The 62,156-nt window shown below is 51.5% G+C and overlaps 1 protein-coding gene across 2 annotated transcripts; it reads left to right on the top strand.

The window, feature by feature from the left end:
- The first annotated feature begins 30,032 nt into the window (after window positions 1–30,032).
- Window positions 30,033–55,899, top strand: PCDH1 (protocadherin 1). Of its 2 annotated transcripts, XM_077137264.1 has the most exons (6): window positions 30,033–30,092; window positions 38,482–39,344; window positions 42,296–44,491; window positions 49,727–49,946; window positions 50,871–50,909; window positions 52,010–52,121. In XM_077137264.1, the coding sequence occupies exons 1-5, from the start codon at window positions 30,053–30,055 to the stop codon at window positions 50,894–50,896; spliced, it is 3,345 nt and encodes a 1,114-aa protein (XP_076993379.1). In that variant the 5' UTR covers window positions 30,033–30,052; the 3' UTR covers window positions 50,897–50,909; window positions 52,010–52,121. The 2 variants fall into 2 exon arrangements, with proteins under 2 accessions (XP_076993379.1, XP_076993378.1); XM_077137263.1 differs by lacking the exon at window positions 50,871–50,909 and having other exon boundaries at window positions 52,010–55,899.
- The last annotated feature ends 6,257 nt before the right edge of the window (window positions 55,900–62,156 follow it).

Genomic DNA, 62,156 nt, shown 5'->3' with positions numbered 1-62,156 from the left:
ATATGTAATATTCCAGTAGAAGCATGAATGAAAGGTTGTGGGATACCATGTAAGGATTCACATAAGTGGTTGCATTTGAGCTAGGTCCTTAAATAGAAGTAAGAGTTTGCCAGATGGAAAATGGAAAAAGGCAATCCGAGCAGAGGAAACTGAATAAGTAAAGGTCCAGAAGTTTGAATAGGAAACTGTTCAGAAATATCCTTGCTTTGAGATTTGGGGCAACCACCTTTCACATCCCCTGTGTTACTGCCTCAAAATAAAATAACGAACAAGTATGAGGGTTTGACTCTTCTTCCTCCTGGAACTGCTGTACCCTTCTTTTCAGCCTGTCTGTCCTTTGTTGATTATCCCACCTCTTCAGTGAAGACTCCGGAACTGTTAGCCCTCACTGCTCTTGCGTTTCCCAATTCCTATAGCACTTAGTTTCTTACCACATAATTTAGCAGTAATTATATGTTGTCCTATTATTTAATTATCTCATTTGTGTAAGACTAATCTCTCTAGTTCTCTCCCTCAAGGCAGGGATGGCATTTTCTCATTGTGTGTTCCCCGTAGGACTTGACATAAACTGTCAGGTTAAAGAAGATGCTCAAATAATGCCTCTTGACTTGGCTGAACACCTGGTGCTGATGGTGATGACAGCCAGGAGTATCAGAACTCAATCATGGCACTTACTGATTTGGACGGAAATGACTTACTCTGTATCCAAATATTCTTTGCAAGCTCTGTGTGTTAGAAGCAAGTTGAAAAAAATTGAAGCAGAGGATAAGGTGTCTTTCCCCATGTATAAAGTGGCATTATGGTATCTCTTCTCCCAGAAGCCTGAGGCTGCCAGCAGAGCACTTGCCTGAGGGGTAGAAGGCCAGAGCCCTCCCCGGTATACCCATTCACCCCTTGTTTACTGCCCAGAAGAACACCATCAGGAGTGGCGCTCTTGTTCCTTTGACCTTTAACTTTGCCTGAACTTCCAGGCCTAAATCACTGGCCATTCTCTCTTTTATTTTTAACATGAGCAGGCACCAGGAATCCAACCCAGGTCTCCTACATGGCAGGCGAGAATTATGCCACTGAGTCACCATCGCACCGCCCACTGGCTGTTTTCTTTTACTCCCAAGACTGCCCTATGTTTCTGCGTTGTGGCCCAAAGTCAAGTTGACAATCCCTCTACAATGGTGAGATCTGTGTGGCTGTCGCCTGGCAGAGAGGAACCAGGGTGTAGCCACCAGACTACAGAGGTAAATGGAGCCAGATCATAAAGCGTTGTAGCTGCTTCCAAGGAAAGATTTTCAGCAGGGGAGTGACCAGACCAGAGCAAGCCTGGAAAGGTCATTCTTGGCTGCTGGATTGGAAGGTACCAAGCCCTCACTTCACCCCGCCCCTTCATTCTAGGTCAGTCGCCTTACCATGGTCACCTCTGCATTGATACTGTTTTTACTGTTTGTTAGTGAATTTATTTTTTATTACAACAGAATGCAAGCTCCTTTATCAATTTATTTTGAAAAGAACATATAGTAAGAAGCCTCCTACCTGTTAGAATCTGATCCAGTAGGAACTGATCCAGTCAGAACAGGTAGTTAAATTCAAGCTTAAGTATAAAGTGTATTACTGAGAAAGGGAGGATGCTAACTAGATTTTACTCCTCAGTTAGGTAGTAATTGATTAAAAGAAAATAGTACTAAAAGGTTGTACCAGTTTGAAGCTATTATGTACCCCATAAAAGCCATGCCCTTTAATCCTCATTCATTATTGCTGGGTTGTATCTTTTTTATTGTTTCCATGGAGACGAGACCCACTCAATTGTAGGTGGTAACTTTTGATTAGATGGTTTCCATGGAGATGAGTCTCCACCCATTCAAGGCGGGGTTGCTTAAGAGGGAACCATTTTGCAAAAAACTTTAGAGCCACCAGAACCAACAGAGCCAACAGAATAGACAGAGCCCCAGGGAAGCTGCTGAAGAAAAAGCTAGCAGATCTTGCCATGTGCCTTTCCAGCTAAGAGAGAAACCCTGAACAGCCTTCATGAACCAAGGTATATTACCCTGGATGCCTTAGATTGGACATTTTTATAGCTTTGCTTTAATTTGGACATTTTTCAGAGCCTTAGAACTATAAACTTGCAACTTAATAAATTCCCTTTTTAAAAGTCCGTCTGTTTCTGATGTATTGCATTCCTGCAGCTTGCAAACTAGAACAAAGGCCTATAACAAAAAACACTCTACCCTCTAGTCCTTCTCCCTATTTCCAACTCTGAAGTTTCAGGAAGCAGCACAGAAGAGAAATCCAATTCTGGAATTGGATTCTCTGGAATCCAGTCAGCTTTCCCCCTTACCATCTATTGAATTTGGTAAACTTAATTCTATATTATTTTGTACCTCAGTTTCTTCGTTTGTAAGATGGGAAAAATGAATTGTACCCTTCTCATGAGAGAACACAGAGAGATTGACTGGTACATGGTCATATGATAATAATGAAGAAGAATCTAATGTGAGAGTAGCTGAGAATACACTTGGAAGTTAGTTGTGCACTATACAAATAAACATAAGACATAGTTATGATTTAGAGGAAATGACAAAAACATAGACTCAATTGGAGAGACCTGTCTCTTTCCTTTGTTCTAAGGCCAAACTCTGTTTGCTCTCAGTCCCCTTCCTTTCCTGTTTCTTCTAGAACCTTGTCTCTATAATTACTCTGACCCTCATGCCAAGGCATTCATCCTCCTACTTGCTTTTTTCTTTCTGCTTGAAATATATACAGGCCTTTCCTACCTTGGAAGAAAAATCCTTTATTTGATCTTCCTGCCCTTTTCAGTAACCATTCTATTTCTCTCCCTGTACTGCCAGATTTTTTAATTAGCACACATGCTGTCTCCCATATCTTCATGAGTCCCTTGCTTTTCTGTTTTGTCTTCCAGCTTTCCTCTCTGTTCTTCTGACACAGCTGCCACTCAGGTCACCTCAGTAACCACCAATGGACCTTTGTTCAGTCTCCTTGACCCAGAGCACTTGATTCAGTTGACCATCTTCTCTTTGAGTCTTACTTCAAAATTGCCTCATCATCCTGCTTCCTTATTTTTGTCAGTTGTCTCCTTTCCCCAAGTCATCTAGGAAAAAAACTTGAGCTTGGGGTTGGCTTAATCCTCTTCTCTGCCTTCCCCCACATTAGTTCTGATTTATTAAAAATTCACTGAAGCTAGCTTTTTAAAAAAGTTTTATCAAGATGGGGATGGGGAGCATGACTTCCAGGGATGAGCCTGGACCTGGCATCATGGGATTGAGAAAGTCTTTTTGACCAAAAGGGGAAAGAGAAAAAAAAACAAAGTTTCAGTGGCTGAGAGGTTTCAAATAGTCAAGAGGCCATTCAGGAGGTTATTCTTATGCATTATATAAAATCCCTTTTTAGTTTTTAGTGTATTAGAATAGCTCCAAGGAAATACCTGAAACTGCTGAACTGTAATAGCAGCTTTGATTTTTGAAGATGAATGTATAACTATAGCTTTTTTGGTGTGACTGTGTTATTTTGAAAACCTTGTGACTGACTCTCCCTTTATCTAGTGTATGGGCAGATGAGTAAGAAAGTAAAGACAAAAAATAAATAATAGGTGGGGGATAAGAGGTATGGGATGTTCTGGGTATTCTTTTTTATTTTCATTTTTTTTTTTTTTAGTAACAAAATGTTCAAAAACTGTGGTGATGAATGTACAACTATGTGATGATACTGTGAACCACTGATTGTATACTTTAGATGATTATATGGTATTTATATATATCAATAAAATTGCATAAAATAAAAAATGGGGGGCATCTAACAGACCCCAAGGACAGGATACAGCTAGAATCTAGGGAAGACAAGAACAACAGACTCAGGAGCCAATGAAGGAAGTTCTCTTTTTAGCTGGATTTCGAGATTTCTCATGATCTATACAGACACCCCAAAGGTGTCAGACACTCCTATACCCAGCTTATCACCAGGTCCTGTTAAATCGTTATCTCTTGCGTCAGACCCATGAATCTGTCTCCTCTAGGGCTCTTCTAGTACTGCATCTCCCTTGTTTACCCCCTGATCATTCTGCTTCTGTCATGGCTTTTTCCTTCTCCTGGCCCCCTAGTACAAGCACTGCCCATGTTTCAGGTCTCTGCCCATTGCTCTCTGGAACGTCCTTAGTGTAGTTGACTTCCAAATTAGACTATTGTGATTAAGAGCTTAGGTTCTGGGGTTCTAATGACATGGGTTTGAATCCTCTACCAGTTTCTAGTAGTGTCAATTTGGCAAAGTTACTTAAATGTTTTGAGTATCAATTCCTTATCTGTGAAATAGGGATAATGTTAGTACCTACCTGACTCAGGTTGATGTGAGAATTCACTGAGCTAATTCATGTACCGTGCCTGACATACAGATAAGTACTCAATAGATGACAACAATTAGTAGCCTTACCCTTGTCCTCCTTCCCAAGGAAAAGCCCAGTATGGCCTGCTAGGCTTTTCTTTCAGTTGCTCTGCTATGATCTCAGACCCACACGTCAGAATTCTACAGATGCTGCTTTCTGAGAGCTACAGGGTGGGGGAACCTGAAAAAGAGGGGTGGTCCCATCAAATCCTCGAAGGAGCCCCCCACCTGACTCAGCTGGGCCTCAGTGGGGAAGAACGTGAGGAACAGAGCCCCCTGGAAGGTTCTAAACCCTGTGTTCCTGACTTGTTTGGGATCCAGGAGGGCAGGCAAGACTGCCATTAAGAGCAAATGGAGGATGTGACTCCAATCTTAAAAAAAAAAAGCCCCTGGGTGGGGGTGGTGAGAGAAAAGGTGGCAGGATCAGTGTTGCTACAAGGTGAGTGTGAAAGGTAAAGCAACACCCTCAGGCGTTTGCCTGGGCTTAGTCTGGGGCCCCCCCCCCCCCCCCCCCCCCCCCGCCAGCGCTGAGGATTTGGCAGCACAGAAGCCAGAGGCGCTCCCGTTTTTAGCTAAGCTGTTACAGGTCCCCTTTGCCGCCCTAGTGAACATTCCTCATTAAGCTAAGCAGAGTGTGCAGCCTTCACCTGCCCCTCAGCCCTGCTCACCCTACCCCTCTCTGCTCCTGGATGACAGTATTTCTACCAGCAAGAACTTGGGCCGGAGGCTGGGGCTGGCAGGGTGCAGTAGTGCCCCACTTTTGCCTGCTGCAGAACTAGAATCGTGGGTGGGAAGGGTAACCTCACAGCTGTCTGCTATGGGGCAGTGCAGCCAGGTGGTTAAGAGCTCTGGCTCTGAAGGGGAACTTGCCTCCGTTGGAATCCCACTTCGGCCATTACTATCTCTGTGCCCTGGGCAAGTTGTTTAACTCCTTATACCTCATCTGTACAAGAGTAGTGAGTTTTAATAAATTTTAATGCGATATTGCAGATAAAGCACTTAACATAATCTACTCACTCCACTTAGAACCAGGAGCACTGTTCTTACAGGAGTAGCCACCCACATGGCCCACAACACACCCTGACTTGTCACCACTCCATTTATGCTGTCATCACTTTACATGTTTATCTCTATCATTGGACTGAGCTCTGAGGTCACAAATGGAATTGTATGGGTTTTTGTCCTGTGTGTCCATATGAACGAAACAATAAAGACCTATTCCCTCTAGACCGAACCCCACATCTACTCTGGACCATTCTGCACTAAGTGTGGTGGCTGGGTATGCCACGGTGAATGCAGCATTCTGAGCCTCTGCCCTCTTGAAGTATGCTGCCCATTAAACATATAACAAAATTGATATGTTTCAACTGGAGTCATTGCTAGCATGAAGGCTAGGCTGCTATGAAAGCATACAGCAAGGGGACTGTATTTGGGAATGAGTATCAGGGACAGTTTCCCAGATAATGTGACAGATAAATAAACTGAGGCCCAAAGAAAGAAAGGTTGGGGTAGAAAGTGGAAAGGTCTCCAGACTGAGAGAATAGCACATGCAAAGGTCCTGAGGCAGAAGAGAACTAAGCTGTTGGCTGGAGCCATAGATGGAGGGGGTGAGGGCCTTTCCAAGATCACTGAACTGGGGGGGGCCGCGGTGGCTCAGCGGGCAAAGTGCTTGCCTGCTATGCCGGAGGACCTCGGTTCGATTCCCGGCCCCAGCCCATGTAACAAAATACGGAGAAACAGAATACAATAAAACAAGAAAATGTTTCCCTTTCTTCCTTCTATCCTTCCTTCCTTCTCTCTGTCTTTCCTTAAAAAAAAAAAAAAAAAAGATCACTGAACTGGGCACACAAGTTATGCAGAGCCTTACAGGCCATGATGAGAGTTTGAGCCTCTATCCTAATGATAATAGCTAACATTTATTCAATTATATATATACACACACATTATGCATTTGTATATGTATTTTCTCAATTACTTTTCACAACTTCCCCTTGAAGGTCGGTGATATTCCGATGTAGAGATGATGAAACCCTGGCCCAGGGAGGTTAACCTGCTCAAGGTCACACAGTTGTCCATGGCAAAGTCGGCATTTGAACCCAGACATCAGGATTCAACGCTTAGTCCCTGCGTGGCTCAGATAAAGAGCTAAGTGTGGACTCTGATCTGCACTGCACATTCATTCTGTAGGGCCTGGCTTCCTCTTGTCCCTCTCCCCCAAATCAGTAGAACCCACGCACAGGTTCCCCCTAGCCAGAGGAAGACCGCGGTCACACCAGCGCCCTGGCAGCAGACCTGACTGCCCGCGGTGGCTGCCATCAACTGCCCCCGGCCCTGCCCCCACCCTCCGACAGTCCCGGGGAAGTCGCCGATCACGGCCTCAGTGCAGGGGGCCCGGTTGTGTGCGCGCTTGTGCAGCGAGGCAGCTGTGAGATCTGGAGGGCTTGGACCCCCGCGAGCACGGAGGGCTGGGAGGGAGGGGCGCCCGGTTCACGTCCGGCAGGGGGCTCTCTCTCCCTGCGATCCCGGGGCCCCCGCCCCCCCGCCCCCCCCCCCCGCCTGGATCACGTTCCCTCCAGCCTTGAGGGGGAAAACAGCGTTCATTTCTGATTAAAAATGACTATTTTAAATGGGCTTCATTCTTTATTTCTTTCTGTCCTCTCCCAGGGCCAGAAAGAGGCGGAAAAGCGACACCGCGAATCCATTCCAAACAAGCAGCCAAGAGAGGACGCGGCAGCTCCCAGATGTTGATGTTTTGTTTTTTGACATAAATCTTTGCACTCATATGGGACTTTTCATTGATTCATGTTCCCATCTGCTGAATTTCCTTTTATTTATTTAATACCGCTTTTTGGGGAAATCTTGCTCTGAAGCTCCGAGGGAACATGAACTGTGGTGACCACTGCACCCCCTTCTCCCTCCCAGAGCTTGGAGGGGCTGCTGGCCTGGGTGGGGGGTGGATCCAGTGGCATCCTGCAGGGAAGGTGCAGCTCCATGTCCTCATCTTGGGCCTAGGCACCCTTGGCCTGTGTTAACCTGGCTGTGCCCCTACTTGGGGCGTCCTGGAGGCTGTAGGGACAGAGAGAGTGTGTAGTCCCATCAAGCCTGTTTCCTCCTCCTTTTTGCCCACTCAAAGCACCTTGTTCCCTTCATGCCAAAACTCACACTTTCTCTCCTTTCAATAATCTGAAAATCAGGATGTGTCCAACAGTTCATGTCCACCTTAAAGGTAGTAGAGCATCTCCTCCTCCCCCAATCATCCACCCCCCACCCCACCCCAATAGTAATTCTTAGTGATTAAGAGCTTCCACTTCAGAGTCAGACTGCCTGGGTTTGAATCCTGACTTTGCTACTTTCTATAGGGAATTCTTGAGCAAGTTAACCTCTCTGAACTTGGGATTCCTCAAGTAAAATGGGGATAATTGCCACTTTTTTTTTTCCTCAGGTATGGGTTCATTTTACAGATGAGGAAACTGGGGCTAAGAGCAGTTAAAAGATTTACCCAACTAGGGCAAAGCCTGGACACACCTCCTAAGTCTTTCTGATCCTCGTTCCATTCTACCTCCTAACCCCCACCCAACTGCTTCTCCAGGTTTCCCAGGATAGGCCATCTGCATGGCAGAAAGGGGGTGCCTTCTTTTCCACGAGGCAGAAGAAAAGACTTCTTCTAGTTCAGAATGCCTGACGCCTTAGAATAACATCCATTTAACCTTGTTACTTAGGCCCAGATTTGGAAGGCACCTAGAGGTCCTCCCATCTGGTCTCCAGCCTCACTGGCAGGCAGAGATAACTCACCCTCTTATGGGACAGTCCCTTCCATTCAGGGATGGCTCTAGGTATTAGGAGATCCATTGACTATTGAATGGGATCATTTGAATGTAAGAAACCATGGGTTCCACAGACCAAGCTTCTTTGACTTAGCATTGCTAAGGCCCAGAGCTGTATATCCAGTCCTGAATGCGATGGAATTTTCCAGGGGTCACTCAAAGTGTGAGTTTATTCCATAGCACCATCCTTGTATGGCACACATTGAATATACAGTCCTTCCCTGTGTATATGCCATCCATTCAAACCTCAGGGTGTGCTATGTGGGCCTCCCCTTGCAGGGCAGCATATGGCTGGATATCTGAGATATTGATTTGGTTCTAAACTTACCCCTCATCCATGCATGTTGTTTTCTGGAACTTATATGTGTGGAAAGCAGGTGTGATTTCTTTGTCTGTGATTAGCACCTTTTGGCAATAAGTTCTCGATATATGACTATTGAAAAGAATTAGTTGGCATAACGAGGGCGCCTCTGTTCACTTACCCAACCACCTAGAATGAAACCATCGTATTCTTCTTTTTTTAATTCAATTTTATTAAGATATATTTACATACCATATGTGCTGGTTTGGAAGGATGTATGTCCCCTAGAAAAGCCATGTTTTGATCTAAATCCCATTTCATAAAGGGAGAATAATCCCTATTCAATACTGTGTGTTTGAAACTGTAATCAGATCATCTCCCTGGAGATGTGATTTAATTAAGAGTGGTTGTTAAACTGGATTAGGTGACGACATGTCTCCACCTATTTGGGCAGATCTTGATAAGTTTCTGGAGTCCTATAAAAGAGGAAACATTTTGTGTTTATTTGTTACAAAATTTATATTTTGAGTAGTGCATTTCCTAATATAACTTATGTAGATAGTTTGATTGAACGCCATAAGTATTTGGAATCTCAGGTAGGACATGAGATCTTGTTGGTTTGTCCAGAGTGATGCCCTGATGAATCCCAGAGTGATTCAATCAGTGAGTGGAAAAGTATTTGCAAAGCCCCCTTTGGGGAATGGTGAGAACGGGGAGAAATTCAACTTCCCCAAGTTGAATTCTTGGTGTTCTCACAAGCAGTGTGGACAATCAAAGCTGTGGGCTGGGCCCCCAGTCTTGGGGTTTGTTCATATGAAACTTAACCCCACAAAGGATAGGTCAAGTCTACTTAAAATTTAGGCCTAAGAGTCACCTCCAAGAGAGCCTCTTTTGTTGCTCAGATGTGGCCTCTCTCTCCAGCCAACACGACGACGAGCAGTCTTGCCACCTTCCCCCTCTCTGCGTGGGACATGACTCCCAGGGGTGTGGACTTTCCTGGCAATGTGGGTCAGACATCCTGGAATGAGCTGAGACTCAGCATCAAGGGATTGAGAAAAACCCTAGAATGAGCTGAGAATTAACATCAAGGGATTGAGAGAACCTTCTCAACCAAAAGGGGGAAGAGTGAAATGAGACTAAGTGTCAATGGCTGAGAGATTCCAAACAGAGTCGAGAGGTTATCCTAGAGGTTATTCTTATGCATTAAGTAGATATCACCTTGTTGTTCAAGATGTAGTGGAGAGGCTGGAGGGAACTGCCTGAAAATGTAGAGCTGTGTTCCAGTAGCCATGTTTCTTGAGGATGATTGAATAATGATATAGCTTTCACAATGTGACTGTGTGATTGTGAAAACCTTGTGTCTGATGCTCCTTTTATCTACCATATCAACAGACAAGTAGAACATATGGAATAAAAATAAATAATAGGGGGAACAAATGTTAAAATAAATTCAGTTTGAAATGCTGGTGATAAATGAAAGCGAGGGGTAAGGGGTACGGGATGTATAATCTTTTATTTTCTGTTATCGTTTTATTTCTTTTTCTGTTGTCTTTTTATTTCTTTTTCTAAATCGATGCAAATGTACTAAGAAATGATGAATATGCAACTATGTGATGATATTAAGAATTACTGATTATATATGTAGAATGGAATGATATGTTAATGTTTTTGTTTGTTGTTAATTTTTTTAAATTAATAAATTTTTTAAGAAAAGAGGAAACATTTTGGAGAATGAAAGAGATTCGGAGAGAGCAGAGAATGCTGCAGTACCACAAAGCAGAGAGTCCACGAGCCAGTGACCTTTGGAGATGAAGAAGAAAAACGGTTCCCAGGGAGCTTCATGAAACTGGAAGTCAGGAGAGAAAGCTAGCAGATGATGCTGTGTTCACCTCATGACCTTCCAGTTGAGAGAGAAGCCCAGACTGTGTTCACCATGTGCCTTCTCACTTGAGAGAGAAACCCTGAACTTCATCAGCCTTCTTGAACCAAGGTATCTTTCCCTGGATGCCTTAGATTGGGCATTTCTATAGGCTTGTTTTAATTGGGACGATTTCTCGGCCTTAGAACTGTAAACTAGCAATTTATTAAATTCCCCTTTTAAAAGCCATTCCATTTCTGATATGTTGCATTCTGGCAGCTAGCAAACTAGAACACCATATAATCATCCAAGCTGTACAATAATGGTTCACAGGACTATCACATAGTTGTATATTCATCACTGCAATCAATCTTTGAACATTTTCATTACTCAAAATAAAAAATACATATAAGAATAAAAATAAAAATGAAAAGAACAACCAGAAAATATCATACCCCTTATCATTTATTTTTTGTCCTTATTTTTTACACATCTGTCCATACACTGGTTATAGGCAGTGTCAGCTGCAAGATTTTCACAATCACATGGTCACACCGTAAAAGCTGTATAGTTATACAATTGTCTTCAAGAATCAGGAACAAGACAAGGATGTCCATTATTACGACTGTTATTCAACATTGTGTTGGAAGTTCTAGCCAGAGCAATTAGACAAGACAAAGAAATACAAAGCATCAAAATTGGAAAGGAGGAAGTAAAACTCTCACTGTTTGCAGATGATATGATACTATATGTCAAAAACCCAAAAAAATCCACAAAAACTACTAGAGCTAATAAATGAGTACAGCAAAGTGGCAAGTTACAAGATCAACACTCAAAAATCTGTAGTGTTTCTATATACTGGTAATGAACAATCTGGGGGGGATAAAGAAAAAAATCTATTTAAATTGCAACCAAAAGAATAAAATATTTAGGAATAAATTTAACTAAAGAGATAAAGAAAACTACAATAAATTGTTAAAAAAAAATCACAGAAGAACTAAATGAATGGAAGGGCATACCGTGTTCATGGATTGGAAAACTAAATATAATTAAGATGTCAATTCTACCTAAATTGATTTACAGATTCAATGCAATAACAATTAAAATCCCCCAAACTTACTTTTCAGAAATAGAAAAAGGGCAGGGTGCCCCGAATAGCTAAAAATATCGTGAGAAAGAAAAATGAAGTCAGAGGTCTCATATTACCTTGACTTTAAGGCATATTACAAAGCTACAGTGGTCAAAACAACATGGTAGCTGGCATAAAGGTAGATATACTGACCAATGGAATCGAATAGAGTGTTCAGATATAGACCCTCTCATCTATGGACAATGATCTTTAATAAGGCAGTCAAGCCAACTCACCTGGTACAGAACAGCCTCTTCGATAAATGGTGCCTAAAGAACTGGATATCCACATACAAAAGAATGAAAGAGGATCCATATCTCACACTCTGTACAAAAATTAACTCAAAATGGATCAAAGATGTAAATATTAGCTCTAAGACCATAGAACTTTTAGAAGACAATGGAGGGAAATATTTTATAAATCTTATAATAGGAGATGGTTTCCTAGACCTTACACCCAAAGCACGAGCATTAAATAAATAAATAAATGGGAACTCCTCAAAATTAAACACTTTTGTGCACCAAAGAATTTCATCAAGAAAGTAAAAAGACAGCCTACACAATAGGAGACAATATTTGGAAACGATATATCAGATAAAGGTCTAGTATCCAAAATATATAAAGAGATTATTCAACTCAACAACAGAAAGACAGACAACCCAATTACAAAATGGGCAAAAGACTTGAGCAGACACTTCTCAGAAGAGGAAATACAAATGGCCAAAAGGCACATGAAAAGATGCTCAACTTCCCTGGCTTTTAGGGAAATGCAAACCAAAACCCCTAAAAATGACAAGCAAACTCACTGCCCTCCCCCTCTCCACTTGGGACATGACTCCCAGGGGTGTGGACCTTCCTGGCAATGTGGGACAGAAATCCTAGAATGAGCTGGGACTCAGCACCAAGGGATTGAGAAAACCTTCTCCACCAAAAGGGGAAAGAGTGAAATGAGACAAAATAAAGTGTCAATGGCTGAGAGATTCCAAACAGAGTCGAGAGGTTATCCTGGAGGTTATTCTTATGCATTAGATAGTTATCACCTTTTTAGTTAAGATGTAATGGAGAGGCAAACTGCCTGAAAATGTGGAGCTGTACTCCAGTGGCCATGTTTCTTGAAGATAATTATATGATGATATGGCTGTCGCAGTGTGACTGTGTGGATGTGAGAGCCTTGTGTCTGATGCTCCTTTTGTCTAATTTATGGACGGACAAGTAAAATACATGGATTAAAAATAAATAAATAATAGAGGAAACAAACGTTAAAATAAATTTAGTAAATTGAAATGCTAATGATCAATGAAAAGGAGGGTTAAGGGGTATGGTATGTATGACTTTTTTTCTGTTTTCTTTTTATTTCTCTTTCTGAATTGATGCAAATGTTCTAAGAAATGATCATGATAATGAATATACAACTATGTGATGATATTGTGAGTTACTGATTATATATCAAGAATAGAATGATCAAATGGTAAGAATGTTTGTGTTTGTATGTTATGTTTAATAAATAAATAAACAAATAAAAAGTAGATGGAGAACCTGAATTTTCTGTAGCACATAATCTAACTCAACCTGTCTGGGTCGATAATTTAAACAATCCAAACACAGGGAGCCCAGAATAAGAACGAGGGCCTTTAGTTCTGTATAGCTTAATATAACGCCTGGATACATCCAAGAGTATAATAAGCAGATAATCAAAAAGTATTGGAAAATTCTTTGAGGGATGGGAGAAAAAATATGGAACTACTAAACTTTACCACCGGGGAAAACCCTGATACTGTGTCAAACATTAGGAACACCCAAATCAATTGGCCAAGCCCTTGATCTTGAGGCTTGCTCTTGTGAACTTATGTTTGTAGTGGAGAAGCTTAGCCTGCCTATAAGTATGCCTAAGAGTCACATCTGGAGGACCTCTTTTGTTGCTCAGATATAGCCTCACTCTCTCTAAGCCCAACTCTGCAGGTGAAACCATTACCTTCCCTCCAATCAAGGACATGGCATCCAAGGGTGAAAGTCTCCCTGGCAGCATGGGAGATGACTCTCAGGGATGAGTCTGTCCCTGGCACCATGGGATCAACAATGCCATCCTGACCAAAAGGGGAAAAAGAAGTGTAACAAAGTATCAATGGCTAAGAGTTCAAATAGAATGGAGAGGCTACTCTGGAGGTCACTCTTATGCAAGCTTCAGTTAGACTTTGCTACCTATCATAACTTGATAAACCCCAACCAAAACCATTCCAGCCAATCTTAAGAACACCTAGGGCTTTATGTAAGAGTCTACAAAGGTTCCAAGCACTGGGGTAACTTTCCAGAAATGTACAACCTTCATATGGGTCCCTGGACCAGATAAGTCCTGAAATGCAGAGGGGCCAGCCTCTCCAGAACATCAACTAGTTTCATCCCCACCCCATTCAGCCCCTTCCGGCATGAAAAACTTAGAATGGGCATAGCCCAAATACCCCTAAAGAGTCGGAGAAAGATTAAAGGTGATGGTGGAGTTATACAGAAAAGGTAGGGTTTAACAAATGAGTATGACTGCTGAATTGTTGTATTGATGTTTCTTTTAGTCTCTAGTATCTTAGAGTAACTAGAAGTAAAAACCTAAAATGGTGGAATTGTAACCCATACCACACTCTGAAATCTGTTATACAATTAATTGTTGTGATGTACTTTGAAGTCTTTGCTTTTTTGCATGTATGTTATTTTTTTCATAAAAAAGAAAAAAAAAGAGGAGGAGGAGAATAGCAGAGAAGATAGGATTTAAGAAATGAGACTGCTGAGTCAATATATTGATATTTCTTTTGGTCTCCAGTGTCTTGGAGCAGCTAGAACAAAAAATGAAAAATCGTGGATCACTTCCATAAATGTAAGGTCCCTAAAACCTTACACATACATAAAATCTTCCACATGCTTTCACTTTCCCACCAGGGGAATTTAGTCATGACAGCAACCTTATCTCAACCATATACCCCATGACAAGATCTTAACACTAATTTCTTAATGTCCTTGTGGAACAATGCTACCTGCTGATCTGAAACACTTTCCTCAGATTATTATATGACAGAAAAAAAAGATTATTATATGACAGAAAAAAAATCCGTATTTTCTTAGCCATTGAGTTGTTACTGGCTCTGTAGCTATAGCAGCTGAGAATACCTTAATTGAAACAGAGGGCAGGTAGAGAGCTGGTTAAGAGCATGGGCTCTGAAGTCAAATTGACTTGGTATACAGCCTAGCTCCAACTCTTTGGAGCTGGTCACACCTGGCTACTGCTGAACATCCCTGAGCCTTAGTTTCTGCATCAGTAAAACGAGAGGGTTAAATACAGCATTTGCCACAGCCACTTTGGGAAACAATCTTTGGGCTTGCCCTTTAAAGCTGAAGACACTCATTGTCTTAGACCCAGAAATTCCACTACTAATTATGTACCCTAGATAATTTTTTTTTACCCTAGATAATTTTATGCCCCAATACACCAGAAGTCATGTACAAGAATGTCTGTAATGTCCAAAAAGGGGAAACAACCCACTACCCATCTGTTCTAGTTTACAAGCTGCTGGAATGTGATATATCAGAAATGGGACAGCTTTTAAACAGGGGAATTTATTAAGTTGCTAGTTTACAGTTCTAAGCCCACGAAGATGTCCAAATTAAAGCAAAGCTATACAAATGTCCAATCTAAGCCATCAGGGAAAGATACCTTGGTTCAAGAAGGCCAATGAAGTTCAGGGTTTCTCTCTCAACTGGAAAGGCATATGGCAAATATGGTGCCGTCTGCTAGCTTTCTCTCCTGGCTTCTTGTTTCACGAAGTGTGCCAGGGACGTTTTTCTTCTTCGTCTCCAAAGGTCTCTGACTGTGTGGCCTTTCGTGGTTCTGAAGCTTTATCCAAAATGTTTAGTTCTTTAAAGGATTCCCATAAAGTAATCAAAACCCACCTGAAATGGGTGTGGTCACATCTCCCTCTAACCTTTGGTTAGAGGGATACTCACAACTGGGAGTCACATCTATGTGGAGATAATCTAATCAAGTTTCCAACCTACAGTGCTGATAGGGATCGAAAGAGATGGCTGCCTCCACGAGATGGATCAGGATTAAAACACGTCTTTTCTACGGTACATAATCCTTTCAAACCAGTACACCATCTATAGTAAATACAAAGGTAAATTGAGATACTTCATACAGTGGAATGTACAGCAACAAAAATCAAGTTTAGATACATGAAACAACATGAATAAATTTACAAAGAAAAAAGTAAGCTACAAGAAAACTCAAGAGAAATACAGTTAAAAGTTCCATTCATATATAATTCAAAAATAGGCAAAACTAAACTGCATTGTTTAGTAATGCATACATGGTACTAAAACTACAGAGAAAAGCAAGGGAATGTTTATCACAGATATAATATATTATAAGGGATAATTATTTGTTAACCAGTTCATATGTATGTTTTAGACACGTTCTGTGTATATGCTTTTTTAAAATTTTTACTGTGGTAAAGTATATCTACAAAATAAAATTAGCTATTTTAACTATTTTCAAATATACAATTCAGTGACATTAATTAATTCAGTTTTGCTTCTATCACCACTATTCATTACCAAAACCCCAAAAAGAGAATGTGAACCCATTAAGTATGAACTCCCCTTTCACCTGTAATAACCTGCAATCTACTTTTGTCTCACTGAACTTGCATATTCTAGGTATTTCATATAAGTGGAATCATACAATATTTGTCCTTTTGTGTCTGGCTTATTTCACTCAGGAAGGTGTCTTCAAGGTTCATCCATGTTGTCCCATGTATCAGAACTGAAGTTCCTTTTTACAGCTGAATAATATTCCATTGTATGTATATACCACACTTTGTTTATTCATTCATCTGTCAATGGGCATTGGGTTGCTTCCACATTTTGGCTATTGTGAATAATGTTGCTATGAACATTGGTATACAAATATCTGTTCAAGTCTCTGCTTTCAATATATTTGGGCATATACCTAGAAGTGGGTTTGCTGGGTCATATGTTAATTCTATACTTATCTTTTTGAGGAACCACCAAACCATTTTCCACAGCAGCTACACCATTTTACATTCCCACCAACAATGTACAAGGGTCCTTTTCCCTGCGTCCTCATGAACACGAATTGCTTTCATGAACACTTATTATTTTCCTCTTCTTTTTTAAAAAACAGCCATTCTAGTGGATGCGAAGCGGCATTTTAGTGTAGCTTTGATTTGCATTTCCCTAATGGCTAATGACGTTGAGCAACTTTTCGTGTACTTATTGGCCACTTGTGTATCTTCTTTGGAGAAATGTCTATTCTAATCCTTTGTCCATTTTTTTAAAAATTGGATTGTTTGTCTTTTTGTTGTTCAGTTGCAGGAATTCTTTATCCATTTTGGGTATTAAGTCTTTAGTAGATAAAAAGTTTCCAAATATTTTCCCTCATTTTGTATGTAGGCTGTCTTTTCACTTTCCTGACAACATCCTTAGATTCACAAAAGTTTTTTTAATTTTGATGAAGTAAAAACTTATCTATTTTTTGTTTTGTTACTTGTGCTTTTAGTGTAAAGTCTAGGAATCTATTGCATAATACAAGGTCCTCAAGATATTCCCTCTGTTTTCTTCTAAGAGTTTTATAGTTCTAGTTCTTATATTTAGGTCATTGTTCCATTTTGAGTTAATTTTTGTATATGGTATGAGCATTTTTGCATGTGGATATCCTATTTTCCCAGCATCGTTTGTCATAGAGACTCTTCTTTCCCATTTGGTGGACTTGGCATACTGTTTGGATTACTGTAGCTTTTTATAATAAGTTTTTAATTTGCTGCAAATATTATATTTCACAATTAGGTTTTTAGACTGTCACTTACATTGTAGGTTGCATGAGAATAGAATGATGTAACACATGTGAAGCACTGAGTCCTAGTGCCTGGCACATAGTAAGCGCTCAACAGAAATAACTTTTTTTAACATTGGGGGAAAAAATTGGGGCCTTGAAGAAGGTCACTTAATTAGTCAATGATGAAATTAAGAAAAAGTCCCAGGATTTTCTTTTGAAGCACAATGACTTCCTATTTAGACCCATGCTGTGCAAGTGTTTACGCGGGTGGGGTGCAGGCAGGGGAATCAATTGATTGATTTAGGGTTAATTAACGGCCACAAACATAGTGCAGAGTTAGAAATTTCACTCTCCCCTCTGAGAGAAGACACGGAGGGAAGAAGGAGAAAAATTGACTCCAAAGGGCCTGGGTGAGAAGGGTTAGAGCAGCAAGGAGAAAATTACATATGTGCAGGTCCCATATGGCAGGTCCAGGCCTGCGGCTCCCGTCAGTCCCCTGGATGTCTTGCCTACACCCTCTTGGCTGCATGATGCTTCCTGCAGTGAGGATGAGGCCTTAGAAGTCAGCATAGGCAGCAGCAGGATGGCTCAGGCCCAGCTCAGTGACAATGAGGGACGTTGGGAACCATTCTGCTGACTGTGTGTCCTAAGGCTCTCTGGAAGCAGCCAACATTAAGAGTGGCCACTTAGCCAAAAGGCCCTGGGAGGCCAAGCTGGCCAGAGACATCTAGCCAACAGATACCAACAGATTCTGTGTACCTGTGGGTGCCACGCCTGAGGGTCTCTGAACCGAGACTACTGCCACTGAGACTTGGCCATGCTCCTTGAGTGTCCCCAAGAGGGGCCCAGATTTGGAGATCCAGGGCAGGTTTCCTTACCCAACCAGGGTGTGCTGATTGCCACACCCTCGTCTGATACAGTTCCTTGTGTTGTGGAGATCATGGAAAGAAGGTTGAAATATTTGATCTGCCAATTAGACTGTGGATTAGTGGGTCCGAGACTCCACAGGATTTTCTGTTTCTACTCTGGTTCCTTATAGTTAATCCACTTCAGTAATTCAATTTACCCTACATCTACTGAGCACTTATTCTTGGCACCCTCTTTCTGGTCTACTCTTCCCACTATCTTCCCCAGGCTACTTATTTCATGGTTCAGCAACAGTCAAAGCTGTTCCTTACTAGTTATTCTATCTCATAGAATTGATGGTGAATGAATGAATGAATGAACAAATGTATGAACAAATAGGTAGATACAGCAGTAGCAATAATTTGCAATTATATACTCATTGGTATGTTTATTTGAATGAATGAATGAACAAATAGATAAGTAGGTAGATATAGCAGAAGCAATAATTTGTAATTATATATTCATTTGTGTGTTTATTTGTTTAATGACCTGTCTATCCCACTATATTGTAAACCCTATGAAGGTAAAGATCAAGTCTGTTTGGTTCACTCTGTACCAGTAGGTGCTCACAAAGAATTTGTTGAATAAGTGAAGAATGGTAGAAATTCATTAAACAGTTTTTTAGATGTTTAATGAGTGATTTTTACTTTGGAGAGAGAAGAAAATCAAATGGGTTGTTGGATGTCATTTAAGACATCAACCATGGGTTCTCTCTCTCTCTCTCCCAAAAGCCTCAACCTCACTCTCCAACTGTCACAATGCACGGATGGTACCAGTGGTTTTGATTCCTTGGAGAGAGATAAAGAAGAGACCTCGGTGTGACTTCAGAAACATCTCTTTGGCCGCTGACAAGTTCAAATCAGAGATGGGAATGGGAAGCCTCTAATTAATAATATCATCAAAAGAAAATAGAAAACCACCTCAAGAACTTCAGGTGGACTACTGCCTGCTAGGAGGGAAGGGGGCAAGTGACCTCCCCAGCCTTTTCCCCTCTTTAGGAGTCTGTCTTCCAGTGCAGCACCAGAGAGCTAGCAGAGTGACCAGGCTGCAGGGGAAGGCATAATTGCTACTTCTCCTGACTCCCCCAGTGCTAAATAAGCTTTATGTCAATATCGCATCAGTGGCTGGGATGAATTATTGAAGCTCATTCACAGCAATGGGCCCAGGTTCCACTTGCTTTATGAAACAGAGGTGAATGTGAGCGTATTATTTCTGTTTGTCTTGATGCGGTCAGTACATTTTCAGTCAGTTGTTTATATGAAGGGACCCAGCCCTGACCGGCTCATGAGAGCACAGAGACAGGCATAGTGAGAGGGAACGAGCCCATGAACAAGTCTGTTGGCCTCAAATTCACCGGGACCCTCAGTTATGACAATTTATACTTCATATCGTAGTTTCCAAACACCTGTTCCTATGCTCATAGGCATGTACAGTCAACATTCACAAATAATGACACATACCATATATACACACACATACATTCTGTCCAGCGGTCCAGGAACAAAAATATGGAGGATGCCAACATTTGAAATAATGATTCTCTAAAAGACTGTGTGAATTATAAAGCCTCCTCCTCCTCCTCAGCTTTCAACACCAATGCTTCTCCAGCAGTGGTGGCAAGTCTGCCCCTGGCACTTGACAGAGATGGATAATCTGGGATGCCCAAGGTCAAGGGTAGGGAATTCAGCTGCTGGAGGCTCCTATGTGCCACATGGGTAAACAGTCTCCCTTCTTTGCTCTCTCCCCTTTCCCCATGAGCAGGCACATCCATGGATTTGAGGATATGTTTCTGCTATTTGGGCCAAAATTATTAGTTACAACTCTGCATTTATACATACACACCTGCACTGACATTCACAATAACAAACATGCATTTCACACTCCTGCACACACTCTTTACACACACACACACACACCTAGCCACGTGGTTTGACTTGAAGGCTGCTGCTAGGAAGGCCTCCTGACCCTATCAGCTGGTCACACACCTCTAAAAAATCCCACCATTAAACATTGATCCATTTGGGAGTCCCCATTTAAGAATCAAATACCTCTGGTCAAGGCAGCACACCATGAAGTTATCATCTAACATCGTGGCAGGAACTCACCTCTGCCCAGAGAACCTACCCCTTCTTGGCTGGCTGAATCCTACTCACTCTAAAGGTCTGATCTGACCTTCCCAGGTCTACTGCCCCAGACCAACGAAGGAGATTATGTTTCCACTCTCATTTTTCCCTGTACTTTTCATTTGTCGCATCTATTATAATGTCATGAAATGATTATTTGAGCGATTACATTTGTATACGTTGTGGCCCCCGTAGACTGGGAGCTTCAGTTGGTGAGGAACTGCCTTTTTCTCTATTCTTCTCATGACCCCACAGAGGCACAGTGTTTGACGCATAGTAGGTGCTCAACAAAACTTAACGTTGGAGAGGTTGGGGAAAGGAGAGCAGAGAAAGAGGGAAAGGGGCACAAAAACGTCAAAGCATATAATTCCAAAGCCCTTCTAATCACAGGACTCTGAACATCACTAGACCCTCCCTTCCTCACCTGCTAATGTGACACCATGTCCCCTCCCTGGGGCATGGTAAAATACCCAAGGGAACCATGCAGTTACAGCACTAGGATTCAGGGGGGCAGAGTCTCCTCAGGTAGAGGGAACAGGTGTGAGGGACATCCTGGCCTGGTCTGTCTCTCCACTTTTCCAGAATGTGCCCAAGAGCTCATAGTTCTGGAACAAACCTTTGGTGAGGAAGCCCCTCTTCCCAATGTTTCCTAGTAATTAAGATGGAAGATGCTTTGTGGCTGAGGATATGTGGTATCGATAATAACAAAAATACTATCCATACTGCTTATTGAAAGTTTGCTATATGCCAGGCACAGGGTTAAGCACTCTCTTTATATATAATAATCTCAAGTAATCCTCACTACCACATTGTGAGACAGGTACATTATCATTTGCACTTTACAGATGGGAAAACAAACTCAGAAAATTAAGTAACTGGCTCAAGGTCACACAGCTAGGAAAGAGCCAAGCCAGGACAGGATTCACGAGGCTAAGCGTTTAACTACCAGACTATACTACCTTCCATTTCAGCCTTTGAGGAGATGCCAGACCACCCCTTATCCCCGTCCTCTCACACTCCCTCAACAGATACAAACTGGTGCCATTGAACAGATGGAGGATTTACTTGGGACCTCAGGGGCTGCCACTATTCCCTTGTCCTAGAACAACCTGGCCCTGGCTCCTGGTTCCTGGAGTCAGAGATGAGGAAAGATGCCAGAATGTCTGGAATTGCAGAAAGGAACAGATACAGCAATTGGAAGGTGCCAGTTCCTCAAAATTCCCCAGCAAAATCCTCCTGGGGCCCAGGCCCTCCTGTTTGAGAGACAGACTCAGTTTGAGTCTTTTCCCTCAGGATTTCTCTCTTCCCTGTGGTGAGCCTGGGGGCCCATTTCAGGATGACAGTCTTAAGGCAGGTGACAGGTGAACCACACAGGGTCACATGAGCCAAATCAGCCACTGTGAGGGAGGGGGTGCCATTGTGGTAGACCCTATTTTCTTGGGGCAGCTTCAGGACCTTGTATTATTGGATATAGTCCTTGGTAGTTGAATTATGTACCCCAAAATGGATATGTTCTTCATCTTAAACACATTCCTGTAAATAAGACCTCTTGAAGATGTTATTTTTAGTTAAATGTGGCCGAACTGAATGAAGGTGGGTCTTAATTACTGGAGGCCTTATAAAGTGAAGAAAGTAGAAACCAGAATTTGGAGAAAGCCACGCAGAATAAGCTGAAATCAGGAGAAACTGAAAGAAGAGGACTTTGCCACATGATGGGAGGCAGAGATACAAGCCGAGGAATCCCAAGGATTGCCAGCAGCCAGCACCAGAACACATTCCCGATAACTTGATTATCTTCTACTCTCAAAGCTGTGAGCCAATAAATTTCCGTTGCTAAGCCAAAACCAGTTGGTGGTATTTGTGATAGCAGCTCTGACAAGGCAAAGCAAGACAAGCCCCTTCTGTGGAGTGAGAATATGTTTGATGTTGGGTCTCCTCTTTCCCCCTCTCTCCCCAGTGAAAAGATTTCAATCTTGTTCTTCTGATGATTAGGAAAGCTTGATCTCCAGAACTCGAGTTGAGGTTAGGAATCAATTTGAGACCATGGTCCAGACCTCATGCCTCTGGCACTGGGTCTATCACACACGCTTTCTGGCTCATTCGCCCTTCATTGGCCCGAGTGCTAACCTCTCTAGTCTGTGAACTCCTAGAGGGCAGAGTTCAAGTTAGTGTTGAAAACCATCAACTGACATGCATTCTCTCTACTCCCACTCTCTTCTAATGTATTACAGAGACTAGAAGACTAGAATACATTTCCCTTACAGCTAAGATGCTGATGGAAATAGCTTCTATTAATTAGGTGCACTTGTGTTAATGGAAGGGAAAATAGAGGAAGAGGCCATCTTTCTGCTATTTTGGACAGGTAAGAAGGATCCTGGAGACATAAGGCTCTTCTGTAACAGGAATTCCAGCTTCCTGGTCTCTGCTTCCTGATTCCTGGATGGAAAATCTCTGGAGACACATTCTTTAACTCAGTCTTTCCGGTGGTGGCATTTTGATGCCCCATTCTCCTGGTTAGAGCATAGATATTAGCTCTTCTAGTGCCACTTCACAAGTCCTTTCAACAATTTTTTTAATTATATTAAGCCCCCTATATTAAATGCCCTATGGTTTTAAATACCTGGGGTTTCTGTTTCCTGCACTGAACCAAGAATGATATAAGCCCTCAAAGAGTTGTGAAGTGATTCCTTGGAGAAACCGGAAAAAAAAAAAGTCAATATGGTAAAGAGTAGGAGGCCAATTGGGCAGAGACAAAAATACAAATCATAAATCAGCTGTTCTTACTGACAACCAGCAGGCTTTCCCATTCAGAGTGTTATAAAGAGAGAGGCAGAGCTAGCGCAGGTAGGTAGGAAGAGAAATAAATAAATAAACTTTATTTTTTCAAGGGTTGGATGGTTGATACATAGGGAAAGGCTGTGCAAAAAACATACAGTTCAAATGTAGGAGTCCAGAAATCTGCTCTAGGTGCGTTATTGAATGTGAATTAACACCAGCTCCCTCTGAGACACACAAACACACATACAAGGTGCGAGTCTAAATCGATGGCCCCAAGTGGGATGAAGAATGATGTAGGAGGTAAAGGATGCTTATTATTAAGAGGGAAAGAATCAAGGAGAAGTGATAAGACCTGCACTGAAAGAAGAAAAGAAGGAAGTGGGCTTAATGAAAGAAGGGCTGGAATAGGTGGGAGGGTATAATGGGTGTGAACTTGAGTTGGAAGGACCGAAGGAAGTGAATGAAGGGGTGTGGCAGAGACAGATGGGCAAGAGAACTGGCCTCCTCAGTCCTAGATAACTTAGTCTATTGCACAGTGCCTGGAACACAGTAGGGATAGGATAAACATTTATTGAACTGAAGAATGAAGTCTTTTGGGAGGATGGTGGGAGCCGGATCACACAGGGTGAGATAGATGTGCGGCAACGACCACTAATATCTACTCAGTTTAACCACGAGCCAGCCATTCTACTAATAGCTTCACACAGATGATCATTTTAAATCCTCACACGCACCCCATGAAATAATTATTAGGATACCCATTTAATAGATGAAGAAACTGAGGTCCAGGTAGCTTAAATAACTCATCCAAGGTCACGTGAGTAGTAAATGGCAGGATCAGGATCTGAATTCTGACTTGCCTGATATCAAAATCAATGTTTCTTGGTGCTACACTTTATGTATTCTCATTTGAATCAAGGGTAGGCCCATCTCCCCCCAGTGCACACAAGAGTTTAGAGGGACATGGTCCCAAACTTAGTCTATCAGAAAGGGGAGTGCTAGGACTGGAGAAGAGGGGTAGGCAGAAGGAGGCAGGGAGGGGGTGGCACAAACAGGCCCCCTGTCTGGGAGGGACCATATTAAAGCCTCATCTTCTACAACACAAAGAAAAACAATTTGAAACTTAATCATCTCCCAGAATTATGATCCCTCCCCGCAGCAGGGAGCACATTAGCAAAGCTGAGAAATGATAATTCAGCAGCCCCCAACCCAGCAGGGAGAGAAAAAGAGGAGGAGGGAGGAAAACAGAAACAGAGGTACAGAGAGAGATGGGGGATGGGGGTGGCAGAGTCTGACCTCTCTTGGTGTTTTCCCCTACTGGGGTCAGAGACAGAGTTCTGGGGGAATGGTATGGAAGCACTTAACCCTTCAATTCTACTCAGCTAAGGCTGGGGCAGGTTGCTCCTTGGGTCAGTTCTCAGCATTGATGGATCCCCACGTCCAGGCCTGCACCCAAGCCCACCCAGGTCAAGGGTGGTCTTAGCCTGTGTTGGGAGAGCTCCTCAACTCCTGGGGCTGGCCCTGAGCACTTCCTCATCCATGGTAGCTAGGCTAATCCATGGCCTGTCAGGACCAAGGTGCTGGACAGCTCCCAGCCCTAGAAATTGTTTGCCCCCAGCAGGAAGGGTGGGTGAGGCTTCCCCCGCGCTGCAGCAGCACCCTCCCTTTGCAAAAGAGCGAAGGCTGCTGGGAGCTGCTAGGGGACTGGCTCGAGGTCATGAGAGGGTCCCGCTGGGGATCTGGTGGGAGCCTAGAGACTGGCTCCCCGAGGGCAACTTTTCCAGACGCATTCCTTCCTTCTGAGTCTGTACCTCCACTCTCCACACCACTCCCTGTCGAGGACAATGGTGCCTTCAGCCCCCAGAAATGAATCGGGTCTTTGAGAGCCGCACGCCACGGGGTCAGCAGCGGCCACCGACTCCCTGGGGCTGCCCAGCCTCCCAAGCTGCTGGTCTGGGACTGGTGGGGAGCTCGTGGGGGAAGGGAGGGTAGCCACAGTCTCTCTCCTAGGGATTGTGGCTCCTGGGGAAGAGTCACCTCAGATCAGGCAATTTCTGGTAAAGAAGGACTTTAGGGCAGGGGGAGGCATGATTCCCCCCTCCCTGTTCCAAAGGAGGGGACAGTAATGTGCCCCCTTCTCAGGAGGCCTCAAAGAAAGCTGCATGGGAACAGAAAGTGCCAGCTTTTGGTAGTTCTTGTCTCCCAAATCCCACCCTCCATCTGCATGGAGCAGCTACCCCCTTCCGTCAGTGACCATGTCCCTTCCTCTGGGACTGTCCCAGAGGCTTGGGCTCTCCTCCCTGTTCCTGTTTCTTCTCCCCTTCCCGCACAGCACAGCCTACCCAGTTTCCATGGAAACGGGCCTGGGAAGGCTCTGCCAGGAGACTGAGGCCACTACTGCTCTTGGGGAGTGGGGAGTGGATTGGAATTGAAAGTGGGGAGCAGGAAGTGAGTTTTAGCCCTTCCCAGAGGTAAGGGAGGCATGAGACTTTCGCTGTTGGGTGCAGCAGTAAGAAGGGACAGAGCTGTATTTGAGTGACGTGACAGAGGCAGAGTTGGAGGTCTCCTCATTTTCCCAATTCCCAGTCTCCAGATACCTAGAAAAGCCCCCGAGAGGGGAAATTAGTGGGTGAAGAAGGAAGAGAGACAGGTAGTACCACAGAGCTTTGCCGTTCCTCCCTCACATTACGCTCTTTCCTTTCACCCTTCCTGGGGAACATGAGGTCCCCAGGGAACTAAACTGCGACCCAGGTTCTAGGAAATGGGAGAGAAAATCAGAGTGGGATGTGGGTGTTTAGGACTGTTCAGTAATCTCACTAAGCTGGTGGAGCCAGAGGTGGCCAGAGGTCCAGCAGTATCAGGAACTTTTGCGGGACTCCTTCCCCCAAAAACAGTCACTGAAGAGGGAGGGAGGGGGTGGGGCTGAGAGGCAGGGATCTCCTCTGTCCATCCCATCAGGATGTTGGGGTATGAAAATAGGAAAGTGGAGGTGGCCAGATGGGGTAAGAGTGGAAGCACAGAAGGGGGAAGAAGCCTAAGGCAGGAGGGGCCAGGGAAGGATTGGGTGGGTGGGTGCACGTGTGGGGTTGGGGCAGGCGGGAAGCTTCCTAAAAGTACTGTCAGCTCCTGGGAGGTGAGTCCCAGCCTTCACCTCTCACCCCTCCTCATCCCCTATTTTCCCATCACAGGCAAAGCTGCCTCTTGGGCAGGGAGCATTGAAAATCTTGGAGTCCTGGGAGAGAGTGTTGTCAGAGGTGGGGGGTTCCCTTGGGAAAGGACCTCCCAGGTTATCAGGAGGTTCAGCAAAGCCTCCCTGGGGCTGAGAGGGGAGATAAATGGTTCCCTGGGGAGCCTGGTGTTTCCTGGACTTGAGCCAATGGCTCTCCCTCTACCATAGCCCCCGGCATAGCCATCTTGGTGTTTTCTTATTTTGGTTATTTTTTGATCAGATATTTTGGCACTGTGCACACTGCCTCCTGTTGCCATGGCAGCCGTGACAGGGGCTGAGGCACCGTGAGAAAAATACCAAAATTAATGAGTGAGCGAAAGTGCAGCCGAGAGAAAAACAAGGTTAAAAAAAGAGTTAAAACAGTAATGAAAACAGGCTTCCTAGCTCCACAGCAGAGCAGCTGCCGAGGCCTTCCCAGAGCAGCAGCCCCTGCCCAGCCTCCGGCATCTCCCAGGCCTCCAGGCAGGACTCACTGGCCTTTCCCCACCCAGCCAGCCACAAACTCAACAATAGCCACTCAGTGACAGTCCCAAGCACAACAGTAAATCAGCTCCAACAGCAGATCAGCTCCCATCTCAGGTAGCATCCTGTTTCCCTGAACAGCATTCTAGGGGAACAGTTTCTCATCTCCTAGGCAACAGAGTCTCAGCTATAGCCCCCACACAACAGTGGTCCAGCCGTATCACCAGGAAATGGCCTCCCAGCTACATCTGCGCTTCAGAGCTATAGCCGCAGGCATAAACAGCATCCCAGCTAGAGTTGTGCACACAGAAACAGCCGAGCCACAATCCTGGGCAACAGCATCTTCGTTATAGCCAATCCCCAGTATGCTGTCATCATAGCTATAGCTTCAGAACCAATAGCATTCCAGCTACAGTCCTATACACAACAGTAGCTCTGGCATTATCCCAGGTAACAGCCTGCCTCCCAGGTACAGCCTTCTAGCAATAGCTTCTCATCTCCTAAGACCTAGGCAATGGATTCAGCCACAGGCCCTCCTACGACATATTAACAGGGAACAAGGTCTCAACTACAGCCGGTAGCAGGTGTGCCAGCCCCACTCCTATAGCTTCAGCACCAATAGCATCTCAGGTACTGCCTCCCAACACACACACACACACAGACGTGTGCACACATGTGGCTTGGCAATAGCCTCTCGGGTAATCTGAGCAGCCTGGCCACAGTTCAGGCATAATAGCATCACAGCATTACAACAGCATCCCAGCTACAATCAGAGGCAACAGCCTTTCTGTTATAGAACAATCTATCTGCTACAGTTCCAGGCACTTGCACATCCTAGTCCTTTTAGCTACAGCCATCCCAGGTATTTCATAGTCAGAGCCTTAGGTCCACAAGCATCCCAAATGCTCCCACACCTAGCACCGCCCAGGCACCCATCCCTCGCCACAGTCTCAGCAGAAATCTCAGGAACCATCAGTTTCAGGAGCCCTGTGCTCCACTTGCTAATCAAGCTCTCCTCCTAGTTTGGTAGAGAGCCAGGAGCCTGGCTTCTCTTTCCTCTTCGATGCCACCTCTTTTTGCATGCCAATCATCCTCCTCCCAGTCCTGGCTCTCTTGCCTGCCCTCCTCCCTGGGAAAGCCGGACCCAAATCCCCATACCTACATTACCCCAGCGCAGGTCCCTCATAGAGCCCAGCCTGACAGCTTGGGTAGGAGGGGATGGGGAGGACGGAGAAGGGTGAGCACACCCTGGTGTTGCCCTTGCCCAATTTTGCTCCTACCACTTGGTGCAGGATTTGGGTTTGATGGTGGTGAAGCAGCGAGGACAGAGGAGAACATCTGGGAGATTAGCATTTCCTGCCCAGCTCTGCGACTGCCTATCCCGCTCAGCACTGAGCAAGGGAGGAGAACAGAGGAGCCTTTGAATGGCTCCCAGCAAGCAGATCGGAGAGAGCTTGTGGCAGTGGGCAGCAGGCGCACGCTGGGGGCAGGGAGGCTGGGGCAGCTCCTCTGCAGAAGATTTCATCTCTCTGGGCCACTGACTCCCTTCCTCCCTGGAGCTGTGCTCAAGCGTGGAGAAAGCATAGGCTCCAGGAGGGTCAAAGAGAAGCCACTTGCAGGACAGATCCTCCCTTCACCAAGCTCACCCTCTCACCCATCCTGAATGGGAGTGGGGGTTAGAGCAGGGTCTGTGGGAGAGTCTTGGGCAGTCCTTGCTTACCCTCTTAGCTGTAGTGCTCCTACCCTTACCCTAAATAGTGTCTCACACAGATAGTCTAGGCAGGGACAGAGGAAGAAGCAGAGAAAAGAGATCAGGGAGAGAAGAGAGGTAGGCATGGGGAAATGGGGAAGGTCAGGGATGAGGGGTCAGAGGCCACGGCAGATGGAGGGCCAGTGACTCCTCATTTCATAATGAGGGCCTTTCCACACTCAGCACCAGGCCCTGCTCAGAACAGTCTCACTCATTCTTATGGCCCAGAATACCCAGCATGGACCCCAGAAGTGACAGAAGTCATGAGAACATATTGAATTGGGACATTTGGGAGCCTGGAGTTACCAAACCTTGAGCACAGGAAAGGGAGTTCCCAAACTGCTCATCACCTCTAGATGGCGCCAGAGAGCCAGAGCTGAGCAGGAGAGACTGAGTATTGGAGTGAGACACTGCGTGTGACACTGTGTGTGACTGAGTGTGAGTGTGACAGGGAGCTTGTGGCACTGCGAGGGCGTGTGGCACAAGCCGTGACACTGTGTGGCCTCACAGGGCAGGGACCCGTGTGACTGTGTGTTAATGTGTGTATGTCACCGGTAATGTGTGTGGCCACAGCTTGGAGCCGCCCTGGGGGCAGGTGATGGGGGGGGGGGGACTCGAATAGCCCGAACCCGGGCACGTCATCTTCCTCACACTTGTATACCTCCCCCATCCACCTTCTAGGGGAGCCCCCGGTTCCGTTACCCTCCCGCACGGTCCCCTCCATAGCCCCATTCCCACGGCTTGCTGAGGCCACCGAGACTGACCGTTCTGCGGTTTCGGCCAGAGGGGGAGGGGTGGACTTCCCCCTGCGCAATGGAAAGGGAGGGCCACCGGGGGTGATCGGGGTCTGGGCGGGAAGAGATGGATCTGGAGGAGCAGCTGCCCAGTGAAGAGGGCCCTGGGGGAGATCCTTCCCCTACCTCGACTTCCCAGGGAGCAGGGTGGGGGTGGGGACAGGTGTCTCAGTGGAGTAAGGCTGGGGGTTGGGGAGGGGTACAGATAGGGGCTCCGATGGGATAAGTGTAAGGTGAAGAGCCGGGGAGGGGAAGGGGGACAGCCCGCTTATCCGGGGCCCGGGGAAGTGGAGGGATGGCAAACCGGGAGAACCCGGCGTTGGGGAGCAGGGCTTGGGGTCCCCTCCCAGCGGGATAGAGCGGTCCCGGAGCTCCACCTCCCGGCCGGCGGGGGGGGGGGGCGGGGAGGCGGGCGGGAGGCGGGCAGGCGGGCCAGGAGGGAGGGGGAGGGAGGGGGCGGGCCGGGCTGTGCGCTCCGCTCGCTGCTGGCTCCGCTGCCGCCGTCGCCTCACACACTCGGGGAGCGGGAGCGCGGCGCGGACGCGAAGCCGCCGGGCTTGGTTCGCCCAGAGCCAGCCGGAGCCGGAGCCGGAGCCGGAGCCGGAGCCGGAGCCGGAGCCCCAGCCGCAGAGCGCCAGCCGGTGCCGAGCCGCAGCCCGGGCCGGGGCCGGCGGCGACTCATGGATAGCAGGGCCGGCGGCCGGCGCTGCCCCGAGGCGGGTAAGGATCCGGCGGTGTTGGAGGCAGCAGCGGCTCCGGGCCGGGAGCGGCCATGGCCGGCGGAACTGAGGGAGGGGCGCGCAGCGAAGCGGGGCCGCGGGGACTCAGCCCAGGCTCAGGGCGCGGGGGCTGAGGACAGCTGGGAGCACCGATTGGGGGTGGCCTCCACGGCCCGCGACCAGACGCCGAGCGAGGGGAGGAGGTGCTGAGCCGGACCCCTGGCCCCGCATCCAGTACCCGGGAGTGCTTGGAGCCGCGGGGATAAAAAGACTCCAGAAGCTAGCGGAATGGAGGATGAGCTGGGGGAAGCGCGCGGCCCCCAGTTGCTGGGGGGAGGGGGGACTCCCCTAGGACGAAGCAAGCAAGGACCCTCATGCACAACACACACTTGTTGGGCGACCAGCTTGGCTCACTCAGGCGCTTCCAGCTGTCCGCGGGCGCTGGGAGAGCGAGAACATGAACATACATATATATATATATTTACACACGCATACATACATCCGTTCATATGTGTACACAGATATACCTCCCGTACACCAGCGCCCACTGGGCTCCGTCACCAGCTCAGAATCTGCTTCAGAGTCTGCACGCTCAGCAGCACGGACACAACCCATGATCACACGGAACAGAACACCGGGTGTGACACTCAGTGGCCTGGACACACAAACACAATCCTGTGTCCTCACGTATGAACGTGAGAACCACAATTTGCCAGATGAACACTCAAAACAACCACGCACATACATATTCCTTTCAGGAACACACCCTAATAGAAATCATGTCACCCACTCCGTGCCCAGAACATAGGTACACAACATAGGTCTCTCGCCTCTCCACTGCACCCACACCAACACACAACCTACTGTCTCAGCACACGCCTTGATGCACACACCCTAACAGTAAGTAACACCTACAACAGCGCCTCACGATCAAAAACACAGAATCCACTGCTTCACACATCCTAACACTGGGTGCCACACACCTTACACCGACAGGGTCACATTACACTCTGCAGCGCATACACACAAACACACACTCTGTCCGTCTTGGAGACGAGATTCGGTCGGTGGAAGCCATCCCCGGGCAGCCGGGCCGATGGACGAGCTCCTAGCGCCCCTTCACCTGAATCTGGACATTTGTTACTGTAAATGTCTGCACAACCTGAGCCCCGCGGCCCCGGGGCCTGACCCGACCCGCTTCCCTGCCGGCGCCTCCCCCACCCCGAGGCGGCTACCGCGGGCGGGTATTCTGAGAGCCGACGGGACCTGGCAGGCCGCGCCAGCCGGCCTCCCCGGGATTCCCGGGCGGGAGGTCTCTCTACAGAGGGTGCAGGCCTGGGGCTGTGTTGGCGACCCCCTTCAGACCTTCGGCTGCGTTCTCCGAGCCACCTGCGTCCTGCGCACCTGGGTCCCTCCCACACCTGCGCGCCCCCTCGGCCGGGTCTCCGCTGTAGGCCACCATCCTGTGCGCGGATAAGGCCCGGGAGCCTGGACCGAGGCGCGACGCGCGCGGGGGCAGAATTGGACGGGGAAGCAGGCTCGCACTTCTTCCCCCCAGCTGCGCTCCATAGCTCAGGCTTCTGGCCTCAGTTTCCCCAGCATTGGTCGATGACCATGGGTCCTTCTGGCAGGAACTATTGGGGGCGGCCCTGAGGGCATCATTGGATGTGGGGCCGAGAACCCTTCCCCCCGCCGCGGGATGGGCCGTTTTAGGGAAACGTCCCCGCCCGGCCTGGTTGGCCGCTTGGTGATTCCGGCGCCGGCTCCCTCCCCGCCCCCTCCCGGCGCCCGCTGGGCGGTTCCGGCCCGAGCCAGCTTGCGGGGCACCCTAGGCCGAGGGCTGAGACGCCGTGAAGGAGGGATTCCCCGCGGCGGCCCCGGGGGCGGGGCGCAAGGGAGCCCGCAGGCCGGGGCGCGTTCTTACCCCGCAGCGTCCCCGCCTCGCCTGGGGCTCCCGAAGGCCGGGCGCCGCCGGGTTGGGGGTGGGGCCGCCCCTGCCGGAGAATGGTGGATCCGCCGCCGCCGTTCCCCAACCCCTTCGCCGTCCTCTGGGAGGAGACGCCCCGCGCGCTGGGTGTGTGCACGGAGCGCCCGCTGCCCACCGCGGTACTGACGGGTCTGCTCGGGCCGGCCGAGTCCAGGACTTGGTGCCCGGGGACGCAGAGAGGCTTCTAGCACCTGCTCTGGGCCAACTCTTAGTGACTGGCTGGAAAGACAGCGCCCAGAAGGTGTTTGTGACAACCCAGAGGTCTGGGCGTGTGTGAGGAGTGTTCCTGTCTTGACTTGGGGATCTGAGGGATAGGGGTGAATTGAAACCTGTAAGTATAACTAGATTAGGACCCTGGGCCTGGTGGAATTGAGGGGAGAGGGATGAGAAGGGGTCTCCAAAGATGGCAGAGGCAGCCTGGTAGGAGAGCAGGTGGATTCAGTTCTGGCGTGTTTGCTACTCCCCCACCCCCACCCCCACCCCCCCACCCCCGTTTCCTCACTCCACCCTCCAATTCCAGAAGAGACGATGGGCTTGGGTGTCTTGCTAGCTTGGGGTCCATTGGGCAGAGGGGCTTTTGCTGTGGCTACTTCTGCCTGGCAGGAGATAGTGAGCTAAATGCTGTTAAGAGGAGGGTGGAAGGGCCAGGAGGGGGGCCTGCAAGGTGAGGGAGGAGCTGAAGAAGGGGAGGCTAGAAATAGTTGGTAAAGAATCAAGGGGGTGGCCTGGACAGAAGCTCTTCTGATACGTGGTGAGGGATGCTGCTCCTATAAGCAACAATATTTGTGCAACAGAGAGATTCATTCAACAATATATCGAGCAGCTACTATCTGCCTTGTGGGTGGTGAGGATGCAGCGGTAAGACGCACCCCATCCTTGCCTTCAGAGGGCTTCCCAACTGGCAGGGGATTGGTTCACTTATTCATTGAGCCAATGAGCATCTGCTTGTGCCTGATGCTGGAAATAAAATTCAGTTGTTGGAAATTTTTTTTTTAGACCTGTCCTTTACAATATAACAGACCTTAGCTGTAGCAGAAATCATTTAATCCTTCCCAAATAACAGAAAAGAGGCAGGCTTTATTATTTCCATTTCACAGTGTGGAAACAGGCTCAGAAAGGTGTGTCCAAGGTCACACAGGCAGGAAGTGGTGAAGCAAGGGTCAAACCCTATCTGACCCAAGAATGCAGGTGCCCTGCAGAGGCTAATAAACGGTTGAGAAAGATGAGGGAGAGGAGTTGAGGGCTGCTCACTTGCTCACCCCACACAGCACCCCATCCCCCCAATGCTTACCCTCCACTCCCAGAAGGTCCCTTTATCTCTTGGTGTTTTGTGCCAGCAGTGGCTGTTATATAACAGGGCGTGGGAGGAGGTGGGGTCAGAGCCGCCTGGTCACACTGGGACAGTGATGGCTGCTTTTGTGTATTTTCTCTCTCTCTCTGGACACAGCATTTAGCAAGAAGTGGACGCTAGATCCCAAAGTGGGCCAAAGTAAAGGCTCCCAGTGAACCCTCACCTCTGTCCTCATTCCCCCCCCCCCCCCGAGAGGTTGACACAGACAGCAGTTCCCTCACCCTTCCCTGGACTCTGCCCCCTTGTACCCTACTCCCACGCCTTTCCTGGCTCTTCTACTCCAGGCCTGGGGGGATAGCCTGGCGACTCAGTCTCCTGGGTACCCATGTCACTGGGCGGGCGTGGGGGCACCCTTGCCAGGAAGGTAGCCAGGGACTAGGCAAGGGCAAATAAGGTGCTAACCATTTCAGAGGCTGCCTGCAAGGACAGATGAGTCCCACCCAATAACCAACTGCTGGGGACAAAGTCCAGGGCATGACAGGAGCGAGGGCTTGGCAGGGCCTGCCTCCTGGCTCCCGTGATACATCTAACTCTCCTTCCCTTCCTCCCCCCGCCCCATGCCTATGGGACTTCCGGTGAGCAGCAGCAGGCTGGGAGGCATGGGGTCCTTCAGTCCCTGCACCCTGGATCTTCTCCCCTCTCCCTCCTTGTCAAGCAGGGTTGGCTTCCTGGAGTTGGTGTCAGGGAGGGGAACACAGTAAACATCAGGTTCCAGCCTCTGATTTATGTTGATTTCATCTCCCCTCATCCAACCTTTTCCCTAACTCAGATGTAGAAGAGGCATTCTATTTCTCAAATCCTGGCTCTTTAGCTTACTACGTCTGTGACCCAAGTCAATTTATTCTTTCTGATCCTCTTTTTCAGTCATCTGTAATATGGGGAGGGGTGTAATAATAAATAGTACCTATTTCAAAGGGTTGGGGAGGATTAATTGAGTTAATGTCTGTAAAATTCTTGATGGTGCATTAAGGTATCAGCTGTGGTGATGATGATGGTGAAAGTGATGACAGTTGAGTTTGCAGGACCTTAGGCTTTTTCTTAGCTCCAGGAATCTAGTGTATCTCAGTTCCTTGATGGTCCTGGACCCCCCCCTCCCCGCCCCCCCACTATTGCCTGGAGGCATGCGGTAGGCCCCACCTCCTGAATCAAAATTCCTAAGGGTAGGGCCAAATCATCCTCATTTTAAAGGAACTCTCCAAGTCCTTCAAGGGCCCAAAGCCTCTTCAACTTTGTCCTTCCTCTAGGCAACCCCATCCCCTCCTCACTTTCCACGAACACCTCCTCCCTCTCAGTCACACACCCACACACATACCTTCCTTGCCTTGGATATTACCCAGTTTCTTCTCTTCCCATCTCAGAAGGTGGATACCATAATTCTTTCCTGATTTCTCTGGGGGTGAGGTGGGTGTGGGGGGCTGCATAGGGGGGAGACATGAGCCAGGCTGTGCTTGTGCCACCTGGGAAGTCTAAAGGGTGGGGGGCCTGAGATGGGGAGAGAAATCCCAACGTGGCGGCTTCATCTCTAGCTCTTTGAACTGTCACGAATTGAATCAAAGTCACCCTGACTGTGCCAACCATGGACCCTGAATTTACAGTCAACAATTTGTAGGCAGTCATTTTTCTTGGAAAATTCTGCACCATGGTTTCATAAAATTATTAAATTTTACGTGACTCAAGGAGGTTACGAATCCCTGATCTGGAGAAAGTAAATGGAGGCAAGCAGTCGGTTGCCCTCATATATTTTTTGTCAGGTTTCGGGCAACTCCCATCAGCTAACCCCCACCCTGGTAGGACTTAAGTACAGAATTGAGGAGCATAGTAATGATCTGATCCATAGTGTGTGTGTGTGTGTGTGTGTGTGTGTGTCTGTGTGTGTGTCTGTGTGTGTCTGTCTCTGTGTGTGTGTGTGTGTCTGTGTGTCTGTGTGTGTGTGTGTGTGTGTGTGTGTCTGTGTGTGTGTGTGTGTGTGTGTGTGTGTGTGGAGGGGTGGAAGCAGGATAAGGTGCCCAGAAGGGAATGAGGCTCTTTGGAGACAGTCTTCTGGGGATGTGTGTGAGTTGGGGTGTGATTTAAGATGAAACCCATATCTGGTCCACACGGCTAGAGGAGAGGAGAGGAGAGGTGGCTGGAGGGTGGATACAAAAGGAGTGTCAGATTAATTCCTCCTCCATTTAAAGAGATTATGATCTTAGCTGGGAACAAACATGCAAACTAATCTGATAACGGCCTCACACACATTTGAGCACTTAAGCACGTTAGTGCTGAGGAGTAACCAGGGAGGGGCCTGTGTCTGGGGCTTGGTGTGAGGACAGCCAACCGGAAGGGTACATGAGGGAGGTGAAGTATTGGTTGTGCATTGAATCTGCCCACTCAATGAGAATCCACTGAGTCTACTATGCAGGTGAAACGGAGAAGGTTTAAATTTTATCCCAGCAAACTCTTGGGGGAGTGTGGCAATAGGGCAAGTCAATCAGTAATGGCCACACTAAGTGCCAGGGTGGGCTAAGTCTGGGCACCAAAATAGTAAGTCATTCAGAAGCTATTTATTGAGTGCCTACTATGTGCCAGGCCCTGTGCTAGGCTCTGAGGATGTAGGAATAAACAAGCAGAAGCAATCCCTACTCTCCTGTTCACTGTCTGTAGCAAAGACAGACAATTAACAAATTATTTCCAAATAGTGACATAATTATGATGTGGTGAGACCATTTATTTGTGGGACCATTTATTAAGTACCCACTCTGTGCCAGGCATTTAGCCCAGTAAACTCCCTAGGAAGTAGGTAGTATTATCCGCGCGTTACAGATAAGGAAACTGAGGCTCCAGGTTGTGCAGCCAGGAAGGGGGCAGCTGGGACTAGCTCCGACTGTCTAAGAACGATACTGTGGCCCTCACTCTTCTCCACCGTGCTGCTCAGCCTTTCCTGTGCCAGGGGGCACACAGGCCACCCAGCAAAATTGATGAATAGTCATTGAATTGAACCTTTGTCAGCTCTGTGACAGCAGATGGGATCTGCCTTGTTTACTGCTTTGTCCCCTGTGCCTGGGACAGGGCCAGGTGTGTTGTAAGGGCCCAATAAACATTTGTTGAATGCATAAGTGAGCACCTACAAAGTGCCTAGCCCTGTGAAGGTGCATGGGTGTGAGGGCCGGGGGATGAGTGTCCAGAGCCTTGTCCCTTCCTTCAGGATGCTGGAGTCCACCAGACAGAGAACACAGGAAGAGGTGCATAATACTGAAGTTGGACAACATGGGCGGGCCATGTCCCAGGCACCCAGTGATTCATTGCTGTGGGATTGGGGCAGACAATAAGTGGCTGTGAGTTGGAGGAAGGAGAGGTCACTGCAGGCTGCAGAGGCCTGGGAAGGCTTCCTGGAGGACCAGAACCTGCCTTCCCTGGGTGGGTGTGGTTGGTGATAGGGCCTGGGCAGGCGCTCCAGATGTGGGGCAGGACTTCCAGGTGTAACTGGGCAGGTGGGAAAGAGAGATTGAGCCTGAGCCTTTTGATAAACACATTGGGTTAAAGACTTTGAGGTTAAATAGAGCAGTGGCCTGGCCAAGGGGGTCCAAGAATGGGACAGCAGGTGGCAGGTCTGGCGGGGTCTACAAATGCACTGCCTCAAAGCTGGGGAAGACACGTGGGAAGAACTGGCTATTGTGCAGGTGGGTGATGGGGGTGCAGCGTTCGTTTGGCCTGTGTCATGTCAGGCTCTAGCTGGAAGGATGGGCGGGGGGTGGGGGGTGGGGGTGGGTAACAGGGAGAGGCTGTCGTGGGATGGGATTGAGCCTGTTAGAGAGGAGAGGGAGGGGGCAGGTGTGAAATAGAGGTCAGCTGTATGTGGGGACAGGGGTCAAATAGGAGCCAGGTATTCATGGAGTGCCAACGAGGAGGTGAGGAGGAGGGGTCAGGGAAAGGCAGCTCTGTCCCAGTTAGACCTGCTGAGTTCCCAGTTGCTAAGGACAGGCTAGGACAGGTCCTAGTGCCAATTCCAGAGCCAGTCAGCCCTGACCACAGTCCTGACTCCTACCTTGACCTCTGCTCCCTTCTCCCATATACCTGCCTATGTCACCCCTCTCCATATTAGGAACAGGGGAGGAGGGGAAAGGAGTCCTGGGAGCTGTGTCTGGGTACACGTTACACGTTCGTGGGCATGTGTGTCTGCGGGGAGGTCAGAGAGGGGGCTAACACCTGTTCCTCAACCCACACCATTTGCACAAGCCTTGTTTGGTCCCCTATTCAAGCTGGCCCTTCGTGGAGGGAGGGTACTATGGGTGATTATTGTCACAAAGGGGGGATTTGAGAAATCTTAACCCTACCCCACTGCCTGCCTTACACTGATTTAGCATCTTGGAAGGACCCAGAAACTAGGCTGTCAAGAGAAAGAAATGAAACCTCTTCATCTCTACCCCCAGCTATGCTGGATGGGCCCCAGTGTGGGCAGTAATGATTGTGGAGTCTAGGGAGTGAAAGAGGGTACCAGGGTCTTTCCTTCCATGTGTGTGGATGGGGGGTGCTTCCTTGGGGGGGGAGGCGCTCCCTGGCCTCACTCTCCCGCTTGCTTGCTCTCCCCTATCTCAGTATCGGAGTAATTACCATGGGTGACTAAGGCGGGATGCTGGTGAGAAGGAGGTGTTGGGGAAAGCACAAAGCAGAGAGCAGAGCGGGAGGCAGGGCCAGGAGAAGCACAGAGAGAGAGAGAGAGAGAGAGAGAGAGAGAGAGAGAGAGAGAGCCCCAGCGAGCCAGCCAGCGTCAGGTCGGTGAGGGCGTTCCTTGGGCGGGAGCCGCTCGGGACCTGTTCTGGGGCCTCTTACCGGCTCCTCCAGCCGGGGCAGATGCAGCTGCTACACCTGGCTGTGGGTAAGACACAGTGCCCTGAGCTCTGGTTCGCAGTTCTGGGTCCCTCTTCCAAATTAGAGCAGAATGGGTTCAGGGCTCAGGGTTCCGTGCTGGGCCTGAGCCCTCCTTGTGGGGGTACACCGTAGGGGGTGAGGGAGGGTGAGGGGCCAGCTTCCCCCTCGCGGTGACGGCTTCTATTTTTCCTTCTCCCCTTGCAGCCTTCCTGACCCTGGAGCCTGCCAGGATGGGGCCCCTGAGGCCCAGCCCGGGCCCTGGGGAGCAGCGGCTGCTGCCGCCCCCCTTGCTGCTGGCACTGGTGCTCCTGCTGGCTCCATCCCCAGGTCACACCACTCAGGTAGTGTACAAGGTGCCGGAGGAACAGCCGCCCAACACCCTCATCGGGAGCCTGGCAGCCGACTACGGTTTCCCGGACGTGGGCCACCTGTACAAACTAGAGGTAGGCGCCCCGTACCTGCGGGTGGATGGCAAGACAGGTGACATCTTCACCACCGAGACCTCCATTGACCGGGAGGGGCTCCGTGAATGCCAGAACCAGCTTCCCGGTGAGCCCTGCATCCTGGAGTTTGAGGTCTCCATCACGGACCTCGTGCAAAATGGCAGCCCCCGGCTGCTCGAGGGCCAGATAGAAGTACAGGATATCAACGACAACACGCCCAACTTCGCCTCGCCTGTCATCACGCTGGCCATCCCCGAGAATACCAACATCGGCTCGCTGTTCCCCATCCCGCTGGCCTCGGACCGTGACGCTGGCCCCAACGGCGTGGCATCCTATGAGCTGCAGGCAGGGCCCGAGGCCCAGGAGCTGTTTGGGCTGCAGGTGGCAGAGGACCAAGAGGAGAAGCAGCCGCAGCTCATTGTGATGGGCAACCTGGACCGCGAGCGCTGGGATTCCTATGACCTCACCATCAAGGTGCAGGACGGTGGCAGCCCCCCACGCGCCAGCAGCGCCCTGCTGCGGGTCACCGTGCTCGACACCAATGACAACGCCCCCAAGTTCGAGCGGCCCTCCTATGAGGCCGAGCTGTCTGAGAATAGCCCCATAGGCCATTCGGTCATCCAGGTGAGAGGCCCCTCTGTCTACCTAGCTGTCAGGGCAACCCACCTTTAGAAAAGGGAGCCCACCCCAGCCGAGTGAGAGCTCCCTGCACTAAAGGGAAAAACTGCCAGAATATCGTGAGACCCCTTTCCCCCCAGCTCCAGCCAGGTGAGACCTTCCCACAACCTGCTCCTCCCATACCCCGGCCGGTGATATTATTTCCCTTTAACAAGCTATTTAGGTGACAGTGAGATGGCATATGAACAGTAATCTTCCCACCCCAAGGCAGATTCAAGTTGGGTAATCTCTGAGAATGAAATCCCCCTCCGAGTCGAACGCCATCCTCCCCCCACTCCAGCTGGGTGAATCCAGTTGGAACAAGGAAGTCACCTTTTATCCAAGTAGTATCTCTCCAGAGATGAGAAGATTTTCCCAAGCAGGGGAGCTTTCCCTTAGCCAGGTGAGATTTTCCTTAAGCTGGAGGACATGGCCTCACTTTGCCCCTCCTTGGCGAAGTCAAGTAAAAGCATATTAGCCAGTGAGCCCTTAGTTTTGGAAAAGTGTATTCAAATGCCTGGACTCCTGCCACCTTCTCCTCCAGGCCTGGGCCTAGGCACCCGTGGGTGTGGGGTTGGTGGCCACTCTGTTGAGGTTCTCCGCATCCCCTTCCATGGGAACTGCCCCAGGGGCTGGGCAGCTAGATGGGGCTGGGCCCAGGAGGGAGCAAAGAAAGCGTCCCTGAAGACAGGTGGGCGTATCTCCCGCTGTCATCTCGGCCCTGGCCTCCTGCCAGCCGCAGCTCCTTTCTCCTTCCCCATGGGCTGAAGCTGCCTTTGTCACTGATGCAAGGGAGCTAAGGAGGGCTCGGGGTGCCCTGGACACCGTTAGCCATCCTGGGAAACCCTGAGTCCTGGTGCTCAAGCTGAAGCAGAGAAATGGGTAGGGCTTTCAGCCTCCTTTTAAAGGCTGGGGGGCTGGAACCTGGAGAAGAGACATTGAAAAAGAAAAGGAAGACAGACAGTTGGGAAGGGTGAGTAATAGCCCAGGCGCCAAGCACTGTTTTAAACACATGTGTGTATTCTCTCATTTCAACCCCACAGTACAAGGTGAGCGTTATCTCCATTTCGCAGATGGAGAACTGAGCCCATAGAGACTAAGAAACTTGCCTGATAACATGTAGCTGATGGGTTCACATCCCACCTTTGCCACTTCCAGCATTCTGACTTCAAGCCTGGGTTTAGCAGCCATACAGCCTCCCAGTGAGTGGAAGCAGGAGGGCAGAGCAGAGGCAAGGCTGAGAGGCAGGAAAGGGCTGAAAAGAGAGGATGAGAAAGAGGCAGAAACAGAATGAGCAAGGATGGGAGGGAAACGGAGACAGAAACCAAGAGCCATAGACAAAGACAAAGGAAGGCAAGGTGGCAAGGGAGGCAGATAAGTTGGGTAACCAACCTAGAGGCAGGGTGGATCACAGTCATCAAGGTGGTGACTGAGGGTGGGGTAGGGTGCAGGGTGAGGGGCAGTGATGGGGGGGGGGGGAGGGAAATGGTTTGGGTTTAGTATTCACAGGTGTGAGCCGAGACCAGGGTGGCTGGGGAACCCTGCTCAAGGGTCTCCACTGTAGGAAACAAGCCTGGTGGGAGTTCCCCTTCCGAAGGGGAAGGAGAGAAAACTAGCAGTGGTTTGACTGCCTGCTGTGTACCCAGCACTCTAGTAGCACTGATTTCTAGAGAGACAGATGGATGGACAGAGAGAGGGATAAATGCTATTTAGAGAGCTCTTCCCAAGGGTCAGTCAGACACTGTTAGGCATTTTTGCATGTATTATCGGTTTAATCCTCACCACCCCCCTGCGAAATTTCTACTATATTACCCCATCGTTACACATTTGCAGACTGAGGATTGGCCTCAGGTCACATACTTAGTTGGAATGTGGTGGATCTGGGATTTGAACCCAGGATTCGTCTGCTTTGCTCCCCAGAAGACTTTGTCAAGGTCTGCCTATGTACCTCCATGTCCTGTCCGCACCCCTCCATCACATTCTGTCTGGCTGTGACCTAACTGCAGCTCTCACTCATGTGTCCACCTGACCGGTGCTACCTCCTGGCCATTCCCTCCTGGTTCCTGTTGCCCCATTACTACCCATGTTTGTATAGAGTTGAGCGGAGTGTGCTTCGGCGCTGGCATGGAGGGCGTGCCCACTGCAGAGGGACAGATAGTTCATTGTTTGACGTTGGGAGCCCAGCCTGCTGCCAGCCTGCTCTGTGGCCTGCACAAGCCCCTCCCTCCTGGCTGAGAGCTGGGCCGAATTCCTCGCGCTGGTGCGGCATCAGCCACCAGCGCCAGCCAGGAGAGGAGGGAGGAGCTACTAAAACAGGTTTCCCCGGTTTGACAGAGCAGTGGCAGGGGCCCCGGCCTGGAAGGCTCCCTCTGACCCACATCCCTGCCTGGGTATTTACAAAAGAAATCCACTCACCTGTGGTTCTCCACTTATGTGTGTAAATATACATATGCACAAATACATACCCCGTCTCACACAATCACATAATACCCGTGTAATGCACATACGTGCATGCATGTACACCACACCTTTCCATCTCTTTAGAAGAGCTGAAGGTCAGTTTAATTGGATATAAAGGCTTCCCTAGTTGCTTGCTGGATCCTCACCCCCATATTTGGGGGAACTGATGCAGGAATGGCAAGTGGATATTAATTCTGTCTTGTCACATCTCCCGTAGTTGCCTGTAGCATGGTCGAGAATTCTCAAACTGCATCTGGGCTTCTCAGGAAAATAGATGGGTGATGTCTGCCAGAATGTCGGGACACAGGGAAGGCAGACCCGTGCTGCTTTTGGAAAGGGGGCCACGTTCCATTATTCTTGTCTGCCATGCTCATTGGGAGTGCATGCACCACTTAATTTGCTCTTCCTGGACTAACCCATCCCTGTTTTCCTGGTCTTCCTCTCCTGCTGCGCTGTAGGTAAAGGCCAATGACTCGGACCAAGGCGCCAATGCCGAGATCGACTACACGTTCCACCAGGCGCCCGAAGTGGTGAGGCGTCTCCTGAGACTGGACCGGAACACTGGACTTATCACTGTGCAAGGCCCCGTGGACCGAGAGGACCTCAGCACCCTGCGCTTCTCAGTGCTCGCCAAGGACCGGGGCGCCAACCCCAAGAGTGCCCGGGCCCAGGTGGTGGTGACTGTGAAGGACATGAACGACAATGCTCCCACCATTGAGATCCGGGGCATAGGGCTGGTGACCCATCAAGATGGGATGGCTAACATCTCCGAGGATGTGGCGGAGGAGACAGCTGTGGCCCTGGTGCAGGTGTCTGATCGCGATGAGGGAGAGAATGCAGCTGTCACCTGTGTGGTGGCAGGTGATGTCCCCTTCCAGCTGCGTCAGGCGAGTGAGTCGGGCAGTGACAGCAAGAAGAAGTACTTCCTGCAGACGACCACCCCGCTCGACTACGAGAAGGTCAAAGACTACACCATCGAGATTGTGGCTGTGGACGCCGGCAACCCCCCACTCTCCAGCACCAACTCCCTGAAGGTGCAGGTGGTGGACGTCAATGACAATGCTCCCGTCTTCACTCAGAGCGTCACTGAGGTCGCCTTCCCAGAAAACAACAAGCCTGGGGAGGTGGTGGCTGAGGTCACTGCCAGTGACGCTGACTCTGGTTCCAACGCTGAGTTGGTCTACTCTCTGGAGCCTGAGCCAGCTGCCAAGGGCCTCTTCACCATCTCCCCTGAGACTGGAGAGATCCGGGTGAAGACCTCCCTTGATCGGGAACAGCGGGACAGCTATGAGTTGAAGGTGGTGGCAGCCGACCGGGGCAACCCCAGTCTCCAGGGCACCGCCACCGTCCTGGTCAACGTGCTGGACTGCAATGACAATGATCCCAAGTTTATGCTGAGTGGCTACAACTTCTCAGTGATGGAGAACATGCCAGCGCTGAGTCCGGTGGGCATGGTGACCGTCATCGATGGGGACAAGGGGGAGAACGCCCGGGTGCAGCTCTCGGTGGAGCAGGACAATGGCGACTTTGTCATCCAGAATGGTACAGGCACCATCCTCTCCAGCCTGAGCTTCGATCGGGAGCAGCAGAGCACCTACACCTTCCAGTTGAAGGCAGTGGATGGTGGTGTCCCACCTCGCTCGGCATACGTTGGTGTCACCATCAACGTGCTGGACGAGAACGACAATGCACCGTTCATCACCGCCCCCTCCAACACTTCTCACCGGCTGCTGACCCCTCAGACCCGTCTTGGTGAGACCGTCAGCCAGGTGACAGCCGAGGATATTGACTCTGGTGTCAATGCCGAGCTCACCTACAGCATCACTGGTGGCAACCCTTACGGACTCTTCCAGATTGGGTCGCATTCGGGTGCCATCACCCTGGAGAAGGAGATTGAGCGGCGCCACCACGGGCTGCACCGACTGGTGGTGAAGGTCAGTGACCGTGGCAAGCCCCCGCGCTACGGCACAGCCCTGGTCCACCTTTACGTCAACGAGACTCTGGCCAACCGCACCTTGCTGGAGACTCTGCTGGGCCACAGCCTGGACACCCCGCTGGACATCGACATTGCCGGGGACCCAGAGTACGAGCGCTCCAAGCAGCGTGGCAACATCCTCTTCGGCGTGGTGGCGGGCGTGGTGGCCGTGGCCTTGCTCATCGCCCTGGCTGTGCTCGTGCGCTACTGCCGCCAGCGGGAGGCCAAGAGCGGCTACCAGGCTGGGAAGAAGGAGACCAAGGACCTGTACGCCCCCAAGCCCAGCGGCAAAGCCTCCAAGGGAAACAAAAGCAAGGGCAAGAAGAGCAAGTCCCCGAAGCCCGTGAAGCCCGTGGAGGACGAGGACGAGGCCGGGCTGCAGAAGTCCCTCAAGTTCAACCTGATGAGCGACGCCCCAGGGGACAGCCCCCGCATCCACCTGCCCCTCAACTACCCACCAGGCAGCCCCGACCTGGGCCGCCACTACCGCTCTAACTCCCCACTGCCTTCCATCCAGCTGCAGCCCCAGTCACCCTCGGCCTCCAAGAAGCACCAGGTGGTGCAGGACCTGCCACCTGCCAACACATTTGTGGGCACCGGGGACACCACGTCCACGGGCTCCGAGCAGTACTCCGACTACAGCTACCGCACCAACCCCCCCAAATACCCCAGCAAGCAGGTAGGCCAGCCCTTGCGGCTCAGCACACCCCGGCCCCCACCCCACCCCTACCACGGGGCCATCTGGACCGAGGTGTGGGAGTGAGGAACCCGGGTGTATTGTGCCTGCCGCTCGCACCAGCCTGTTTGGGGAGCCAGCCTGAGCCAGGGGCGGGGGGCGGGACCACAGATCTGGGGTCCCCCTGGTCTTGGGAGTGACCCTGCCGCCCCGCCGGGGCATGGAGGGTTCGGCGGAATGAAAATGGAGGGAGGGTATGCACTGCGGTCCCTTCCTGGCACCCTCATGCTGGGGAGAGGCCTTCGACTTATCAAACCCCATGACGATGACCAAGCTGCTGACCAAGCTGCTGCGTCCTGTGGGTCGGGGTTAGGGAGCAGAAGGGTCTGCGGGGGAGGGCGTGGGGAGGGGTTTACTCCAAACCTAAGTCTCTATCCAAGGCTGACCACAGGTGCTTTTCAAGATGGGAAACAGGGAGAGGCCTGGGTTCCTGATGGGAAACAGGGTGGGAAGTCTCTCAGGGAGGGGTCTCCCCATTCGTGCCTTCTCTGTGTATTCTGTGTTAACCTCTTCTCCACCCCCAGGCTCCTGGGGGTGGGCCCCAGTTTCCCTTCCTGAGCCCCACAACTTGTCCCTGACAATAAAGTTCTCTATTTTTGGAGTTTTGGTTTCTTATTTTCCCGGAACTGAGAGAAGGAGTGAGAGAGACTGGAGGCAGCCCTCTGTTCTCAGGCAGGACAACCCATTTCTCCTCCCTGTCCCTTCCCACACCCTAGACATGCCACCGCTACCCCTATCTTATGTCACCCCCAGCCTTCAAGTGGCCTTATCTGGCAACCTGCCCTCTTGCCCCGCGGTCGTGAGGCCTTCTGAGGAATGACACCCTTCACCAAGAAAGCAGGTGGAGATCACCAGCCCTGCAATCTATCCACACTCACAGCCCCTGAACAGCAGCTTGGGGGTGGAGATGGCTGTGAAGGCAGAGCACCTCTTGATTATACATACTGGTTACCTTTCTTCAAGGCAGGAGCTTCTCCCAGGTCCCTTTCCCAGCCTCTGCATCCCAACAGCCACTCGACACCCGCCAATTAGCTGACCCTGCCCTGGGACGCCCCACCTTACCCACCAGCCTGGGCTGCTGGAGGAAGGGCCCAAGGAGAGGGGAGGGAGCCCTCAAATTCCGTGGATTGACCTGCTCTGCATCCCCCACTGCTACGGTCCTCCCCGCTGACTGGACTGAGGCCTGTGGGTTTTACCTCCTGCCTGTGATGCCACCTCCCTTCCCTTCCTGCAGCTACGTGCTCTGACCACCCCACCCTGGGGCTGCTGGCTCTCTCTCTCTCCATCTCTCACTTCTTGCTCTCCTGGGTCTACCCCGGCTCTGACTAGGCCTGGGGCGAGGGTGGAGCTAACACCTTAGTGAAGGGCCTCGGGTCCTGGGGGAGTCTCTGAGGCCAGAGGCAACCTATCTCCATAGTGACCAAAAAGGCTTGAGACACTCCCAGGAGGTCCAGGGCGCCAGCTCCCTCCTCTGATTTTATCCGCAAACTCTCCCAGTGCCTTGTGGGTACCCCCAAAATAACATGGGGGGGGCGGGGGGGTTCTGGAGGAGTGGGGCATGAGGGAGGGAGCTCTAGTCACAACTCATTTCTCCTGGACAAATCGAGCATTTCTAGAGTGGCCTCCAGCTTCCTCTTTTTCTATCCTTGCCACCACCACCTCTTTATCCTTTTCCTTTATCTGCTTGATCTCTTTTTCTTTCCCAGCATCTGAGATATTGTCTCTTCCTTGGCTCCAATCCAGTCCATCCATGGAGCCACACTGAATATGTCCCAACATCCAGACACATCCGTTCTGCAACCCTGTTATCATTCATCAGAACACAGAGGCCGAGTTCCCATTGTGTTTGTCACGGTTCTAGACCCTGAGGATAAAATGGCCCTCCTTGTACAAGACTTAACAGGTGAAAAGCTGAGGCAGTCGAGAATCCTGTGTCCAACTGAGAAGTGCTATAGTAAAACTTTTCCCAAATTGTTCCGTAAAACTATTTCTGCTCTTCCTTGTTACTTTTTGAGTCCTTATAAGGTACAAGGTACCAGGCTAAGCGCTTTACGTGAACTAGCTCATTTAATTCTCATAACTGTGATAAAGGACATTACATTCAGTTTACAGAAGTGAAAACTTGGGCTTAGAGAATTTAATTAACTTGCCTAAAGTTATACAGCCAGTTAGTGGATGGATCCAGAATTCAAGCCCAAAGCATCGGCAGAATGATTTCTAGAGTCTCCTATTACCCGTTATGTTATATAAAAGGGGCCCCATGATTAAGTGAGTTTGGGCTGCATATCACTCCCACCTTTGAAGATTCAGTATCACATTAGCATCTTAAAGGCTCTGCAAAGTCCTGTAAGATAGGGGAAACCTGGTATACTGTACAGCCTAGGGTTTTCCAAATTGATTGGACTATATTGTCCCTATCCCTTTCTTTAAAGAGCACCGAACGGGAGCACCCTACCAAAGGACATGGGGGTGAGTTCCTGGGAGAAAAGAGTGTGAAATTGAGCCAGTTCTTCAGTGAGGAGCAGGAGTTGGGCAGGAGGGCACCCCTGCCTAGGGCCACCTTGTGAACAAACAGGTTGGGGCGGAAGGAAAGGTGACTAAGTTGGAGACAGGGAGAAGGCAGCAGGTGGAGTATTCTGGCTGGAGTGGAGGGCATGGGAGGGAGCTAAGAGATAGACTGGAAGAACTGCAGTTTGTAGAGGACATGGATGCCTTGCCAAAAGTTCCCTAAAAGGAAATGAAAGGCTTCGAAAGCTCATGAGATTTTTGGGTGAACTGGATGTTAGAGAGTTCACTGGAGTATATGGTGGATTCAAAGGGGTCAGAGGTAAAAGTGTAGACTTGAACCTCTAAGGTTTGGACTTAAATGGCAGCAATAGGGGTGAAGGCTAGATGAATGGATGGATGGATGGATGGATGGATGGATGGATGGATGGATGGATTGGCTGAATTTAGGGAGAAAGGACCTGCAGGATTCAAGGGAAAATCAGATATATGGGGTAGGGATATATTGGAGGGAATAACCAGGATTCTCAAGTAGATTCATCATCCTTCTGAGTCTGGATGATGGGATAGTGATGAGATTATTGACCATCCAGAAGCTGACTGAAGAAAAAGAATTTGTTTTCAGATATGTTGAGTGAAGGGCCAGGGGCATAGCTGATTGGAAATACATGGCAAATGTCTATAACATCAGGATTAGAGTTTGAGAGAGATTCTGGAACTGGGTTTTCAAGATTTGATAGTCATAGAATTATAGAAAGCATCTAGTGTTGAGTGTAGCCCAACCCTCCATTTTACAGAAAATCAGGAAGAAAGACCAAGTAACTTGCCCAAGGTCTCAGCTAATGAGTGGGCAGGAGTAGAACCCTGGATTACCAGGTATGGGTGCTACAGGGCCGGAGGGCTGCCGGTTGAGGTCTTGAGAGAAACTCTCAACCCAGGGCTGTCTGTGCCATCCTGGAGCCTGTTCTCAACACCAGGTGAACTAGGGTCCTTTTATGGTCCCCTAGCCAATGTCCAAGTATATTTGGGGGATCTTGTCTGCCATCACTCAGATGCTTTGGTGTTTGGAATCACAACATGGAACGCAAGAATGGTTGCCCATTCCTGAAGATGGGATGGGAGCCAAGGTAAGGAGGCAGTTCTGGGCTGCCTTCCTGTCAGCTTCAAAGCTCCCTGTCCCAACAGCCCCCAACCCCCACCCCAGCTGCCTTGAGTGAGTTTGGAGATAGTGTGGGAGTACCAGAAGGTGGGTCTGCAAAGCCAGGACCATCTCTCCTGGCTGTCTTCGTACCTTCCTATTGGGAGTCGAAGACAAAGCACCGCCAGAGTGCTGGAGGATCGGAGGGAGCCTGGAGACTCATCAGCAGAGCGCTGGGCCTGGGCTGCTCCCATCCCTGGCCTCCAGGGGCCCTGGGTCTGTGCCCTCCACAGGTCCTAATTTCTGGTTGGCAGGAAAACCAGTGGCAGTCCCAGGTGGGTGTTTGGGTGACTGACTGGTTGTGCCAAGTGCCAAGCTGAGGTTGCCAGGTTCCTGGGATGATCGTTAACCCCTGGCAGGCTTGCTGGCTGGGAGCAGCCTATCACGGTTCCACTCCCCCCATCCCATCCACCGCCCACCCCTGCCCCCCAGTTTAAGCCTCCAATCCCCTCCCCCAGATTATCGGACCCTTCCAGGAACTCCTTCCTATTTCATAAAAGATGCCTCCACAAGGTCGGCCTTCCCAATCCCAGCCGGATGCCGTGCCCCTCCCTTTCCCCCACCCCCAAGCTCCTCACTGCTCCCCACCCTCTACAGTTACTCTGCTGCTTCCTGGTCCGGAGCACAGGGGGTTTCCATTGCTCCTCGCCCCACCCCCATCCCTGAGGTGACCTGCTTTCTCAGGCTGCCCCTCCCTTTTCTTCCCTCCCACCTTTTTCCACTTCCAGGCCTTGCTGGAGGGGAATGAAGTGGGGAGGGGGGACCCAGAGGAAGGGGTCTCAGCAGGGAGTCCTGAGGCCGCCCACAGGGTTACAGACCAGGGGTGAGGAGCAGGCTGGGAGAGAGGTTGGCGCCTGATTTGGACGGGGCCAATGGGACTGACGGAGCAGACAGGTGAGGAGCTGGGCCGGAGTTCGGGGGGTGCTATTTGGAAATCCGGGGACTGTTCTGGCATTGGTGAGCTGTTCTGGAATTAGGAGTCTACTGCTGTGGGGGCAGCTGTTCTAGAAATTAGAGGCTGTGCTGGTATATGGGGGCTAAGCTGGAATTAGGGGTGTTCGGCCAGAGTCATGCTGTTGTGGTGTTGGGTTCTACACTCTCAGAGACTGTTGTGGAGTTGAAGGGGGCTGTGGTGGTGTTGGGAAAGTGGCCTGAAATGGGAAGAGCTGGGCTGTAGGCAGGGGGTTGTACTCCGTTAGGGTGACTGTGGTTGCTGGGGGCTGCACTTCCGGGGCCTGTGCCGTGTTGATACTTCCCGTGTGTAGGCTTGGCTACTGGGGGCCGCCCTGGAATGAAGAGGCGTCTCCTCTGGGGGCCTTTGCTTTCGGAGGGACTGTGCTGTGCTGGGGACTGGGCTTCTTCCTGGTTGCTGCCGAGGCCTGGGGGGCCTGGAAGCTCTGGGTGCAGCCTTGCGGGGGTGGGGGGCCCCCTGGGGGCAGGTGGCTGGCCAGCAGTGACACACCCTCTCCCTGCAGTTACCTCATCGGCGTGTCACCTTCTCGGCCACCAGCCAGGCCCAGGAGCTGCAGGACCCATCCCAGCACAGTTACTATGACAGTGGCCTGGAGGAGTCCGAGACACCATCCAGCAAGTCATCTTCGGGGCCCCGACTTGGGCCCCTGGCCCTGCCCGAGGACCACTATGAGCGCACCACCCCCGACGGCAGCATAGGAGAGATGGAGCACCCCGAGAACGGTGAGGGGCGGCAGCAAGGCTGGGGCACCCTGGGAAGGAGAATGACGGAGAGACCGTGAAAATAGGCTCCACTGATCGAGCTCTTCCTGCGGGCTCGGTGGCCGTCCTGCGCTCGGTGTGTGCTCATGGCATCCTCCCAGCTGCCCTGTGACCCGAGGACCTTACCAGGCCCGCGTCACAGGGGAGGACCCTGGGGCTCAGAGAGGGCCAGTCACCTGCCCGAGGTCACACCGTCGGACGGGACAGAGCTGGGAGAGGTTCAGACCCAGGTTTCTCTGCCTCCCGAGCCCTTGCATTTGGCACTACGTACGCCTCACTGGCAACAGGGAACCTGCGAGGGATGAGGGGCCAGAGGCTCCCGGAATGATGAGGGGAGCTCAGGAAGGAGCTGGCAGTCCCTTAACAGGATGAGAGGGCCTTGAGAATCGGGAGGGAGCTCCCGGACGCTAAGAAGAGCTCAGAGAATGGAGTGGTGGTCCCCCTGAGGAGAGGAGCTGGGAGGATTGGGCGGGGAAGGCCTGTCGGGGAGGGGTTTGGAGGGGATAGCAGCAGAGAGGCGTCACTGGAGCAGAGGTCAGCGTGGGAATGGACAGCGGGGTGTGCTGTCGGTGTGTGGTGTGTGTGTGTGTGCACACATGTGTGTGCGTGTGTGGAGGCGTATAAGGAGCCCGTGGAGGAGCCAACTAGCTCTTGGGATGGAAGGACTCTCCCGCTTGGAGATGTCTTTGGGTCTCGCCCCCTCCCTCAGTCCCAAGCCCCAAGCTGCTCCCACCCACCCCAAAAAATAAAGGTCCCACTGTCCCCCTCAGGTATAGGGCCCTTGTCTAATGTCCCAGGCCCTAACGATCAGAGTGCCCGCTGCCCCCCATCCCACCCCTCCATGCGTGATCTCATGCCCGTCTCGTCCTTTTTGTGCCCGCGCAGAGCCAGCTGGCCGGAGCAGGCCCTGAGGTGGAATGCCAGGTATGTCGGGGCTGCTCTGGGGTCTGGGGTCTGTGGGACTCGGCCCAGTACCCAGCCCCGCCCACCCAGGGCTCCATGCTGTGCTCCGTGCCATGTTGGGTCCCCCAACTCTGCCCTGATCTGGAAGGCTTTGGCACTTTGAGGGTTAACGACAGTGCTGTCCCCTCCTCACCTTGCACTGGCAGGGGGCCAGGCCAGGGTGGGTGGTGCCAGGGGAGCCCCTGCCCCAGGCAGTGCTGCTCAGTCATGTCCCGGGTCCCGGGGGGGGGGGTGGTGTCACCGTCTGGTGCTGTCCCTGAGTGAGGGCGGGACAGGGGCAGCTATAACAGGAAGTGCTCATGGCCCAGTGGTTCCCATGGAGACCCCCGCTGCCCAGCAACCACACTGGCTACTGCTGATGTCAGGCGGCCAACTCCCGTTCCCGTGGGTGTTCTGGGCAGGGAGCCGGGGCAAGTCCAGGGCTGGTGGTGGTGCAGGGTGCCCGAGCGAGGAGGGAGGGGCCGCATGAGCGTGCTTGTGAGTGTGTGAGCGTGTTTCTTTGTGAGCACCCCACAAGGACTGGCTCGTCTCCTCTCCTGGCTTTAGAGCAGGGTCTCTGTGCTGGGTGGGGTAGGATTCCAGGACAGCTGGGAGCATGGCGAGGTTGAGGGGGTTCAGAGGGAAGGTATGTTTGTCCAAGCTTGGGGAGGCCAGTGGGGATTTGCGTGTGTTGGTGCCAATCTGAGGGTAGACGTGCGTGTGAGATGGGGGTTTCCTCCCTCCCCCTCCATCTCAGGCAGATGTGCATGTCTGGAGGTAGATGCGTGTGTTTGTGCACCTGTCTGAGGGCAGGTTTTGGTGGGTGTGAGACGAGAGCTTGAGGGGGGGTGAAGATGGAAGGAATGTGTCTATTTAAGGGTAGATTGTGCGCGTGAGAGAAAGAGAGAGCTGTGGGCTGGAGGGTGGATGGTGGGAGGGTGTGTGGCGATTTGCAGGGGGGAAGGGTGCCTGTGAGCCCCACAGGCAAGAAGGGGCGTGCACCCCTGTTCTGGGGGAGGCCATGGAGCGCAGCTTTGCGGGGGCTGCTCCACCTAATGACAGCTCCGCCCTCTCCCTGGCAGACCTGCGCCCATTGCCTGATGTCGCCATGACGGGCACATGCACCCGGGAGTGCAGCGAGTTTGGCCACTCTGACACGTGCTGGATGCCTGGCCAGTCATCTCCCGGCCGCCGGACCAAGAGCAGCGCCCTCAAACTCTCCACGTTCGTGCCTTACCAGGACCGAGGAGGGCAGGAGCCTGCGGGCACCGGCAGCCCCAGCCCCCCGGAAGACCGGAACACCAAAACGGCCCCCGTGCGCCTCCTGCCCTCCTACAGTGCCTTCTCCCACAGTAGCCATGATTCCTGCAAGGACTCGGCCACCTTGGAGGAAATCCCCCTGACCCAGACCTCGGACTTCCCACCCGCAGCCACACCGGCATCTGCCCAGACGGCCAAGCGGGAGATCTACCTGTGAGCCCCCCTCTGGCCGGCCGGCCACCCCTCTCCCCCAGCCGCCGGCCAGCTCCCAGATGGGGCCATCCCATGGGCCCCTGTCCTGACCCCTCCAGTGTGAACTTCCTGGCCAGGGCCCTGAGTGGCAGGGGGTGTCCTGGCCTCATGACCATGCTGGCCCTTCTCCCAGGCAGGTTCCAGGTCCTCTCCCCTCACTTCCAGCCCCCGGGAGCCCCTTCTTTTCCCCCTTTATGGGGCTTCCTCCAGCGGATGCCCAAGAGGGCCCTCTGCAATGACTGGGCTTGCTCCCCTCGACTTCCCGGGGTACCCCCTTGCTTTGGCAGATGGTGGAGTCACGGGTAGGCAGCACACTTTTAACTCATTGTTTCCCACATGGCCGACCAGGGAGGGGACAGGATGCCCCACTCCAGTCCTGAAGCAGGGCTGAACAGGGGAGCCCCTCGCCCTGGGGACCCCCAGAGGGAACTCCTGACCGCCGGGGGCTCCATGAAGGGCTTTTGTTACCAAAGGTGGGGTGCGGGTGGGGGTGGGAGTGGGGCGGGGGCCTCGCCTTCCTGTTCTGCTCCTGGCCGGCCCACCTGCCTGCCACATGCCCAGGCCAGGTCCCATCTGGGTCCCCCCTTCCCTGCTGGTCACGCAGTGTCTGTATATAAGGACCTTGGAATGACGTCCCCATTTCTGCCTGATTTGCAACTTTTCTCGTTGATGTTGTGTTGTCTTGGGGGGACCCCTCTGGGGAGGGGAGACCTGCCCTGTGCCCCCTCTTCCCGGCCGCAGTGCCCCCCACCCCAGGCCTCTATTGTTCCATGTTGTAAATACCCCTGGGGCCGTGGCGGGATGGGGGTGCAGGCCAGGGAAACAACGGGTGGGGGGGTGGGGATGGGGGTAACATTCGCCTATCAGCAGAGCTGGGCTTTTAATTTAATTTTTTTTAAAAAATACAAATCTCTATTTTTTTGGAACTGTTGCGCTGTGCCCTGGGGGGGATCCCCGCTCAGGCTGGCCCCTCCCACCCAGATGAGCATCATAGAGGGGCCCTGAGGCTGTGGGGGGCAGCTGGACAGGGGTGGGATGACTGTGCCTCTGGCCTGGTTGGGTGAGTGGGGAGCAGGAAGGTTTGCTCAGGGGGTGGCTGGCTGCTGCCCCCAGTGGGGGGTGGGGCTGCCTCCTGCCCCTCTCTGTCCCCCACCTCCCAGCCCCTGCCATGACTGACCCGTCAGCCTGTAAAACCACCATTGCCTTGATCTCAGGGGGTGGGAAGGGCTGCCTCAGGGCACCCCGAGCTCCAGGCCCCCTTCTTCCAGTTGGGCTTCCCTTTGCCAGGGTTGGGGGTCCCATGGGGGAGGGGGTGGGGTGGCTAGGGGGCAGAGAAGCCCAGTCAGCCATGATGAGGTGGGGTTCCTGTCTTCACCTCAGGGGGCCAGGGTGTGAGGGGTGTCCTGCAGAGCTCCCCCACCCCCATCTCCCACTGTGGCCATCTCAAAGCCTCAGCCCCTCTTTCCTCCAGAAACCCCCATTGCCTTGGCCCATACCTCTCCAGCAGCCCCAGGGGCCCAGGCTGGGAGGCTGGAGACTCAGGGTATGGCCCTTGCTTGGCTCAGTCTAAGCTTGGGACGTGGCCCAAGTGTGGGAGGGGTGGGTACAGGCTGCTGGGTTGTCTGGTGCCTTTGGGAGCTGTGCTGCTGGGGTCTTGACCCCTGTAACCCCAGAGGCCCCACCCCCACCCCCAGCCCAGAAAGCCAAGAGGCCGAAGAATAACCTTTTTCTCTGCCTTTTACCCCCAATTTGGCATGGGGTAACAGTGCTGGGAAAGAGAGCATTGTTCGGCTGATGGCCCTAGCAAACACAGCCCTTCCATGGAGGGTGGGGTGGGGTGGGCTAGGGTGGCAGCAACCAGGTCTAGGGGGTGGCCAAAGGCTCCTTTCCCTGGGGGGAGGCCCAGAAAGTGGGCTGGGGGCTTGTTAGACAAACAGCCCCTCCCCCTACACAAACGGGGCAGGTGCAATAGTGGTGGAGTTGGTAGCACGAGGTGCCCATCTTGTGGGGCAGTGGTCTCGAGGGCTGTCCTGGGTGCTGAAGGTCAGAATGTTTGGTAGAGACGGTGGTCCAGACAGGAGGCATTCCTAGAGTCCGTGGACTCCCCAGACACCCCTGGTGGCCTGGGCGCCCTATCCTGGTCTTGGAGACCCCTGAGCACTGAGCGGAAGGGCAGAGGAGCATTTTGCACAATGGAGAAGCCAGAAGCAAGGAGGTGGCCCAGATGGCCAGGAGGGCTGAGAAGCACAGAGGAGGAGCCCTTCCCACAGGCTGAGGCAGAGCCCCCAGCCCCCTGGTTGGGGTCAGGGCTCTGAGTCTGTCACCACCTGGGCACTCAAGAGGTGAAACCAAAGGTGGGCAGGGGATGGGTGACAGCACTGGGGACCACCCTTGTTGGTCCTAGGTGTGTGAAGCCCCTCCCCAATGCCTTGTGTCGCGTACAGTTTTATGTACAAATAGGCGACATTTGGCCAGAGGAGACCCCCTCCCCCCAAAACCCAGCCTGACCCAGTCAGTGTCTTCCTAGAGGGGACCCAGTCAGTCCCCACCCCCCTACTTCAGGGCATGTCTCTTGGTGGGGGAAGGGTATTTGGGGACATATTCTCTCCTTGGGTCCCTAAAGCATGTCTCACATGGTAGGAGGAGAGGGTCTCTCGAGCACCCCTCACTTCTGGGGGCTGTCTAGGCCCTGTCTCTCCCTTGGGAGTCTCTGGGGGACATGTAATCCCCCTGGGGGCCATGGCAGCATGTCCCTCCCATACCCAGGCTCTGAGGAACCTGTTTTCCTCCCAGGCATGTCAATCTTGGGCCATCTCTCCTCCCAGGGAAGGGGGCTATCTCTGAAACATGTCTGCGAAGGGATGTTTCCGGCCCTCCCCCCCAGTCTCTCCTTTGGGGGGTGTCTCTGACCTGCAGCACTTTGGGTTGAGGCTGGGCAACCTTGAGTTGTCTTTTCTCTTAGGGGCTCTGGGAGACCTCTCTCTCCCGAGAGCAGAGCCTCTGGAGCCATTTCTTCCCTAGGTGGGCTCTCCCCGAGGGTTGGGAGGGCTTGTGTCGGCCATGAGAAAGTCTCTTAGGGGGCGTCTCCACGCGGGACTTCTCTGGGAGGGGAGACTGTGTCTCGCCCATGGGGTTCCCGGGCGGGTTGTTTCTGCCCGTGGGGAGGGGGAGACTGTGTCTCCTCGGGTATTCCGAGCGGGGAGGGGGGCCGTGTCTCTCTCGTGTGTAGGGGGTGGGATCGGGAAGGGGGGCTTGGGGCGCGTCCGGTGCCCACACTGGGGTCGTGTTTCTCTCGGTTCGTGCCACTTCCCACCGCCTCGCTCCTCCCGGGAAGGGCCCCCGCCCCGCCCCCGCCCCGCCCCATCCCTGGCGCTGCGAGCACAATCCCGTTGATTTGTAATGATTTCTGTCTCTTTCTGTCTTTCTCTTTCTCTGAATCCCACCCCCCACCCCCCGCCGCGAGCATGCGCAGGCACCGCCCCGCCCCTCTCCGGTTCGGTTCGTTTCCGGTTTGTTTGCTGAGCTGTCAATGAAGAGACCCGTGTAATTATTCCCGAGCTTTACAATAAAAGTGTGAAAACCGGACCCCACTCCGATTCTTCGGGGCCCTCGGTCCTGCGTCCCGGGGAGAGTGGGGGCTAAACAAGGGTGCGTGCAGGCCCTGGGAAGGGCTAGGGAACCCGGTCGAGAGAAGAGAGACCAAGACCCAGGCGGGGATGGGTGGCGACAGGCCGCTGGCTGACACCTAGTCCCTACGGTTCAGCGCGCCCGTCACCGGGAACTGAGATGCTGGGCAGGGTTTGGGGAAGGAGACGCGGGGAGGCCTTGGGGATGCTTATGCTGTGCTGTCTTCCTCCATGGGGGTCCCCCCAGAACATGCTGATGGGGGCTAGGGCCCTTCTGTCGCTCCCAGGCTTATCCTATTCCTGCTTCTCCCTCCTTTGGCAACGAGTATGCATTGCGGAACTGGATGGGAGAAGGGGCGGGAGACATCTGTCCGTCTGTCGCTCCCTCCCACGCTCAGGAATGACGGTTGGAAGTCGGTTGAGGGACCTGGAAAGGTCTCAGACCCCGTCTCCGACTTCATCCCCTCCCCCTTCCGGGTCCGATGGTCGCCGGCCGCCTCGGTCCGCTGGCGGGTAAACCCGGGCGCTGCCGAGGTGGAGGAGAAGGGACCGGCTCAGCAGGTTCCCGCCCCGCCCCCTGCGCGCCCCGCCCCCCGCGCCCGCCGCGCCCCCGGCCGGCTCCGCGGGGACCCCGCTCCGAGACGCCCAGGCCGCTGCAGCCGCTGGGGTTAGACGAGCGCAGGGACTAATCCTGGATGTGCCCCCGCGTAAACCCGGATCCACCGCGGGAATGGCGGGGTGCGCCAGCGCCCTCCGTCCCTGCTCCTTGCCCGTACGTGGAGCATTCGCGGGGCTTGGCGCCCACCCCGGCTCCCTGTCGTTACTTTCACAGAGACCTGGGTTGGATCTTCGGGGATCGCGGAAGAGTTGGGAGCTGTGAAAAAGGCCCGCGGGGATTTGAGGCTGCGAAGTCGCGGGGGGTGGGGGTGGGGCAGAGGACGGCGGGAATGAGACCTCTGACCACCTCTGAACCCGTAGGGGTTAGGTCAGCGACCCTGCTCTGTCTGCAACCCCACATCCCTCCCCCATCCACAGGTTATACACTTCGCTAGCCCTCCCCCTTCCCGGGCCGCTGTGGCCCGCCCCTCCCTGGAGACCTCGCCTCCTGGTCTGGGAGGCCGGCTGCAGTTACTGAACAAGCCGGGTGGAACCCCGCCTCATCCCCAGCCCTGACTAGACCTGGCCGTGGGCGAGGTGAGGCTCCTCCCAGGGAGGCCAAGCCAGAAAGAGATGTCAGGGTTCAAGGGAGCTGGGGGGGTGGGGGTGGCCTGCTGGGTATCAGAATCCTGCCCCTGGCTGAATCATTCAGTTTAGAAACATTTACTGAGTCCCTCCCTTGTGCTAAGTCAGTACAGGTCACCTGTACACTTCAAGAACGACACACGGAAATAATAACCAGACCATGTTTTCATTCCTGCTGTGAGCCAGAAATTCGGGCTGGACAGCCAAAGGAAGTGTCTTCTCCAGCACAAGTCCAGAAAGTGCCCTGGAGTAGTCGTGCCAGAGCTGAGTGTCGAAGGGCAGGTGGGGAGTAAACCAGCCGAGGAAGGCAGAGTGCTGCAGGCCAAGGGAATAGTGTGTGCATGTGCCTGAGGGTGAAAGGGGAGACGGTGAGGGGCTCAGAAGGACCAGAGATCCTTGTGAGGAAGGCAGGTGGCAGAACTTGAAGGACCTGCTGGTCAACCTAAGGACCCTAGCTTGGGGGGAGGGGAGGGCCACTGGAGATTCTAAGCCCCTGAAAGGAAAGGTCAAGATTTACATTCTTTATAGATTCTAGCTATCCTCCCTCCCTTCCTCAAGCTTTCTCGGGGCATGCCTGGGTTGGGAGTAGAGACACACGGAGGCAGAAGGACAAAGAAGAGGACCCCAGGGCAGTTTAGGTTGGTAAAGGTAGTCCCTATTTCCCATCATATTTGGAAGCAGAGAGCCCTGCATCAAAAATCTGGCTCTGCTACTTCCTAGTGATATGGCCTGAGGCAGGTAGCTGAGCCGCAGGTTCCCATCTGTAAAATGGGAACAATAATGCTTACTGTCATGGAGGGTTATTATAGGGCTTCAATAAAATCATTTGTCCACTCTTCTAGTTACCATATTATTAAGCATCTGCTATGCGGCAGGCGCTGTGCCAGGTCCTGGGGGTACTGCGCTGAACGAGACGGGCACGGTCCCTACACTCTGGTGGAACTTACATTCTAGTGGAGAAGATAGACAATAAACAAACAAATGAGATAATTACAGGTTGTGTTAAAGTGCTGTGAAGGAAACAAACAGTGGGACGGGAGGGAGGCTAACCGGAGGTGGTGTAGGGGAAGGGGCTGCTTTACTCAGGAAGGCCGGGGAAGCTTCTCTGAGGAAACCTCCGGATTTAGAGCTCAGTGAAGAGCGTTCCAGGTACAGGAAATTGCAGCTGCAAAGGCCCTGAGGTGGGAGACAATAAAGAATTTATCTTGATTCCTTTAAGATGCTGCGCTTCCTGAGGACAGGGCTCTAGGACTCTCACTTCCCCCATGCCCCTCCCCCCACATCCCCCGGAGCTCTGGATAAATACTAGCTGAAGTGAACAGAAACAGAGGGGAGTTTCCAGCTAGCTGGGCTTAGCCCCTCTCACCACCCCCAGGCTTTGAGGTGACATTGGGGGCCTTGCTGACCTCTTATCCGTCTGCCCATCTGCCCAGCGTAATCTTCACTTCAGCTGTACAGTAGCACCTCCCTCCCCATTCAGGGTCTCCCCCAGTCTCATTCCTTTCCTGGGGCTCCCAGCCCTCTCCTTGGGCAGAAGGGGTAAGTTGGGGCCCCTTCAGGAGCTGCCCAATTGGAGCCCGGCCTGCAGGGACTGAGTTGGGGAGGATGTGTCCCAGATGAAGACAGGAAGAGCTTTAGGGCCACTTGGGGCCTTGGCCTGGGTCTCCCCTCGGGGCCTGGATCCCTGTCCAATTGCCCTCAAAGAACGCTCCCTCACGCGTGGAGACCTTACACACACAGCCACCCGTGCTGCAGAACTCACGCAGCTACACACACACACTCACCATCCAGCTGCACTGCGTCTCCATGGCAACCAGTAGGCCTGGTCCAGGGATGTTAGAAATGAGTGTGCCAGAGCACGAGGAGAGAGGGGGGAGGGAAGGAGAGGAAGCACCACATCGGGAATAAAGGGGCTTGGAAGGTGGTCCCCCAAGGAGGCCCCCACTCTCTCCTGCACTCCCCGCGTCCGGGAATGTGAATGGACCCAGAGCCTGCAGATGGAGGGCTCCTGGCGGGCAGTAAGCGGCGGCCCGGAGCTGTCTGGGCGGCTCAGGTAACGGACCACGGTGGGACGGGGCGGAGGGGCAGGGTCCGGGGAAGTTGAGTGACTGTGGAGTTTTGAGCTCATCCGCGGCCTGGGTAAAAGGCAGATGAGAGGGTGGGAAGGGGTGGGAGGCTCGGGGGAGCTCCTTTCCCTTCTTCCTGGCCTAATTGGTTGTTCAGGCCAAAACCGCCTCTTAGTCACTTAGTGTAATTAGAATTGTTCCTAAGAAGACGGTGGGGGAGGGGAAGGAGAAGTGGGGTGTGAAGGGGGAAGGGTAGGTGGAGACAGAGCTGGCTGGGGGCGGCAGGGGGGTAGGTGTTGCTTCTATCACCCTCCACCCATTCTCTCTCCATCCAAGGGCTGAGGTGGGCTCCAACTGCCCACGCTGGGAGTCACCCTACCCAGCCCCCACCCGCTGCCTCATGCCCCCTCACGCTCCCCTACTTCCTGCTCAGCCCCCTGTGTCTCCATGTCTCCTAGGTGGTCCTGCTCTCGCCCTCACTTCTCTCTCCTGGCTCTCCCTCCGAGTCTCCTCACCTTCCCTTTCCCCCTTCCCCAGGGTGTCCCAATCTGCCCACTACCGTTTGTCTAGTAAACAGATAAAGTGTTCAAGAGTCCTGGCTGGGGCAGAGTCACTTCAGAGCGGACAGGGAGCAGGAAGGAATTATGCTGAGAAGAGCCTCATCTTTTGAGAATACGCTGGAATGGGGCAGACATTGCCCTGGCATGCCTCCTGCCACACAAACGCACGCACGCACGCACGCATACACACACACATCCCTCTCTTTCCACCCCCCTAACTAAGTGTTCTCACCTGTCAGGAAGCTGTTGCAGAAGGCCGGTATGGGAGAGCTTGACCTTAAGCTGGACTGCCGGATTACCTTGATAAATTACTTAACCTCTCTGAGCATCAGTTTCTCTAGCTATGAAATGGGGGTAATAAATCTCAAATTCGTAGTGTGGATTTAATGCAGTAATGCATGTAAAGTGCTTAGCACAATAAATTGTGAGTGCTCTATAAATGACAGCTGGTATCATTATCCCTAGGCTCGGTTTCCTTTCTCCAGGGCCCTATAGGAGCCCAGACATCTGCATCCTCCAAACCCCCTCCTCCTGCTTCTGTTTCCCCATTCTAGCAGGCCGAAAAAGTACCTCTCAGCTCTTTGACTCATTCACCTTGCCTTCTGCTAAAGCTGCTGAGTGGGTGTCCCTGGGGGGGATTTCTGTGTTCGGGGTCAGACTTGTATCCTGCCCCTGACCACAGGGTCCAGGCAGACACCTCTTCCAATCTGAGGTCTGAGTTTAACTTCTCTGCAGGCCCCCAACAAGGAGGCAGCCATAAATGATGTAGGGAAAGTGTACTTGCTCAGGGGGACAGTAAGGGATGAGCTGTGTCCAGAAGCCTAAATATTTCATGGGGCTGCAGCACTGGGAAGGGCAAAGTCCCTGAGCTGTATTTGTGAGCACGTGCATGACTCCACGTGGCTCAGGGCTGTTGCATGTACCCTCTGCCCTCTGCACCCCACCCCCACCAACCCTCAAAACACTGCATCCACAAGAAAGCTGCCGCATGATCCCATTCCTGGCCGTGATCCTTCCAAACCCCTCTCAGCGCATGCATATTTTATTTCTCACCGTGTAGTAGTTTGTGCGGCTTTTAAGCTTCTCTACACATGGTCATGTCTTTTCTTGCTCCTGTACTTTAAGTCCCCCAAAGCCCTTAGCCCTCCTCCCCTCAGCATTACCAGGAGGTTGAAATTGTTGGAAAACCTGGTGGGTTGAGAGCTGGGGTGGGGCTGGGGGCTGGGGGTTGGGAAGATGTCTCCTAGGTTTTAGGCCTGTCTGTCTGTCATGGTTGATTGAGGAAGAGGGTATCCATCAGAGCAGGTGGAGAAGGTGGCGGGAGATAGCAGCAGGGTCCGGTGGCTTCTGTGCCCACTGCTTGCAGATGAGCTGAGGGGGAAGTGGGACGGTCACTGCCTCTACCAAATCTCTGCCTCCAGATGGCCTGTGTGGGGTTGCTCTCTGTGACCCTTTCTCGACTTCATATCCAAGCAGGTGCCCGTTTCAATCTCTGTCATACCTCCTGCTTTGTCCTTTTCCTTGACCTTGTCCCAATCTATCGTTTTCCTTTATTTGTTTACTTGCTCAATTTCTGTCTCTTCCCACTAGAATGAAAGCTTGCAGGAGGCAAGAACCTCACTTAACATATACACCGCCACTCAAAAATGTTTGCTGAATGAATGAATGAATGAGAGGAAATCTGCTTGGGGATTCTGTAGCCAAAGCAAGAAAAGGGAAGCAGAAGGAGGGTGCACCACAGATGAGTGGGAATTATGTAGAAAAACTGGTGGAAGGAGGAAGAAGGTTTGGAAGGGAGAAGGCATGGGGAGGGGATGAGACAGAGTGGGGGTGAGGAGAGACCTGGAATGGAGACAGATGGAGCTGGAGTCAGGAGGCATGGGCTTTGGGCAGGAGGAGGTTAAACTTGGAACAGGGGGCCAAGGATAGGGTCTGCCCGGGCAGAGGCACGTGGAGGAGGCTGGGGCCACAGGAGGTGAGGTGCAGAGGTCCATCAGGGGCAGCTGGGCCATGGGGAGGGGGCAGTTCCCAGAGTCTGCTGTGCCATCAGTGTCCCTCCAACCTACCCTCACTTCCCAAAACTGGGCTAAATGCCCAGTTCTCAGGTCCCCTCCCCTTGCCCTTCTAATCTCATAAACAGGAAATGCCCCAGGCAGGGCTGGCCAGTGCTACCCTCAGAGAAAGAGCCAGGGATCCTCCATGGACGGGGGGGAACTGCACCAA

The sequence above is a fragment of the Tamandua tetradactyla genome, chromosome 20 (genome assembly GCF_023851605.1).
Source record: "Tamandua tetradactyla isolate mTamTet1 chromosome 20, mTamTet1.pri, whole genome shotgun sequence".
Lineage (NCBI taxonomy): Eukaryota > Metazoa > Chordata > Mammalia > Pilosa > Myrmecophagidae > Tamandua > Tamandua tetradactyla.
The sequence above is the reverse complement of the archived record's forward strand: the minus strand, read 5'-3'. Positions and strand labels throughout refer to the sequence as shown.

Bases quoted from the DNA above. Each gene is read 5' to 3' on its own strand.
- PCDH1 (XM_077137263.1), top strand. From the start codon at position 30,053: ATGGATAGCAGGGCCGGCGGCCGGCGCTGCCCCGAGGCGG. The intron at 39,345-42,295 runs GTGAGAGGCCCC...GCTGCGCTGTAG, and splicing joins TAGGCCATTCGGTCATCCAG to GTAAAGGCCAATGACTCGGA. The intron at 49,947-52,009 runs GTGAGGGGCGGC...TCTCCCTGGCAG, and splicing joins GATGGAGCACCCCGAGAACG to ACCTGCGCCCATTGCCTGAT.